The sequence below is a fragment of the Rhinoderma darwinii genome, chromosome 2 (assembly GCF_050947455.1).
Source record: "Rhinoderma darwinii isolate aRhiDar2 chromosome 2, aRhiDar2.hap1, whole genome shotgun sequence".
NCBI classification, from domain to species: domain Eukaryota; kingdom Metazoa; phylum Chordata; class Amphibia; order Anura; family Rhinodermatidae; genus Rhinoderma; species Rhinoderma darwinii.
This window is the reverse complement of record NC_134688.1, coordinates 454,311,734-454,383,029: the sequence shown is the minus strand read 5'-3', so window position 1 is coordinate 454,383,029 and position 71,296 is coordinate 454,311,734. Positions and strand designations below refer to the sequence as shown.

The 71,296-nt window shown below is 42.6% G+C and overlaps 2 protein-coding genes across 2 annotated transcripts; both read left to right on the top strand.

Annotated features, from left to right (window-relative positions):
* The first annotated feature begins 12,761 nt into the window (after positions 1-12,761).
* On the top strand, positions 12,762-33,238 carry LOC142743605 (uncharacterized). Its single transcript, XM_075854524.1, has 2 exons — positions 12,762-12,803; positions 30,038-33,238. The coding sequence occupies exon 2, from the start codon at positions 30,048-30,050 to the stop codon at positions 31,950-31,952; it is 1,905 nt and encodes a 634-aa protein (XP_075710639.1). The 5' UTR covers positions 12,762-12,803; positions 30,038-30,047; the 3' UTR covers positions 31,953-33,238.
* A 17,756-nt stretch (positions 33,239-50,994) lies between these two features.
* Positions 50,995-54,476, top strand: LOC142743606 (uncharacterized). The gene is made up of 2 exons (XM_075854525.1): positions 50,995-51,099; positions 52,076-54,476. Exon 2 carries the CDS (start codon positions 52,086-52,088, stop codon positions 53,988-53,990), a length of 1,905 nt encoding a protein of 634 aa, XP_075710640.1. The 5' UTR covers positions 50,995-51,099; positions 52,076-52,085; the 3' UTR covers positions 53,991-54,476.
* Positions 54,477-71,296: the final 16,820 nt, after the last annotated feature.

The window sequence follows — 71,296 nt, the reverse complement described above, 5'->3', positions numbered from 1 at the left end:
GATAATAGTCAGTGCCCACCCCCACAGGACCCAAATTTTGATAGGCTGTATAAAATAAGACCATTAATTGCCCACTACTCTCAAATTTTTTCCCAAGTTTATACCCCCCAATAAAATATTTCAGCGGAGGAATAACTAGAGAGCTTCAAGGGTAGACTGCACTTCAGGCAGTATCTACCCAATATAAGAGCCCGGTACGGCATAAAACTCTACAAACTATGTGAAAGTGCCACCGGTTACACCTACTCTTTTAGGGTTTATGAGGGGAAAGACTCCCATATAGATCCCCCAGAATGCCCCCCCCCCCTTCCTAGGAATTTGTGGAAAGATTGTATGGGATCTTATCCATTATTTACTTGGCAAAGGATATCATCTTTATCTGGACAACTTTTACAACAGTGTCCCATTGATAAAAGTTCTCTCATCCAGATCCACATTGGCGTGCGGAACAATCCGCAAAAATCAGAAGGGCCTCCCAAAACTTTGCTGGGTCAGATCCTAAAATTAGTACAGAGCGGAGCTGTCTGCAGCGACGATCTGCTCCTCCTGAAATATAAGGATAAAAGGGACGTCCTTATACTAACCAGCATTCACGACAGCAGAGGCAGCCTTGTCCCTGTACGCGGATCCACCACCCAAGTTCCCAAACCATATTGTGTACAGAAGTACCCCACAGGAATCCCCCCACTGAAAAAACTCAGAAGCCCCCAAAAAAATGCCGTGTGTGCTCCAATTGAGGCATTCGTAAGGACACCACATACCATTGTGAGACTTGTCTCACAAATCCCGGCCTGTGCATGAAACAATGTTTCAAAATATACCATACCTCCTTGGATTTTTAATTTATTTATTCTTCATTCACCTTTTCTGTCTCCCATATTGGCCATATTTTTTTTACTGACCAGCCCCATTTAAAATTTGATCATTTCAAATTTGTGAAAGACCACCTAAAACAAAACTAAAAATTCTCACTATACCCGAGGGAGTGTCTTTATCACCTAGGTTGCAAATCTGGGTGGGAGGAATAAATCCAGATGAGATTGGTTGTCTCAGCAAATCTTTGTTTGCTGAAGCCTTTGATTTATTTTTTGGGCTGGATTTTATGGAATGGTGGGTAGGTTGGTAGTGGGACCTGCCATTCCCTCTCCCGCCATTGCGGGTTTTCCAGGTTGTCCTCCTTATTTACTAAAATTAAAGTATTTCTTATTATACCCCTAGATGAATACCTAGAGGGTTGTCACTTCACAATTTAAAAATTCTCACTATACCCCTAGATGAATACCTAGAGGGTTGTCACTTCACAAATTAAAAATTCTCACTATACCCCTAGATGAATACCTTGAAAGGTGTTACATTACAATTTAAATCTTCTCACTACACCGCTAGATGAATTCTTTGAGGAGTTTAGTTTCCTAAATGGGGTCGCTTTTCAGGGTTTCTAATGTTTTGAAAACTCAGAGCCTCTGTTTTCATGACACAGGGCAGTAAATGCCATCGTAGTAGGCCTCAGATTTGGCATGGTGCTCTTTACATTCTGAGCCCCGCCACCTGCTCAAACAGCAGTTTATCTCCACATATGAGGTATTGCCGTATTCAGGAGAAATTGTGTAACAAACTGTGGGTGCTTTTTCTCCTTTAACCCCTTGTGAAAATTATGAATTTGGGGCAAAAGCAACATTTTCTTTGAAAAAAATTATTTTTTTATTTTTTTACTGCCCAGTGTATGAAACACCTGTTGGGTCCAAATGCTCACTATACCACTTGAAAAATTCCTTGAGGGGTGTAGTTTCCCAAATGGAGTCACTTTTGGGGGGAGTTTCCACTGTACTGGTACCTTTACAAATGCGACATGGTGCAGAGAAATCAATCCAGCACTCCAAAAGCTAAATGGTGTGCCTTCCTTTCCGAGTCCTGTCGCTTGCCCAAACAGCAGTTTATGACCACATGTTTGGTATTTCCATACTCTGAATAAGTTGTTTTACAAATGTTGGGGTGCTTTTCCTCATTTATTTGTTGAAAAAAGAAAAAATTTTGAAGTAAAGCTACATCTTATTGCAAAGTAATGTAATTTTTCATTTTCACTGCCCAATTCTAATGAAATCTATGAAACACCTGTGGGGTCAAAATGCTCACTACACTCCTAGATGAATTCATCAAGGGGTGTAGTTTCCTAAATGGAGTCACTTTTGGGGGGTTTCCACTGTACTGGTACCTTAGGAGCTTTACAAATGCGACATGGTGCAGATAAATGAATCCAGCAAAATCAGAGCTCCAAAAGCTCAATGGCGTGCCTTCCCTTCCGAGCAGTTTATGACCACATGTTTGGTATTTCCGTACTCTGGAGAAGTTGCTTTACAAATGTTGGGGTGCTTTTCCTCATTTAATTGTTGAAAAAAATGTACAATTTTGAGGTAAAGCTACATCTTATTGGAAAATAATGTAATTTTTAATTTTCACTGCCCAATTCTAATGAAATCTATGAAACACCTGTGGGGTCAAAATGCTCACTACACCCCTAGATGAATTCCTCAAGCAGTGTAGTTTCCAAAATGGGGTCTTTTTTGGGGTGTTTCCTTTATTTTTGCACCACAAGACCTCTTCTAACCTGACATGGTGCCTGAAATGTAATTTAAGAAAAGGAAGGCCCAAAAATCCTCTAGGTGCTCCTTTGCTTCTGGGGCTTTTGTTTCAGTCCAGTAGCGCACTAGGGCCACATGTGGGATATTTCTAAAATCTTCAGAATCAGGGCAATAAATATTCAGTTGTATTTCTCTGGTAAAAACCTTCAGTATTACAGGAAAAATGGATTAAAATGGAATTTCTGTAAAAAAAAAAAAAAATAGCAAATTTCCCTTCCACTTTGCTTTAATTCCTGTGAAACGCATTATGGGTTAAGAAACTTTCTAAATGCTGTTTTGAATACTTTACAGGACGCAGTTTTTAAAATGGGGTGATTTGTGGGGGTTCCTAATATATAAGGCCCTCAAAGCCACTTCAGAACTGAACAGGTCCCTAAAAAAATACAGTAGGTCTTTGAAATTTTCTTGAAAATTTGAGAAATTGCTGCTAAACTTATAAGCCTTGTAACGTCCTACAAAAATAAAAAGGATGTTCAAAAAACGATGCCAAGCTAAAGTAGACATTTGGGAAATGTTAACTAGTAACTATTTTGTGTGGTACAACTATCTGTCTTACATGCAGATACATTTGAATTTAGAAAATACAAATTTTTTGCACATTTTCTCAAAATTTTGGTGTTTTTCACACAAAAATATTGAATATATCAACCACATTTTTTTCACTAACTTAAAGTACAATAAGTCACGAGAAAACAGTGTCAGAATCGCTTGGATAGGTAAAAGCATTCCCAAGTTATTACCACATATAATAACACACGTCAGATTTAAAAAAGGAGGCTGTGTCATTTGGTCCAAAAGTGGCTGCGTCCTTAAGGGGTTGAAATATGCCGAGACCATATAGACTATCTGGACGGACAAGTCAAGATTGCGGCCATAAACCTGTTAAGAGATCTGACAGAGAGCTGCCGCCTTCCTCTATTTGGATATTTTGCAGATAAAGTCAGAAGCTTTATACCAACTTTGCTCCTGAAATTACATAGTGACAACCAGGAGATAGTAGCAGCCAGTACTTTATCTCTGCAGAGCTGCCTCTCCTACATAAAAGGAGCCAACATTCGTGGATTTTTCCGGACGGAAATCTCTCCAAACATCAATGACCTGAAATCCATCTACAGCTGTCTGGCTCATAACTACCCAAAATTGATGAAGACCCTGCTCCTCCAGACTCCAAGCTATCTGGTCAACTCAGAGGACAAGGAGGCCGTAGTCAGACATGTTGAATTTCTTAAAGATGCCATCAACCATGATGTCATGTAAGACCTGGACTTATATCGTCTCAGCCTAGCTCTGGCCACACTGCACTGCGAAGGCTTCTCATGTAACATCAGAAAAGCCACTGAAAGGGTCGTCTCCATCCTGGCCACCAAGAGGTTTTACATCGGCAATGCCAACAAATAAAATGCATTTATCAGGGATGAACCGCTGAGGACAGAGCCATCAAGGTTGTAGATCACTTCCCATGTACCATCCAATGGTTGTGAACATCAATATCAGCGGTCAAGACCTGAACATCAATATTAACATCTAGGGGGCAGAGCTAGCAGTCTGGCTTGCGAATGAGCCTCAGGCCTACATTGAGGAGTGTGAACAAGGCGCGGACTCACCGGCCGGTGGAGTCCAGCGATGCCAGTTATCCGTCAACAGTAGATGACGGAGACCAAGGACTTAGCGGGCGAGACAGACTATACAGTCAGTGTATGGGCAGCACGGGGGTGCAGTTTGGGGAATATCCCCGTCATCATATAATAGAGACAGTGTATAATGACAGCTTCACATATAATATACAGATGAAATGACATGTAAAAAAAATAACTTCTTTATATTGAAATGAATGGAGTGTGCAGCCTGCAAGTGACTGAAGCTAATAAAAACTATAGAGCACTCTTTGTTTTTTATTGTAGACTAGATACTTGAATTTTTTACACTGAGGTTCATATCTTAAGAGTTTTTTAAGCGGGTCACAAAACATACAAAAGGTACACCTTAATATAATTTATCTTTATATTGGGAAATGTCAGGCCTAATAAGTCCACTGAAGAATAATGATGCTGGGATCCTGTTACTGCCGGGTGATGCCTAATAGGCCAGAATTAAAGGGAATGTGTCGCAAATTAAACTTTTTTTTTTAAGTGTCGTTACTTATTTCTATTATATATTTTAAGTTTTTTTATTCCATATGGTGGAAAATATTAAAAATTTAATAATAATTTTGTAATGACAGGGATAGGGAAACAGACAAGTGAGCCCTAATCTACCTGCCACTCAGTCCCTGCCTACTTGCAACGACCCGCCCTAGGCGACGGGGTACAAATGGGCGACGGTCCCTACACTCAGTAAGTGCACGACAGACAACCATACAAGGAAACACAGAACAAAGGGAAGCGGGGCAGTTGCCCACGGCAACACTGTGAGCAACAAGAGTAGTAAACGAGCCAGGTAAAACCAGGAGAGTACGAGGTGCCAAACGCAGAGCAGGAGAGTAGTGAACAAGCCGAGTCAAACCAGGAGTGTACGAGGTACCAAACGCAGAGCAGAAAAATAGTCAGTAAGCCAGGGTCAATACGAAGCAGGGACAAGTAGTTCAAGAAGCTGCAGCAGGGCCAGGAAACCAACAGAGAAGAATCACAAGCAAAGGTGGAACAGGAAAGGCAGGTATAAATAGACAGAGGGCGGGAGCTAGCTCCGTCTGGCCAGGCTGTGATAGGCTCTCCCACTCCTAAGCCTGCCATCCCGAGTGGTGGAAGATGGAGTCAGTCTCACAGACATAGAAGCAGGTGCAGACTGATTACCTATGGGCGTGTATCCAAAAGCTGTGCCTGGCAGATCCTTAACAAATTTGACATGTTTTCCTATGTTGGCCACCAGGGGGAGCACTTCCCAGAATTACAGCAAGGTGAATAAGGCAAAGCAACCTGACTCACAGCTGCTGTAAATGTGGGAGGGAATCACACCCCCTCCTACAAGCCAGGAAAAGGTGTCTTCAAATTGCTAAGCAGTGTCCGGCAGCCATTTTGGGTGTGATTCTGCAGCTGGCAGAAGTTATAGGACACACCAAAAGGCTTAGGGTATGTTCACACACTTACTAAACAAAGGGAAAACAGCTCCTGATTTTCAGCCATTTTTTAATCAAACTCACGTTTTTTACGGCCGTTTTCGGAGCTGTTTTTCTATAAAGTCAGTGAAAAACGGCTCAAAAAATGTCCCAAGAAGTGATGTGCACTTAATTTTGGGGGGCGTCTTTTTACGTGCTGTTTTTGGAAAACGACCGCGTAAAAAACACCCCGTCGGAACAGAACGCCGTATTTTGGGCAGATGTTTGTAGGCGTCCTGCTTCCGATTTTTCAGCTGAAAACATTACATTTGAACATACCATTTGAATGATGAAAGTGAAGTGAAGGAGCGGAAGTGAGCGCTGGCATCTACTAGGAAGGAGATGGGGACCAGCGCTCACGGATCCATGGCTGCGGGTGTCGGGAGGTGAATAAACCCGACGGCCCACGACCATGGACGCTACAATCACTATGTGCTGTATAAATGAATGGAGAGAAGTGTATGACGCTGATTGGTCACTGATTGGTCAGCGTCATACACTTCTCTCCACAACGCCTACTTGGTCAAAAAGTAAAACACGCCCAGTTGGGCATTAAGAAAGTCATTAGCATAAATCTAAAATTGGTCGTAACTCCGTCAAAAATGATCGTTTTTCTAAATAAAAAACACTACTGTAATCTACATTACAGCACTGATCATATTATGTAGAAGATAGGGCATTTATAATGGGGTGACAGAGCCTCTTTAACCACTTCCCGACCGCCCGCAGTAAATTTACGTCGGCACTTGCCGAGCTCTGTGCAGCACCGACGTGAATTCATGGTGGGTGTTAAAATCGTGATCGGGTGTCTCAGAGTAGCGCTGTCACCCCAATCGTGCTGTTAACCCCTGTATTGTTTCAGGTCCCGATCATGTGATCGCAGGGAAAGTTTCTTGAAGCGACAAACTGGAAAGTTTATTGCTACAACAATTTTTCCCGGGGACCGATTGCGGGTGCTGCCGCCGATTGTCATGGCAAAACCGGAAGCCATACAACGGCCTCTGGGTCTGCCGTGCACGGAAGCCTATGAGGACCAGCCATCACACTGACAGTTTATAATATGTTACACTACCTAAGTAGGTCTTCAAGTAAGGGGGGATTCACACGAGCGTGATTTTCGTGCGTGCAGGCCGCATTTTTTTCGCGCGCCACGCACAGCCCTATAGAAGTCAATGGGGCAGTTCAAACAGTGCGTGATTTTTGTGCAGCGTTTGTTCGCTGTGTACAAAACGCGACAGGTTCAATAGCTCCGCGTATTTCGCGCATCACGCACCCATTGAAGTCAATGGGTGCGTGAAAACCACGCAGGTCGCACGGAAGCACTTCCGTACGAACCGACTGAAACAGCGCACCAGCTGTCAAAAGGATGAATGTAAACAGAAAAGCACCACGTGCCTTTGAGATGAGCGAACCCGGACAACCGAACCGAACTTCACCAGGTTCGGCCGAACTCGTTTTGGCCGAACCCGGCAAAAAAATTTCCGGTACGCGACGTCGGGAGATAGTCACTGTCCAGGGTGCTGAAAGAGTTAAACTGTTTCAGCACCCTGGGCAGTGACTTCCGATCACAATATACATGAACCTGTAAAAAAAAAACGAAGTTCTGACTTACCGATAACTCCCGGCTTCTTCCTCCAGTCTGACCTCCCGGGATGACAATTCAGTCCAAGTGACAGCTCCAGCCAATCACAGGCCAAGCACAGGCTGCAGCGGTCACATGGACTGCCGCGTCATCCAGGGAGGTGGGGCCCAATGTCAAGAGAGGCGCGTCACCAAGGACGCGTCACCAAGGCAACGGCCGGGAGGGAAGTTCTCGGTAAGTACGAACTTTTTCTTTTTTTTTAACAGGTTTCTCTATATTGTGTTCGGCATTCACTGTCGAGAGTGCTGAAAGAGTTACTGCCGGTCAGTTAGCTCTTTCAGCACCTTGGACAGTGACGGGCGTCGACTAGCCTCATCTCTATGATGGCGGCTGCGCGAAAATCACGCAGCCGCGCATCATACACAGATGACACACGCAGCTGTCAAGTGGTTTTTGCGTGCGCAAAAACGCAACGTTCGTCTGAATCTGCCCTAAAAAAAAAATGTTATATAAAAGTGTAAAAAGAAGTTACAAAAACAAAAAAATTTTTTTTTTGCTATATAGAATAAAAAGTCAGCAAAAAGTCAAATGTACCCCAAAATTATACCAATAAAAATTCCAACCCGTTCCGCAAAAAACAAGCCCTTACACAGCTTTTTTAACTGGCAAATAAAAAAGTTATGGCTCTCAGAATATGGCGACACAAAAAAAAATATTTTTATAGAAAAATGATTTTATTGCGCAAACGCCACAAAACATAAAAACCTATATACATATGGTATCGCTGTAATCGTATCGACCCTCAGAATAAAGAATTTTTTTTAATTTATAACGCATGGTGAACACTGTAAAAAAAAAAGGACAGAAAACTTTGTCAGAATTAATATTTTTTTGTCACCTTGCTTGCCAAAAAATAGAATAAAAAGTGATACATGTACCCTAAAATGGTACCAATGAAAACTACAGATTGTCCCGCAAAAAAAAATAAAAAAAAAAAAAGCTTTCACACAGTTCCGTTCGAGAAAAAATAAAAAAAAGTTCTGGCTCTCAGAATATAGCGACAGAAATTGTGTAGAGCGTTCCAAAAGCAGATAAGATTGTGCACCATTTATCAGTGCGACACCGGCCACATATCTATGAATTATTATTTATTTACCCCATTATTATACCCTCTTATTAAGCCCTGATGTTCTCCGCACAGCTTACATACAGTGAAAGAAATAAGTATTTGATCCCTTGCTGATTTTGTAAGTTTGCCCACTGTCAAAGACATGAACAGTCTAGAATTTTTAGGCTAGGTTAATTTTACCAGTGAGAGATAGATTATATTTTAAATAAAAACAGAAAATCACATTGGCAAAATTATATATATTTATTTGCATTGTGCACAGGGAAATAAGTATTTGATCCCTTTGGCAAACAAGACTTAATACTTGGTGGCAAAACCCTTGTTGACAAGCACAGCAGTCAGACATTTTAAGTAGTTGATGATGAGGTTTGCACACATGTTAAATGGAATTTTGGCCCACTCCTCTTTGCAGATCATCTGTAAATCATTAAGATTTCGAGGCTGTCGCTTGGCAACTCGGATCTTCAGCTCCCTCCATAAGTTTTCGATGGTATTAAGGTCTGGAGACTGGCTAGGCCACTCCATGACCTTAATGTGCTTCTTTTTGAGCCACTCCTTTGTTGCCTTGGCTGTATGTTTCGGGTCATTGTCGTGCTGGAAGACCCAGCCACGAGCCATTTTTAATGTCCTGGTGGAGGGAAGGAGGTTGTCACTCAGGATTTGACGGTACATGGCTCCATCCATTCTCCCATTGATGCGGTGAAGTAGTCCTGTGCCCTTAGCAGAGAAACACCCCCAAAACATAATGTTTCCACCTCCATGCTTGACAGTGGGGACGGTGTTCTTTGGGTCATAGGCAGCATTTCTCTTCCTCCAAAAACGGCGAGTTGAGTTAATGCCAAAGAGCTCCATTTTAGTCTCATCTGACCACAGCACCTTCTCCCAATCACTCTCAGAATCATCCAGATGTTCATTTGCAAACTTCAGACGGGCCTGTACATGTGCCTTCTTGAGCAGGGGGACCTTGCGGGCACTGCAGTATTTTAATCCATTACGGTGTAATGTGTTACCAATGGTTTTCTTGGTGACTGTGGTCCCAGCTGCCTTGAGATCATTAACAAGTTCCCCCCGTGTAGTTTTCGGCTGAGCTCTCACCTTCCTCAGGATCAAGGATACCCCACGAGGTGAGATTTTGCATGGAGCCCCAGATCGATGTCGATTGACAGTCATTTTGTATGTCTTCCATTTTCTTACTAGTGCACCAACAGTTGTCTCCTTCTCACCCAGCGTCTTATTTATGGTTTTGTAGCCCATTCCAGCCTTGTGCAGGTCTATGATCTTGTCCCTGACATCCTTAGAAAGCTCTTTGGTCTTGCCCATGTTGTAGAGGTTAGAGTCAGACTGATTAATTGAGTCTGTGGACAGGAGTATTTTATACAGGTGACCATTTAAGACAGCTGTCTTTAATGCAGGCACCAAGTTGATTTTACAGCGTGTAACTGGTCTGGAGGAGGCTGAACTCTTAATGGTTGGTAGGGGATCAAATACTTATTTCTCTGTGCACAATGCAAATAAATATATATAATTTTGACTATGTGATTTTCTTTTTTTTTTTTTATATAATCTATCTCTCACTGGTAAAATTAACCTAGCCTAAATATTCTAGACTGTTCATGACTTTGACAGTGGGCAAACTTACAAAATCAGCAAGCGATCAAATACTTATTTCCTCCACTGTATGCCCCCACATTATAAACTGAAATACCAGCAAAATGCCAAACCGAACCATTACCAAGAAAATCTGCGCTCCAAAAGCCAAATGGCGCTCCCTCCCTTCTGAGCCCTAGAGCATGCCAAAACACCAGCTTATGTCCACATATATGACATTTTATACCCGGAAGAACCCGCTCAACATTTGTCTTCAGTGGCACAAAATGGGTACAATATATTGTGCTTTAAAATGGCATATCAATGGAAAATTTTAATTTTCCCTTTGCACCATCTGCTGCGCATTAACCCCTTCGCGCACCACGACTTAATAGCATGTCGTGGTGTGGGGGGTTATATATGGAGCGGTCTCATGCGCTGAGCCCGCTGCAGGTGTCAGCTGTGTATTACAGCTGACACCCGGGACTAACGGACAGGAACAACTGTATGGGGGGGGCATTATACTTTATGGGGCAGATATGAAGAGCATTATACTGTATTGGGGGCATTATACTGTGGAGGCATTCATGGGGTCTATCGAGCTAGGTGGCTGGGCATAGGCATGCGCAGGGTTCTTGTGGTGTTGTGGAGGGGTAGTGGGGCCCAAGCTGAATTCCTGATGCCATCCATGTATATATATATATATATATATATATATATATATATATACACTACCGTTCAAAAGTTTAGGGTCACTTAGAAATGTCCTTATTTTTGCAAGAAAAGCACAGTTTTTTTCAATGAAGATAACATTAAATTAACCAGAAATACACTCTATACATTGTTAATGTGCTAAAGACTATTCTAGCTGCAAACGTCTGGTTTTTAATGCACTATCTACATAGGTGTATAGAGGCACATTTCCAGCAACCATCACTCCAGTGTTCTAATGGTACATTGTGTTTGCTAACTGTGTTAGAAGGCTAATGGATGATTAGAAAACACTTGAAAACCCTTGTGCAATTATGTTAGCACCGCTGTAAACAGTTTTGCTATTTAGAGGAGCTATAAAACTGACCTTCCTTTGAGCTAGTTGAGAATCTGGAGCATTACATTTGTGGGTTCGATTAAACTCTCCAAATGGCTAGAAAAAGAGAGCTTTCATGTGAAACTCGACAGTCTATTCTTGTTGTTAGAAATGAAGGCTATTCCATGCGAGAAATTGCCAAGAAACAAAAGATTTCCTACAACGGTGTGTACTACTCCCTTCAGAGGACAGCACACACAGGCTCTAACCAGAGTAGAAAGAGAAGTGGGAGGCCCCGCTGCACAACTGAGCAACAAGACAAGTACATTAGTCTCTAGTTTGAGAAATAGACGCCTCACAGGTCCTCAACTGGCAGCTTCATTAAATAGTACCCGCAAAACGCCAGTGTTAACGTCTACAGTGAAGAGGCAACTCCGGGATGCTGGCCTTCAGGGCAGAGTGGCAAAGAAAAAGCCATATCTGAGACTGGCTAATAAAAGGAAAGGATTAATATGGGCAAAAGCACACAGACATTGGACAGAGAAAGATTGGAAAAAAGTGTTATGGACAGACGAATCGAAGTTTGAGGTGTTTGGATCACACAGAAGAACATTTGTGAGACGCAGAACAACTGAAAAGATGCTGGAAGAGTGCCTGACGCCATCTGTCAAGCATGGTGGAGGTAATGTGATGGTCTGGGGTTGCTTTGGTGCTGGTAAAGTGGGAGATTTGTACAAGGTAAAAGGGATTTTGAATAAGGAAGGCTATCACTCCATTTTGCAATGCCATGCCATACCCTGTGGACAGCGCTTGATTGGAGCCAGTTTCATCCTACAACAGGACAATGACCCAAAGCAACCCTCCAAATGATGCAAGAACTATTTAGGGAAGAAGCAGGCAGCTGGTATTCTATCTGTAATGGAGTGGCCAGCGCAGTCACCAGATCTCAACCCCATAGAGCTGTTGTGGGAGCAGCTTGACCGTATGGTACGCAAGAAGTGACCATCAAGCCAATCCAACTTGTGGGAGGGGCTTCTGGAAGCATGGGGTTAAATGTCTCCTGATTACCTCAGCAAATTAACAGCTAGAATGCCAAAGGTCTGCACTGCTGTAATTGCTGCAAATGGAGCATTGCAAAACCAAAGCAAAGTCTGAAGTAGAAAATTATTATTTCAAATAAAAATCATTATTTCTAACCTTGTCAATGTCTTGACTATATTTTCTAGTCATTTTGCAACTCATTTGATAAATATAAGTGTGAGTTTTCATGGAAAACACAAAATTGTCTGGGTGACCCCAAACTTTTGAACGGTAGTGTATATATATATATATATATAGATATAGACTTTTTTAAAAAAAATATAAAGAGTAATATATATATATAGAGAGATATGTGGTATTGATATATTTAAAAACAATGATTCTTAATTTTTGTTATTATATATATTAAACAAAGACTGTATAAACATTTTATATACATTCAGAAATCTTACAATTATAAAAACAGAACTTTACTTTCCACCATATAGGGTGAGTGTTGTTTCACAATGAAGATATCCTGTGCTTTTTGCTTGTGCTCTCAGTAATAGAATGGGAGCACTAAAATGGAGACTGAGATTGCTCAGTTAGCAGAGCTGGGTGGAGTAGGCGGAGCAAGTTCACTGCTGCAGGCACTTTGCATGCTGGGACAAAAGCAGTGCATGCAGGGAGGAGAAACACAGGAAGAGAAGAGGAAAGAACATACAGAGGTAAACAAACCTCACAAGGTAAATAATAGGGAGAAATGTTACTAAAAACATTTATTATCAAGAAAAGGAGAGTCAGAGGGCACTAATATATTAACCCCTTCCCGCCGCAGACCTTTTTCAGATTTTCATTTTAGTTTTTTCCTCCCCACCTTCCAGAAGCCATAACGTCTTTATTTTTCCGTCGATGTAGTCCTATGAGGGCTTGATATTTGCGGGACGAGTTGTAGTTTTTCGTAGCCACATTTATTGTGCCATATAATGTACTAGGAGACGGGAAAAAAATAATTTGTGGGGTAGAAAATAAAAAAAACAGCGATTCCTCCATGGTTTTTTGCGCGCCATTTTTACGGAATTCACTGTGCAATTAAAACAATATGTTAACTTTATTCTGTGGGTCAATACGATTACGGCGATACCAAATATGTGTAGATTTTTCTATATTTTACTACTTTTATATGTAAAATCCTAAGTGTAAAAAAGAAAAATTCAGAGAGCCAGAACTTTTTTATTTTTCCGTCGATTAAGTGGTATGAGGGCTTATTTTTTGCGGGATAAGCTGTAGTTTTTAATAATACAATTTTGGTGTAAATGCGATGCTTTGATCACTTTTTATTTCATTTTTTGTGGGAGATTAGGTGACCAAAAGATAGACATTCTGGCGTTTACAATTTATTTTTTTTACGCCGTTCACCGTGCGGGTTAAATAATTATATATTGTAATAGTTCAGACTTTTACGGATGCGGCGATACCAATTATGTTTATTTTATTTTTTTACTATGCTCTAGGGGGGAAATGGGAAAAGGGGTTTTTTTTTGAACTTTTAATTTCAAAATAAATTTTTTTTTTACACCAAAAAAAACTTTATTTAACTCATTTTTACTTTTTTTATTAGTCCCCCTAGGGGACTTCAACCAGCGATCGTTAGATCGCTTGTACGGTATACTGCAATACTAATGTATTGCTGTATATCGTGATTCTGACAGACACCTACTAAGCTCTGCCGTCGGCAACGCCCGATAGGTGTACAAAGATGGCGGACCTGGGGGCATTGATTAAGCCCCCAGGCAGCCATAGCAACCATCGCCCCCCCTCGATTGTGTTGCGGGGGGCGCGATGAGCTGTTAGAGGGGGTCGCCCCCGTCTTTCTGACTATTTAAATGCTGCGCTCAGTATTGACCGCAGCATTTAACGAGTTAAACTAGCGGGATCGCGCGTGATGCCGCTAGTTACTCTGAAGTGTCGGCTGTAACATACAGCCGACACCGGCATCGTATGGAGGGAGCTCACTACGTGAGCCCGCTCCATACGTCCCCTACCCGACTTTGGCGTATGGATACGGTCAAATGTCGGGAAGGGGTTAATGGAGGAACGTTGCATTGTTTTTTATAAAAATAAAAAGAATTGGAAAACCCCTTTAACCCCTTCTCGACATTTGTCGTAAGTATACGTCATGGAAAGCCAGTGCTTCCCGCAAAATGTCGTATACTTACAACAAATGCATGGCGCCGGCTCAGAAGCTGAGTTGGTGCCATCATCCCCGGATGTCAGCTGTATCTTATAGCTGACACCCTGCTGTAACAGCGGGGACCGAAGTTAGCTTAGATCTCCACGATTAACCCCTTAACCCGTTAGGGACCGCCACATAGTGTTTTTACGTCGGTCACTAACGGGCTTTATTCCGATGCAATAGACTTTTATGTCACTACATCTGAATAAATAAACAGAACATGGAGCTGTCAAATCTCCCTGCTCTCAGCTGCCAGATGTAGCTGAGGCCTGGGGGCGTCCCTACTCGAACGTGTGAGATCGATATTCGTGCATAGGTAGTGCAATGTATTCGAAAATAAATATCTGACAGTTGGACCTTCAAGTCCCCTAGTGGGACTAAAGTAAAGTGTGGAAAAAAATAAAAAAGTTGTAAAAAATATAATAAAAGTTTCAAGTAATAAAATAAAACACAATCACCCTTTTTCCCATTATAAAGGTCCTTTATTATTGAAAAAAATAAATAAACCATGCATATTTGGTATCGCCGCGACCGTGACGGCCTAAACTATAAAAATATGTTATTAATTCCACGTGGTGAACGGCGTAAAAAAAACCCGTAAAAAGCAATGCCAGAATTTCAGTTTTTTGGTCACTTTGCCCTACAAAATTTGAAATAAAAAGTGATCAAAAGTCTCATGTATCCAAAAATGTAACCTATAAAAACTATTACTCTTCTCGCAAAAAACAAGCCCTCATACAGCTCCGTCGACGATTTTTTTTTAAAGTTATGGTTCTCACAACATGGCAACAGAAAAAATACATTATTTTTACAAAAGTAATTTTATTGTGCTAAAAGTTGTAAAACATAAAAAAGTTCTATAAATTAGGTATCGCCGAAATCGTACTGGCCCGCAGAATAACGTTAACATGTAATTTATAATGCATGGTGAGCGCTGTATAAAAAAACCCTCAAAAAAATATTCCAGAATTGCTGTTTTTTTGTCCACCTTGCCTCAAAAAATAGGATAAAAAGTGATCAAAAAGGCGCATGTACCCCAAATTGGTACCAATAATAACCACAGCTCACCCCGCAAAAAAACAGCCCTCATATCACTACGTCTATGAAAAAATCAAATTAGTTAAGGCTCCAATAAGTCATGAAAAAAATATATGCGGTTGTGCAGATCAAAGGGAAACATTTTGTCTGTTTCAAGAGGCGATTTATCAGGGCCCTTAGGGAACCAGGAAGGGGGGGGGGGGCGCCCAAACATATCTGCTAGAAGCGAGGGTGCCCGTATTATACTAGGACAACACTTCCCAGCAAAATGACCCAAACTGCAAAGGTGCGGAGTGTGGACCAAAAGGGGGATAAGAAAGGACACCATTTATCAGTGCGACACCGGCGTGTGCAGAAAGGATTGCTTCACAGCGTAACACACATCTATGGATTATTTTATTGTTTACCGCATTATTATACCACCTGACTATGCCCCTGCTGTACTCTGCCCAGCTTACATGTACCCCCACATTATAAACTGAAATACCAGTAATACTCAAACAAAACTACTACCAAGCAAAATCTACGCTTCAAAAGCCAAATGGCGCTTCCACACATCTGAGGCCTACAGTGTGCCCAAACAGCAGTTTACTTCCACATATATTGCACCGCCATACCCGGGAGAAACCTTTTAACAATTTTTGGGGTGTGTCTCCAGTGGCATAAGCTGGGCACGACACATTTGACACTGAATTGGCATATCTGGGGAAAAATTAGCATTTTTTTCTTTGCACCATCGGCAGTGCAATCATTTATGGAAAAGACCTGTGGAGTGAAAATGCTCACTACACCCCTTAATAAATGCCTTGAGGGGTGTAGTTTCTAAAATGGGCTCACTTCTCAGGTGTTTCTTTTATTATTTCACATCAGAGCTCTGCAATTGTGAACCAATACTTTATATGTCGCCAAATTAGGCCTCAATTTCGCATGGTACTCTTTCACTCCTGAGCCCTGTCGAATTTCCAAGCAAACGATTAGGGTCACATGTAGGGTGATTCTAAAACCGTGAAACACTGCATAATAATTAGAGAGCTGTCTTGTTATGGTGGCACAAGCTCGGCACCACATATTGGCATATCTACTGAATAATCCCATTTTCACTTTGAAATATTGAGTGCACACTAATTTATGCAAAATACCTGCGGGGTTAACATGCTCACTACACCCCTAGGTGAATACCTTGAGGGGTGTAGTTTCCAAAATGGGGTCACTTTTGGGGGGTTTCCACTGTTTTGGTAGCACAGGGGTTTTGCAAATGCTACATAGCGACCAGAAACCAATCCAGCAAAATCTGTACTCCGAAAGCCAAATGGCGCTCCTTCCCTTCTGAGCCCTGCCGTGTGCCCAAAAATTAGTTTATGACCACATATGGGGTATTGCCATACTCGGGAGAAATTGCTTTACAAATGTTGGGGTTCTTTTTCTCCTTTATTTTTTGAGAAAATGAAAACTAGTAGTTTCTACTGTACTGGTACCTTAGGGGCTTTGCAAAAGCGACATGGTGTCAAAAAACCGATCCTTGCTGTGTGCCCAAACAGCAGTTTATGACCACATATGGGCTATTTCCGTACTCCAGAGAAGTTGCTTTACAAATGTTGGGGTTCTTTTTTTCTTTGTTGAGAAAATGAAAATTTTTGAGCTAAAGCTACGTCTTATTGAAGAAAAAGGATTGTTTTTATTTTCACTACACAATTCTAATAAATTCTATGAAACACCTGTGGGGTCAAAATGATCACTACACCCCTAGATGAATTCCTCAAGGGGTGTAGTTTCTTAAATGGAGTCACTTTTTGGGCGTTTTCACTGTTTTGGTCCCTCAGGTGCTTTGCAAATGCGACATGGCCTCCGCAAACCATTCCTGCTAAATTTGAGCTTCAAAAGCCAAATGGCGCTCTTTCCCTTCTAAGCCCTGCCGTGTGTCCAAACAGCCGTTTATTACCACATATGGGGACTGTTTTACTCGAGAGAAATTGCTTTACAAATTTTGTGGCGCTTTTTCTCCTTTAGTCCTTGTGGAAATTAGAACAAATTAGCTAAACCTACATTTTCTTTGAAAGAATGTAGATTTTCATTTTCATGGCCTACTTCCAAGAATTTCTGCAATAAACCTGTAGTGTCAAAATGCTCACTATACCCCTAGATAATTTCCTTAAGGTGTGTAGTTTCCCAAATGGGGTCACTTTTGGGGGATTTCCACTTTTTTGGCACCGCCCTTCAAACCCGACATGGTGCCTAAAATATATTCTAATAAAAAGGAGGCCCAAAATCCACTAGGTACTCCTTGGATTAAGAGGCCGGTGCTTGAGAGATGGAAGTGTGATCCCGGAGCTCTTCCTCACACTCATCAAATCTATAGCATAACACCGACTACTTACCATTAGACATGGGAAAAACGGGTAAGGACAAGACCAAGGATGCGGGGGGAACCCCTCGGCACCCCAAACCTGTGCCTGAGATGGAGAAATTCTTTAAGAAGAGAGGGGCTTCTGCGGCGGGAAGATCCAAGATGGCGCTGGAACTATCACACGAGGATCAGAGGGCGGAGGACTCAGACAGCTCGTACGCTACCTCGGAGTGTGCAGGGGAGATAGATGCTGAACCTATTTCCAGGGCTTATCTGAAGGAGACCCTGATGCAGGCTCTCACCCCCGTGATGAACGACCTCAGGGAAATTAAGGCTGACATGCACCATATTGGACACAGGGTCCTCGCCCTGGAAGAGACGCAAGCGTGCATTTTGGATCAACAAGACACTCAACATAAAACAGCGAAAGAACATGCTGATCATTTGAATACCCTGTATATACACCTGGAGGACCAGGAGAACAGGAGCAGGCGAAAGAATATTAGGCTACGGGGCCTCCCGGAATCGGTGACTGTGGACTCGCTGGCAGTTACTGTGCTGCAGTTTTTTACCTCCCTGACAGGTGAAGATCGGGTCGCTTCCTTAGTGATCGAGCGGGTACACAGGGCGTTGAGGCCTAAACCCACTAACACGGAGCCCCCAAGAGATGTCATATGTGGCATCTTAAGTTTTGTGCACACGGCGGCCATTTTAAAAGCGGCACGAGAGGCCACGGAGCTTGAATTTGAAGGAGCTAAACTGGCGGTATACCAAGATCTAGCAGCCAGCACGTTAGCGAAACGTCGCATCTTAAAACCGGTCACGGATGCTTTGCGAGCCCACAAGCTACCGGTAAGATGGCTCTTTCCATTTGGGCTGGCGACCATGAGAGCGGGGAGGCAGATTACCATACGTACGCCAGAAGATCTGGAGAAAGCGTGGCAAGTGCTAGATATGGATCCTATAACTGTACCCTCTTGGATGCCAGTGGCTATGGATTTAACAAGGCCCAAAACTCGCCGACCATGGAAACCAGTGGCGAACGCCAAATCGCCCAAAAGGCAGAATCGTCTTTCCTCAGGAGGGGCTACCTGATTACCTGTTGGGTCTAGGAGCTGACTGCGGTTAATGGCGATTATGGAGCTGGAGCTGATACTTTACAGAAGATTGGAGCTGGTTTTTCCTTTGATGGAATGATAGTTGGTTTTTATCTATGAGAATGCCTAGCTGCCTTTCTGGGATATACCCCACCCCCCCTCTTTTCCACCCCCCTCCTTTCCCTCCTCTTTTCCCCCCTCCCCCCCCCCTTTTTCTTTCACGTTTTCCTGGATTGCTGGCCGCTTGAGTAACTTTGAGATGATTTTCTTTGTAGGAACCACTGTTGCTCTGCTAAGGTTTTGCCTTAATCAATGCGGTACAGTAATTAGACTGATACATACATATTTGCTCAAATTATAAAAGGTATCAGTTTCATGAAGGTGTTTGAATGTATTTGACTTGCTTTACGCTTCTGTAGTTTTGATGAAGTGTTTAGGAACTCATGGTGAGTTCTTTTTCTCCCCCCCCCCCCCTGGACAGGGGCTGGTCCTTGGACCTCTGTCCCGGGCTATACTTTCTCCTTATACCGGGATAATAGGGAGAGGGTCATTTGCTGTTTGTAGGTTTTTTATGTTTTATTTTTCATTTCTTTATCTTATGTGTCTTTAATTCTCTGGTGTCTCTTATTTTTGGGGGTTGGAGCGAGGTATCTCTCGGATGTAGGTATACTAACTTAGCGACGGCTGCGATGTTTATAGATCGGTTATATAGATGGGTAGGCTGAAGCTGTGCTCATTTAATGTGAAGGGCTTGGGTTCCCCTCAGAAGAGATCCAGGGTATTGGGTGCGCTACGGGTACAGGCTCCTGATATTTTGTTTCTCCATGAGACACACTTTAGACCGACACACATACCCACATTACCTGTACACACTTACTCACAATGGTTTCATAGTACTTACTCCTCTAAGTCACGGGGGGTGTCTATAGCTATTCATAAGAACATACAGTTTAAGGTAGAATCGTCTCTGGTGGACGAAGGGGGACGCTATATTTTTTTAAAAGGCCAGGTTTCTGGTATGAAAATTACGCTAGCTAACATATATGCCCCTAACATAAGGCAATATAGATGGATGAGGTCTACCCTACTGTCCCTACGATCCTTTGCTGAGGGTCAGTTGGTCCTGGGGGGAGACTTTAATGTGTCTCTTGATTTGCCGATGGACTCCACCTCTTTGGTCCAGACGTTTCCACCTTTGTTGCTCCGCAAGCTGAAAATGCTCTTATCAAGAATGGGCTTGGTGGATGCTTGGAGGGTTGGAAATCCGTCGGTAAAGGACTACACATTTTATTCTGCCCCCCATGGCACCTACCATAGAATAGATTATTTTTTTCCTTTCTGCAGCTCTATTGCCGAACTTGCATCATGCTGAAATTGGGAATCTTACGGTTTCGGATCATGCCCCGGTATACATCACCCTGGAATTAGGGTGTATTCCTCAGAGGGAGTGGCTCTGGAGACTTAATGACAAGATTATTGCACAAGATGAAAATAGTGCGGGGTTGGCTTCTAAGTTGGAGGAATTTTTTCAAATTAATGATTCCCCACAGGTGTCCAGACCCATTCTCTGGGAAACACATAAGGCATACATGAGGGGGGAGCTTATCGCGTTGGCCTCTTACCTTAAGAGGCAACGTTCTAAGCATATTTTACGTTTGTTGGAACAAATATCTGACACTGAGAGATTACATAAACAGGTGGGATCCCATTTAGATTATAAATTGCTGTGCTCATTACGCCAAGAGCTTAAGGACCTTCTTAATTATAAAGCCACTAAGGCATACAGGGGGGCTGTTTCCCAGACGTATATGCATGGAGATAGAGGCTCTAAGCTAATGACCAGGTTAATTAAACAGAGGCAAGCAAAAGTTTTTATTGAAGCTGTTAAAAATGATAAAGGAGAGAGAGTGACCTCTACGCCGCATATTGCTGAAGCCTTTCAGACTTTTTATTCCCAGCTCTATAATTTACCTACTGACGCCGGGGGGGCCCTCCCCTCCCTCATACACTTGACAGGCAGGAACGTATAACCGCTTTCCTGTCAGATATATTAACACCTCAACTCACCAAGACACAAGGTGAGACGCTTTTAGCGCCCATCACGGAGGAAGAAGTGGGTAGGATCTTGGACTCTATCCCTTCAGGGAAGAGCCCGGGGCCAGATGGGTTGCCTATCTCTTTTTATAAAAAATTTCGGAAACAACTGATCCCAATATTTACGGCAGTTTGTAACTCTCTGCTAGGTGGATCCTCTCTCCCCGCACAATCTCTGGAAGCATTTGTCACCATTCTTCCTAAGGAGGGGAAGTACCCTGAGCAGTGCGGAAGCTATAGACCCATCTCACTATTAAATTGTGATGTTAAGTGGTGGGCAAAAATCTTGGCGACACGCATGCAATCACTCTTGCCCTTGATTATTGGAGAAGAGCAAGTGGGATTTGTGAAGGGGAGAGAGGGTAAACACAATGTAAGCAGAGTGTTGCATGCAATTTTCCAGGTGCGTAAAACTAGGGGATCTATGGTGCTTCTAGGCACTGATGCCGAAAAAGCCTTTGACAGGGTCTGTTGGGAGTACATGAGGAGAGCACTACTGAAATTAAATTTTCCACCCATATTCATAAATGCTATCTTCTCATTGTATAGAGAACCGTCTGCTAGGATTCAGGTTAATGGATCCTTGTCTGCTCCCTTTTCCATATCAAATGGGACCAGGCAGGGGTGTCCTCTGTCCCCGTCACTTTTTGTTATTATGCTGGAAACGCTGCTTTTAAAATTTCGACAGACCGAGGGCATCCAGGGTCTTCGGGTGGGAGGACGCGTACATAAGACGGCGGCCTTTGCAGATGATCTATTGCTGATGGTTACGAATCCACTCACTGCCCTCCCGTTGATCCTGGATGTTTTTGCTCGGTTCGGGGATATATCCAATTTTAAAATTAATTATGGGAAATCGGAGGCCCTAGGTATCTCCTTGCCAAAAGATCAACTCACATATTTTAAATCCATTTCCTCGTTTAGATGGCAATCTGTAGCTATCCAATATTTAGGCATTAAGATTCCAGCGGACCACAAAGATATATTCTCCCTGAATTTTGCCCCTTTAGTATTAAAGATACAAAAATTCTTGTCTACAATTAATATTCCATTCCTTTCTTGGATTGGCAGGAAAAATCTATTGGCCACTTATGTGCTCCCACAGATCCTGTATCCATTGCAGAATGTTCCCATAGATCTCCCGGTCAGTTATTTCAATAGATTCAAGCGGCTATTTATTAACTTCCTGTGGAAGGGAAGACAACCGAGACTGGCTCACAGATTACTCATTTTGAAAAAGAAACAGGGGGGCTTATCCTTACCAGATATAGGATTATATTATACGGCCATTCAACTACTTCGTTGGTCACAGCTTGCTAATGTATCTCTTACCCATAGTTATTTAGATTTGGAGAGACTGGTTCTGTCGGAGGAAGATCTCCACTTACTTTGGGTTAAACTGCCGCTACCGCCGAAAACGCTTTTAGTTAGTGACATGACGAGAGGTATGCTTAAAGTCTGTCAGAGGTCTGAAGTACTGAATATGGCCAGGGGTTACCTGTCCCCGATAGCTCCACTGGGGGCCCTTCCCTACTTTACGGATAGAGATGCTTCTTTAGGTTCGACATTATGGCCTCTCCTGAACTATCTTCGGGTTAGGGAGGTTACAACGGGAAGGGCTGTTCCGGATTTGAGTGCGATGTTGGGAAGCTCTAGTGATAAAGGGGGGATGACTTGGGCCGGGAATGTTACATTTCTCCACCAAAAGGGTTTTGAATCAGCATGCTGCAAGTTCTTGGCTACGGCTCCTACTCCATATCCAGATCCTACCTGGATGGAGAACTATGCTCTTATGTCACAATCCCCCGCTAAAGCTTAATCAAAAATGTATACTAATATTCTGATGGATCTCACCCCTACCAAACCCTCTTTTCTACTGGCCTGGGAGAGGGAGCTAAATATTGTGTTCTCACAAAGAGAAGTCTCCATTATTTTATCTAGATCTCATGGGTTTTCATGCTGTGTGAGACATGAGGAGAATTCCTACAAATTGCTAACACGCTGGTACAGAACTCCGGCATATCTATACCAGATTCGTCTTATTACCTCAAATATATGTTGGAGGTGTGGGTTGGCTCCTGGATCCTTGTCACATATATGGTGGTACTGCTCCAAAATTAGACCTTTTGGGGATCAGGTGGAAAAGGCTATCAATGATGTTATTGGTGGCTCTCTGGTATTATCACCTGGCCTGATCCTTCTATGGCTTCCATCCGGAGATTTTATCCCTGTACGGAGAAACTTGGCTACTTTGATGGTGTCAGTGGCTAAATTGTTGATACCGCTGAAGTGGCAGAGTGAAGAGCCCCCTTCCATGGATTTGTGGTGGTCCAGGGTCCATCAGTTACATTCACTGGAGGAGCTCGTGTGTTGCCATACCTTCTCGCGGGAGCTGTTTCTGAAGGTTTAGAAGCCATGGAGGGATTATCACAAGAGACTGGAGCAGGGTCGGGACTGGAATTCGGGAGAGGGGAGGCTAGATATGCATTGATATACACTGATATATGCTGATATATATCAACAGGCACATTAATACATTGGAATAACACTTGGGGGAGTACTATAGAACACCTAAAAATACCCAGTAAGGGGGAGGAGATAAAGATCCAGGTTGAGATCCAGACTAGATTCAGGTTGGGTTCCAGGAAATCCTTCACAGAATATCTACATAGAATCTGTATGGCTAAAACTTATGATACTCATGATATGTTGTATCCATTCGCTGACTACATCCGAGGGATACTAAGAGATAATGAAATGGGGGACGGGGGTGCGGAAGGTTTTTTGAGAAGACAAATATGCTTATCAATATGATAATGCATTCCCCGGACCTTTACTGCTAGAGACATGGCTTGTTGTTTGTCTTGTATGTCCATTTTTTCTTGTCGATTTATAATTTCTTGTTAGTCTTGTCCGATAAAAGGATTGTGTTTTGCTCAGTGAATAACTTTTATGAATATTTTCTATCACGAACATATGTTATGCGGGAATTGCCTAATTGCAATTTGGATATATGAAAGTGATTGCCTTGGATGCACTGCTTTTATAATGTTATATATATGTTATGTTGTTTCTTATTGCAAAAATGTGTCTTTAAAATAAAGAATTTATAAAAAAAAAAAAAGAGGCCGGTGCTTCAGTCCATAAACACACGAGGGCCACATGTGGGATATTTGCTAAAACTGCAGAATCTGGGCAATAAATATTGAGTTGCGTTTCTCTGGTAAAACTTTGTGTTACAATTTTTTTTTATTAAAAATGAATTTCTGCAACAGCAAAAAATGAAATTTGTAAATTTCACCTCTATGTTGGTTTCATTCCTGTGAAATGTCTGAAGGGTTAAGAAACTTTCTAAATGCTGTTTTGAATACTTTGAGGGGTGACATTTTTAAAATGGAGTGACTTTTTGTAGGTTTCTAATATATAAGGCACTAAAAGCCACTTCACAACTGAACTGGCCCCTGTAAAAAAAAATCTTGAAAATGTGGGAAATTCTTGCTAAAGTTCTAAGCCTTGTAACGTCCTAGAAAAATAAAAGGATGTTCAAAAAACTATGTCAATCTAATGTAGACATATGGGGGATGTTAATTAGAGACTTTTTTTTGTGGTATAACTGCCTGTCTTACAAGCAGATATATTTAAATTTAGAAAAATGCTAATTTTTGCAATTTTTCGCTAAATTTTTGTGTTTTTCAAATTTAAATACTGAATGTATCAAGCATATTTTGCCAGTAACATAAAGTCCAATGTGTCACGAAAAAACAATCCCAGAATCGCTTGGATAGGTTAAAGCATTCCAAAGTTATTTCCACATAACGTGAAACATGTCGGATTTGAATAATGAGGCTCTGTCAGGAAGGTCAAAAGTGGCTAAAGAGGGAAGGGGTTAAGGCTCGGAGCCCATTTTTCAAATCTGACAATTTTCACTTTATGTGGTAATAACTTTGGAATGCTTGAACCTATCCAAGCGATTCTGAGACTGTTTCCTCGTGAAACATTGGGCTTTATGTTAGTGGTAAAATTTGGTCGATAAATTCAGTGTTTATTTGTGAGAAATAGAAAAATGTAGAAAATATTTGGGAAAAAATATAATTTTTCTGAATTTAAATGCATCTCCTTGTAACACAGAGAGTTATAAAACCCAAAACAAGTTACTAGTTCACATTTCCCATATGTCTACTATATGCTGGCATAATTTTTTGAACATTCTTTTTTTTTTTCTCTAGGACGTTATAAGACTTAGGGTATGTGCACACACACTAATTACGTCCGTAATTGACGGACGTATTTCGGCCGCAAGTCCCGGACCGAACACACTGCAGGGAGCCGGGCTCCTAGCATCATAGTTATGTACGATGCTAGGAGTCCCTGCCTCGCTGCAGAACAACTGTCCCGTACTGTAATCATGTTTTCAGTACGGGACAGTAGTTCCACGGAGAGGCAGGGACTCCTAGCATCGTACATAAGTATGATGCTAGGAGCCCGGCTCCCTGCACTGTGTTCGGTCCACTACTTGCGGCCGAAATACGTCCGTCAATTACGGACGTAATTAGTGTGTGTGCACATACCCTTAAGCATAAGCAGCAATTTCTCCCATTTTTTATAAAATTTCAAAAGCCTCTTCTTTTTTTTTTTTTTTTTTTTTTTTTAGGTGCCAGTTCAGCTTTGAAGTGGCTTTGAGGGGCCTATATATTAGAAACCCCCATAAAACACCCCATTTTTGTCAGAAAATCATATTTATTCCATTATTTCTGTAAAACAGAAGGTTTTACCAGAGAAACGCAACTAAAATACTTATTGCCCAGATACTGCAGTTTTTAGAAATATCCCACATGTGGCCCTAGTGTGCTTATGGACAGAAACACCGGCCTCCGAAGCAAAGGAGCACCTAGTGGATTTTGAGGCCTCCTTTTTGTTAGATTTTATTTTAGGCACCATGTCAGGTTTGAAGAGGTCTTGTGGTGCCAAAAGTGACCCCATTTGACAAACTACCCCCCCTCAATGATTTTATGGGGTATAGTAAGCATTTAGACCATACCTTTTTTTGCTGCATTTTGTGGAATTAGGCAGTGAAATTGAATATCACACATTTTTCCGATAAAAGTTACAAAAATTTGACTTTTTACAAGGAATACAGGAGAAAAAACACCCCAACATTTGAAAAGCAATTGCTCCCAATTACGGCAATACCCCATATGTGGTTATAAACTGCTGATTGGACAAACGGCAGGTCTCAGAAAGGCAGGAGCGCTATTTGACATGTAGATTTTACATGATTGGTTTCTGGGTGCATGTCGCATTTGCAGAGCTTCTGAAGTACCAGTACAGGGTATACCCCTTAAAAGTGACCCCATTTTGGAAACTAGACCCCTTGAAGAATTAATTGTAGTTATCATGGGGTGCATGCGACTATTTGATGAGCTTTTATTCTATTTTTTAAGTGGCGTGGTGACTAAAAAACAGCAATTCTACTATGTTTTTTTATTCCTTTTTTTTGACAGAGTTCACCGTGCGCTATAAATGCCATATTCACTTTATTCTGGGGGGCGATACGATTACGGCGATACCAGATGTTTATAATTTTTTTATGTCATACGGCGTTTGCACGATTAAATACTTTTTATAAAAAAACATTTACTTTTGGTGTTGCCATATTCTAAGAGCCAGAACTTTTTAATTTTTCGATCAAGAAAGCCGTGTGAGGGTTCGTTTTTTTGCGTAACGAACTGTAGTTTCGATCAGTATCATTTTTAGGTACAAGCGACTTTTTGATCTCTTTTTTTATTTCATTTTTTGGAAGGTGAAGTGACCAAAAAATTGTGATTCTGATATGGTTCATAATTTTTTTATTTTTTTTTTACGGCGTTCACCGTGTGGGATAAATAACTAAATATTTTTCTAGTTCAGGTTGTTATGGACGCAGCGATACCAATTATGTATAGTTTATTTATATTTTTAATAATCAAAGACTGCTAAGGGAAAAAGGGTGATTTCTACGTTTATTACTATAAAACTTTTATTTTTAAACAACTTTTTTTTTTCTTTGTCCCACTAGGGGACTTGAGGGCAGGAGGCCCAGATCACAATTCTGATACACTGCACTACATGCGTAGTTCAGTGTATTAGAGCTGTCAGCTACTCGCTGACAGTAAGCATAGTGGGTCCTGACTTCATCAGGACCCACTAGGCTTCCGTAGACGGCATAGCTGGAGGAAATTGGTAGGCCTCCAGATGCCGTAGCAACCATCGCCACCTATGTCACAGGGGACGTCAATGGTGCTTTAATCCCTAAGAAGCCGCGATTGCTATTCAATGCGGCTTCTAAGGGGTTAATCAGCGGGGATAACGCGATCGGTTCCTGGGGAAGGAGCTGTGACAACTGCTGTATAAGATAGCAGTTGTCACAGCTCATAAAAGTGCCAGGAGGGTGGGTGGAAGGGAGGTTATTCCCATGACCTACTATTAGGTCACGGAGAATGAACGCTCTACTTAGTGTGACCTAATAGTAGGTCCTGGAGCGGGATGGGGTTAATGCTCTCTTTTAAGCAAAAGTAATAATTGCAAGAAATTGGATGGCTCGTAAATCCCCAATTGTTATGGATTGGTTGAAGTTGGTTAAGACAATTAAAGAATATGAGGAAATAAGAGCAGACAAGAAGAATTGTATAAAGAAGTGGAGGAAATATTGGGGATATGGAATTTATTAGTGTTTTATAGGAAAGTATAATTATTTTTTTTCATAAAAAGGTTATTCTTTGATCTTTGGGGTGGGAGGGGGACGGGGATAGGGAGATATATGTTATCTGATGTAAATTGTGCAGATAAATTGTTGAGCATTATGATATTTATAATCACTGGATATTATAATGTTGTAATGTTTTTATTACTGAAATTCAATAAAGATATGTCAAAATAAAAACATTTGATGTGTGTTAGGGGAGATTCACACGAACGTTGCGTTTTTGCGCGCGCAAACAACGCAGCGTTTTGCGAGCGCAAAAACCATTTGACAGCTGCGTGTGTCATGCGTGTCTGATGCGCGGCTGCGTGATTTTCGCGCAGCCGGCATCATAGAGATGAGGCTTGTCAACGCCCGTCACTGTCCAAGGTGCTGAAAGAGCTAAATCTTTCAGCACCCTCGACAGTGAATGCCGAACACAACAGCGAAAAACCTGTAAAAAAAAAAGATAAAGTTCCTACTTACCGAGAACTTCCCGGCCGTTGCCTTGGTGACGCGTCCTTGGTGACGCGCCTCTCTTGACATCGGGCCCCACCTCCCTGGATGACGCAGCAGTCCAAGTGACCGCTGCAGCCTGTGATTGGCTGCAGCCTGTGCTTGGCCTGTGATTGGCTGGAGCTGTCACTTGAACTGAAGTGTCATCCCGGGAGGTCGGACTGCAGGAAGGAGACAGGAGTAATCGGTAAGTTAGAACTTCGTTTTTTTTTTACAGGTTAATGTATTTTGGGATCGCAAGTCACTGTCCATGGTGCTGAAACAGTTTAACTCTTTCAGCACCATGGACAGTGACTATCTCCTGACGTCGCGTACCGATAATTTTTTTGCCGGGATCGGCCAAAACGAGTTTGGCCGAACCCGGTGAAGTTCGGTACGCTTGTCCGGCTTCGCTCATCGCAAAGACACTCCGTTTGGATGTTCGGAAACAGAAAAGCACGTGGTGCTTTTCGGTTTTCATTCATCCTTTTCACTGCTGTTGCGCGAATCACGCTCGTCCCACGGAAGTGCTTCCGTGTGGTGCGCGTGATTTTCACGCACCCATTGACTTCAATGGGTGCGTGATGCGCGAAATACGCAGAGTTATTGAACCTGTCGCGCTTTTTGCGCAGCAGACAAACGCTGCGCAAAAAGCACGGACTGTCTGTACTGCCCCATAGACTTGTATTGGTCCATGCGTGCCGCGTGAAAACCACGCAGCCCGCACGGACCGAATACACGCTCGTGTGAATCCCCCCTTAGAATGTAAGCTAAGTGTGAGGTCATCAGTGATGTCATAATTCACCTTCTCTATAAAAGCTGCAGATCAGTCACATTCCGTTGAGCCGCTATAGACCAATAGTTTCTTGCTTTTTGGTACGTCGCTCTCACTTGACTTTTTCTTGAGTCCTGTGACTTCTAGAAATCTTGCTTTATCCAGAAGCTTCAGATCCACGATTCAGAGGTAAGAGGAGAACATGTAGAATGTTTCTTGTGAAGTATTGCAGCGAGTTCCATGTGCTGCCACTGTAAGAATGTTTCTCTTTCACCCTCTTACTGGGTTAGATTCTAAGGTCAGACGCAATAAATGACATACATGATTGAGTGTATGAAAATGTATATTGTATAAAGAGTGAAATGACTGTTAGTTATTCTGAGACTTCTATGGAGATTTGTACATAGCGACAGCCATAAACAATGAACTTTACAGAGACACTTTTTCCTTATCATCAATAATTACATGACACGTTATAGTTACCATCCATGGTCTCCCCACACTCCAGGAAGTCTCCTTTCCAGTATGTCCCTCCTCAAGTGGCTCCCCTCATGTCATGCTTGGGTCTTTCATACCCCTTTGTCTGCCCCTCTTAGAGACAAATAGCCTGACCTTCCTGATAAAAAGAATTTCCCCCCACATGTAACATGCGGATATAGAATACTGGTGCCACTTATCAACCACCTTTAGCATTTATGACTTCCTGAGTTTGTCCATGGGTAAGGCTGGGTTCACACTACTGGTTAGCACCTGTAAGAGATACCTGTGAACGCCTGGGTCATGTATTGTGAGAATCTGTGTAAACAATAGGAATCTTGAATACTGATGGGATGCATTTCATTAAGACATGCAACTATACCCATGATCCTCCATCTTTGATTCACCCAAATAAAATACCCTATATAATATTACATATAACCTTATATGTGGCTTTCATTTTCTGAAACCTTTCATTTCTTACACCACCAGACAGCGCAGTGCAGAGGAGTGCCGCTGTCTCCTCTGGCTGCACTGTCATGTCTCTGCCTTGGGAGGGCTCTCTTCATGCAGTTATCACATGTTTATTGGGGGCTGATAATTGAGGACAGAGAAGTCTAGAACCTATTTTCTTTTTGGAAGATTATCTAGAAACACGTAACCACATGATGATTTCTCGCCTCAGCAGATTTGTGGATATGAAGATCATGAATAGAAAACATCAGACATTCTGTGTGGACACAAATCAGGAGCTTAGAAATGCTTTGGATACCTGGAATTTGGTGGAAGAAGACGTCTTGAGAGCCTGTGTCCCTTATTTCATCCAGGAGAAGGCGGCTGAAGATCTCTTCACTTATACGGATGTGTTTCAGAAAGCCATTCTGAGTGACCTGTTACCATCTGAATACAACGCCGCCATGTGCCGCTTCTTCATCAGAGTCATCGAGTACAGAAGAGATGCGGCACACTACCTGAAGGAATATATGATCAATGTGCTATGTGAGCACTTGAAGATGGAGTACATGAAGGGACAATACTATTCCTACGCCATGACTAAGAAGGTTATTGTCTGGCTGAGCATCCTCCACCTCGAAGCGGTGGTTGCGGAATTGAGATACAACATAGTTTATGAGGATTTCAATGCTGCCATTGTCGACACTTTAACAGAAGTGACATCTCTGTGTGCTACAGTCATCATGCCACACATCTTGGACATGCTGCCAGTGCTGAGCCGAGTGGTCAAAGACGCTCCTGACCAACTATCAAGGGAGACGTTGTGCTATGCTATAAGACGTTTATGCGGCAGCATCCAAGAATATATTGTGAAGGGTGGCAGCTGCAAGGTGCAACTTATGAAGGCCATGAGCAACATGAAGACCAATATTTCCACCTGGTTGCCTGAAGTTCATGCTGAGCTTCAATACTCCACCAAAGTTGCCCTGGAATTCTTTACTGTACCTGAATCATCAGAGAGCCAGCCAACCGAGTCGGTCGATGACGAGTTACGGACCATTCCTCACGCCGAGCTCCTAGAAAAGTACAGGGAACAAGTTGCGGCGAAGAATAAGGAACTGGAAGATACAGCGAAGCAGCGTATTGAGATGAAAACGCTTGTGACATCTCTGGTATATGGCAGGAAAATAACAAAACATTTCCTCCATTTTCTGCTCGATGCCCTGAAGAATGCGGACCCAAAGGCCAAATTGACAGCAGCCTTATTCTTCAATGAGGCTTTGAAGCATCCAAGAGTTATGAAACAGAAATACCAAGAGAGCGCAATTCAACATCTGCTGAAGATCATAGAAGACGACGATAACATCTTGTGCAGCATCGCCATGGAGGCACTGGGGAATGCCACCACCGGAGCCACAAGACTGGTGGAGCGCTACAAGAATAAGATCATTGCCCACCTGGAGCTTAGACTATCAAAGAGCAGCAACACCAAGATCATCAGGTCGGCACTGAGGGCGCTGTCCTCCATTATCAGACGCCTGAAGCTTTCTGTTCTCAGTAGACAATTCTTTAAAATATGTCGGGTGTATATGGACTATCCGGACGGACAAGTCCAGATTGCGGCCATAAATCTGTTAAGAGATCTGACAGAGAGCTGCCGCCTTCCGCTATTTGGATATTTTACAGATAAAGTCAGGAGCTTTATACCAACTTTGCTCTTGAAATTACATAGTGACAACCAGGAGATAGTTGCAGCCAGTACTTCATCTCTGCAGAGCTGCCTCTCCTACATAAAAGGAGCCAACATTCGGGGATATTTTCGGACGGACATCTCTCCAAACATCAATGACCTGAGATCCATCTACAGTTGTCTGGCTCATAACCACCCAAAATTGATGAAGACCCTGCTCCTCCAGACCCCAAGCTATCTGGTCAACTCAGAGGACAAGGAGGCTGTCGTCAGACATGTGGAATTTCTTAAAGATGCCATCAACCATGATGTCATGAAAGACCTGGACTTATATCGTCTCAGTCTAACTCTGGCCACACTGCACTGCGAAGGCTTCTCATGTAACATCAGAAAAGCCACTGAAAAGGCCGTCTCCATCCTGGCCACCAAGTGGTTTTACATCGGCAGTGCCAAAAAGTAAAATGCATGCATCAGGGATGAACCGCTGAGGATAGAGACATCAAGGTTGTAGATCACTTCCCATGTACCATCCAATGGGTGTAAACATCATTATCAGCAGTCAAGACCTGAACATCAATATTAACATATAAGGGGCAGAGCTAGCAGTCTGACTTGCGGCTGAGCTTCAGGCCTACATCGAGGAGTGTGGACAAGGCGTGGACTCACTAGCTGGTGGAGTCTAGCGATTCCAATTATCCGTCAACATCAGAGGGAGGCCTGACCCGTAAGAGCAACTCACTGAGATGACAGAAACCAAGGACTTAGCTGGCGAGACAGACTATACAGTCAGTGTAGGGGCAGCACGGTGGTGCAGTTTGGGAATATCCCCGTCATCATATAATAGAGACAGTGTATAATGACAACTCCACATATAATATACAAATATAATGACAGGTCAAAAAATAAGTCTACTCTGCTATGTATTGAAAGGAATGGAGTGTACAGCCTGCAAGTGACTGAAGCTAATAAAAAATATAGAGCACTCATTGTTTATTCTAGACTAGATACTTGAATTTTTCTACACTGAGGTTCATATCCTAAGAGGCTTTTAAGCGGGTCACGAAAGGTACACTTTAATATAATTTATCTTTATATTGGGGAATGTCAGGCCTAATAATTCCACTGGCCAACTAAGTATGAACAACAATGAAGAATAATGAGGCTGGGATCCTGTTACTGCCGGGTGATGCGGGATCCAGCTCTGGGACTCGCACCTATATAAAGAACGGGGGGTCACCGGACCATCTCTGGGACTCGCACCTGTATCAAGAACTGGGATCTCCGGACCCACATTTTACCTGGTGGGGCTGCACTGGCTGCAGATTCCAGGCTGGGACTAGTGAACAGGGGGTTGTGGCCCCCTGTCTGCTAGTACCCATCTGGAATCTGTGGCCAGTGGATGCCTCACCAGTTGAAAATAACTCTTTAATAATACTGGTTTTCGTTTGTCCTTAGCTTGTCCTGGGGGTTCCTCTAGGAAACTAGGGCCCTAGGACCAGTTTTCCCACATCCATAAACTGCTCTGCCCATTGGCTCTGGGCTACATTGTCCCACAAACAAAACACCAAAGCAACGCCTGGTATTAGAAGAATCCACTTGACACAAATCCTTTTGGCAAGTGAGTTTATACAGTTTCATCAAAATGTGTATTAAGAACCTCATGATCAAGGTAACAATTGGCGTGTGGACTTTTTTTTATTTCTCTTTTTTTTTAAATTACATTGTGCAGATTATTACTGAATATGTTGGCACTAATTTAAAATAAAATTATAATAATATTAATATAATAAAAACTATTACAAAAATAATCCTAACAGCATTGTGAAAGTTTGGATTTAGTTACATTTGAATAAAACAATTTTTTACCTACATGAATAAACAACGAAAGATCCACAAAGTAGGAAACCTGACAAATATTGGAACTTGACAGAACGAATATGAAAGACTCAGAAAAGATTTTCAACTCTAAGGCCTCACGTCCGCTTCAGTTATTTTCTTCAGGGTGCTATCCGTTTTTTTTAACAGATAATCCCCTGACACATTCATTTCTATGGGTCCATGCACACTTCCATTGTTTTTACAGTTCTGTTCGTACGTTCTGTCAAAAGTAGAACTTGTCCTACTTTTGTCCGTTGTTCAGTGTCCGTCTCGCTCATTGAAACCAATGGGTCCTTCAAATCAACGGACGGCGCAAGGAAGGCATCTATGTGCCGTCCGTTTTTGACGGATCCGTTGAGGAGCAACGGCAGGGCGTGCCAAAGTTCCCAGCATTCAACAGACAAGATGGATGTAGAGAAATTGATCAGCCTGGTGCATGACCACCCAGAACTATGGGACACGCGGTATGGACCGCTATAAAAAGGATGCAGCGTGGGAGGAACTTGGAAAGGAGCATTTGCAATGCAGATGGGAACAGGGAACAAGTGCACAGCGTGTAGTTTATGACCCAGGTTATCAGGCCCAGACTTCAGGATGCCGCTTTATTCTCCAGCTAGGTAATAAACTAACTGAGCTGCACCCAGTACTCTGGTCCAGGTCATATAACATTGTAATAATATTCAGATAATATAATAATAATTTCCTTGAAGAAAAGCTTAATTAGCATGAACAAGTTCTCAATAGTAATAACAGGTTGTACATGTGAAACAAATTCTATAGTGAAACAAATAAGATGTTAGATTTGAAACTCTTGTCCATACACATAGTCGTTAAAGAGGCTCTGTCACCAGATTATCAAATCCCTATCTCCTATTGCATGTGATCGGCGCTGCAATGTAGATAACAGTAACGTTTTTTTGTTTTTTTTTAAAACGATCATTTTTGGCCAAGTTATGAGCAATTTTATATTTATGCAAATGAGCCTTTCTAATGGACAACTGGGCGTGTTTTCTCTTATTTCCATCTTGGCGTGTATTGTGTTTGTAACATCTGGGCGTGTTTACTTGTTTTACTTGCTGGGCGTTGTGAATAGAAGTGGATGATGCTGACATACACTTCTATTGCGAGACCATGCGTTATACATCCTTATCAATTCCTGGCAACCAAACTTTCTCACGTACCCATTGTTTGGTGCGCACAATGCCTTGATGTTCCTCATGGGCTAATTGTAGAGTTTGTCTTTGTAAATTTTGAGGCATCGGGATACGGTTTCCTCGCAGAATTAATTGTCCTGCAATAGTAAGCTCATGTTTAACCCTTTGATAGGCATGATCACAATGCATCCATGTATTTTGCTTATACATTTTCTCAACTGTGAAATTTCAGGGTCTACTGCTGAAAATTCTTCGACCTCACATAGTGTCAATTCATTGGGCATTGCATGGCCGTAGCAGCAACAAAGTGAATATATTCCTCTTCTAGGTTATGAGTTGGTGCTGAAGCTTCGGACAAGCTTGAAAGTGCTCCTGCTGCATTTGTAGGCATTGGTCGGTATCTCACTTTAAAGCAATACGGTCTTTCAATTCTGGCTGATGGTTTTTATCGAGGAGAATATATCACCTCTAACGGCTTGTGATCTGTTACAATTTCAAATTCAAGGCCATAAAGATATGTGTGAAACCTGTCACATGCCCAAATGACAGCTAAGGCTTCTTTTTCAGTCTGACAATAAGGCTGGGTTCACACGACCTATTTTCAGACGTAAACGAGGCGTATTATGCCTCTTTTTACGTCTGAAAATAGGGCTGCAATACGTCGGCAAACATCTGCCCATTCATTTGAATGGGTTTGCCGACGTACTGTGCAGACAACCTGTAATTTACGCGTCGTCGTTTGACAGCTGTCAAACGACGACGCATAAATGGACTGCCTCGGCAAAGAAGTGCAGGGCACTTCTTTGCCACGTAATTTGAGCTGTTCTTCATTGCACTCAATGAAGCACAGCTCAAGATTTACGTGCGTCTCAGACGCCTCGTAAATTACGAGGAGGAGCATTTACGTGTGAAACGAGGCAGCTGTAAACAGTCTGTCTTTTCACACGTAAATGCCTCTCATCGTGTGAACATACCCTAACGTCTCTCGACATCAGTAAGGGATCTGCTTGAAAACTGAACAGGTCTGTAGTCACCTGCGCGTTGCTGCTGAACTAGGATGGCGCCTAAACCCGCAGGGCTTGCATCGACAATAATTTGAATTGGTGCAACAGGATCAAGACAGGCTAGAGTTCTTGCACAGGTAAGCCGTCTCTTTAATTCATTAAATGCACCTTGTTCAGGGGACCCCACTTCCATGAGGCTGCTTTGTGAGTTAACCGTCTCAGAGGTTCACTGACTGTTGCCATATCCGGAATAAACTGTGCACTTCTGCAGGGGTTTCAGGATTCCTGGCATCTGAGACGGCCTTGATCCTACTGTCCTCTGGACCAATACTTTTGTCTGACAGTACATGGCCCATGAGTCATTTGAAATTTGAACTTTGTGTCATTGAGCGTTAGACCTTTCTCCATTAAGTGTTCAAGCACTGCACGAAGACACTCATCATGCTCCTGTGTGTTTATTCCCCACACAATGATATCATCAGAAATATTGTGAGTTCCTTCACAACCATGTAGCACTTGTTGGATGACATGTTCATATTCCTCTGGTGCTGAGCATACTCCAAACATCAGGCGCTTATATCTGAAGAGACCTTTATGGCTTGCAAACGTTGTAAGTACCCTAGAAGCTGGGGTTAATTCAATTTGATGATAGCCCCATTTCGAATCCAATTTACTGAACACATTGGCCCCATTCATCTTCAATAGTGGGTATTGGGTGTCTTTCCCGGAGCACAGCTTGATTAGCACATCTCATATCAATGTGAAGCTCTAACTGAAAATCCTTTAACTTTCCAAACCCAGAAAAACAGTCTTTCAATTATTTTTTCAATTTATGGATAGAATGAGACAGCATGTTGATCTCTGCATTGTTTGCATCAGGGCCAATCCTTAGTACCCACTAGTTTCATAGCTGTTTTGCGGCCAAGCAGAGGGGAACCTTTTCCATCAACAACAAAGAACCATGGGCCACGGACACTTTTTCAGGTCTGGGCCCCCCCCCCCCCCCCAACCGAACTCTGAAGACAGAATTTTGAATACGCTGTACCGTATATATTTGCAGATTTCTGTTTAGGCTGCAACAAATCTGGAACGGTTTTGAATTAGCTGAGAAGAGAAATAGCTGAATATTTTAAGACACTAAAGTGGTCAGGAGCATTCTAATTTTATTTATTTTTACGTCAATGGAGTGGTGTGTGAAGGATTATTTTTTTGCGGGAGGAGTTGTAGTTTTTATTGCCACCATTTAAAGTACCATATAATGGATGAATTGGAAAAAACTGAGATTCCTCCATGGTTTTTTGGGTTTAGTTTTTACTGTATATATTTACCTTCTCTTAAGGTACAAGTAGATTTAACATCTACTTGTACCTTAAGAGAATGTAAATATATACAGACCCAGAACAAAGCTCAGTACTTATATGCAGCAACAGAAACTAGCTCAGTACATAAGTACAGAACCAGAACAAATTCAGTTCAGTACAGAGATCACTTGCAAATTCAGTTTAACCCCTGCTGTATAAATTTGTACGACCTAAAACAACAGCTCCCAGTATAGCCTGAACAATGGTTAGGATATGCTGGGAGTTGCTATTTAACAAAAAAGAATGCTACCATCCGTCAGCTCGCTGCAGATCATACAGTGACTACAGTACTGATCAGTCACAGGGTGAATAAACATTTACATTGAGTGACTCACATGTGATGTCTCAGATTATTTTTCGTTATTTTTCTCTTTTTTTCTCCATCCGGTCCAGACTTCTTCCTGGCACGGCCCATTTCTGCAGTTTGCAGCTCAGATTTCTTCAGCTCCTCACTTTTCCAACATTTCCGCACCTATAAATGAAGATTAAATTTCTCATGATGCCACACTCTATGCTTCTAAATATAATAGTATCATAAACTGTGCCCCTGAATATAATAGTACTATACACTGCGCCCCTGAAAATAATAGTACTATACACTATGCCCCTGAATATAATAGTACTATACACTGCGCCCCTGAAAATAATAGTACTATACACTGTGCTCCTGAATATAATAGTATTATACACTGTACTCTTGAATATAATAGTACTATACACTGTACTCCTGAATATAATAGTACTATATACTGTACTCCTTAATATAATAGTACTATACGCTGTGCTCCTGAACATAATAGTACTATACACTGTGCTCCTGAATATACATTGCTGGGTCTCCTAAGTGATCCAACAGTGCAGCACTAGCAGCCAGGGGCGTCACTAAGGACTTAAAACATCAGGGGGAATATGTTTGCCCCCCCCCCCCCCAAAAAAGAAATGTGTGCGTGTATAAATATGTGCATATATATATATATATATATATATACACACACACACATACAATGGAAAAGCAGCAGCACTCACAATGCTATTCTAAGATGGTCTCAGGTGCAAGCAGGTAATCCTGATTCAGGGGATATAGATCAATATTGAAAAAAATCCCACAGCACTCCGTGTTAGTGAAAAAAAATGGTGGTTTATTAAGCCAGCACAAGCTGCAACGTTTCCGTCCTGCTATAGGACCTTGATAAAGCTTGTGCTGGCTTAATAAACCACCATTTTTTTCACTAACACGGAGTGCTGTGGGATTTTCTTATATATATATATATATATATATATATATATATATATATATATATATATATATATATATATATAATGAGACAGCATATCTATAGCACTATGACCCTAAAGCTATGGATAAGATTAGACACAGTGGCTCAGCAGACCGTATCACACATGATAGGATTAGATACACAGCTCAACAGACAGTATCACACATGATTGGATTAGATACAGTGGCTCAGCAGACAGTATCACACATGATTGGATTAGATATAGGGCCCAGCAGACAGTATCACACATGATTGGATTAGATATAGGGCCCAGCTTGCTGACATTGCGGCTCCAGCGCTGGACCCAGGAAAGGTAAGAATAATAATTATTTTCCTTTTTGACGTGATACTAATTATTTTTGTGTGTTTGTTTTTTTACAAGTTCGGTTGTTGGACTACTTCAGATTCGAGGACTACTTCGATAACTGCATTTTATTTTATTCTCAATAAAATGGATAACGAGGGTTGTGTGGAATTTTTATTTCAATAAAATATTTTATCTATGTGTTTTGTATTTGTTTAAACTTTATAACTACCGCCCTAGTAATTGTTGCTGGCTGATTCACAACGCCCATTACTAAGGGGGGGGGACTTAATGTTAGACATGAAGAGGTTAACACTAATCCCCATTATTACCCTGGTACCCAGCGCCACCAGGAAGAGCCGGGTATGATCTAGTATCCGACCATCTGTAGTGACAGAGGGGCACTGGGGCGGCCGCAGGCTGGTATTATTAGGCTGGGAAAGGCCAAAAACTGTGACCCTTCCCACCCTGGTAATGCTAGGCTGCTGCTGCTATGTTGTATCTGGCTGGTTATAAAAATGGGGGAACCCCACATCGTGCTGTCCAATTATTTATTAAACAACATGACGTGGGGTCCCCCCCCATTTTTCATAGCCAGCCAGATACAACACAACAGCAGCAGGCTAGCATTACCAGGGTGGGAAGGGCCACTGTTTTTGGCCTTTCTCAATAATACCAGCCTGCTGTCACCCCAGTGCCTGACCAGCACTACAGATGGTCGGGTACTGGATCGTACCCGGCACTTCCTGGCACCCCTGGTGGCGGTGGGTACCGGGGTAATAATGGGGGTTAGTGTTAGCCTTTTCACCGGCTAGTAATGGACGCTGTCAATCTGTCAGCGGCCATTAGTAAGTTGGCAGCGATAAAGTAAAAAAAAAATACAAAGACATAGAAAAAATAGATTTATTGAACTAAAACACCCCCACACAACCCTCATTAACCATTTTATTGAGAATAAAAAAGCCGTCATCTAATTAGTCCTCGAATCCGACGTAGTCCAACAACCGAACATGTAAAAAAAAAACATTACTAAGGGCCTTTTCACATCACCGCTGCCCTTCCGTTGATGGGTTCCATCGGGTTAACCCCTCAACAGAAAGGCAAACTGAAAGCTCCGCTTCAGTTTCCCTCACCGTTGATCTCAATGGTGACGGAAACGTTGCTGTAAGATTTCCGTTTGTCACCGTTGTGGCAGGGTTCCGTTGTTTTGCATTGTCGACTGTGCTATTGATTCCGCCAAAACAATGGAACCCGTTCACAACGGTGATAAGCGGAAACCATTAGCAAAGTTTCCATCACCATTGAGATCAATGGTGATGCAAACGGAAGCTAAGGTTTCCGTTTGCCTTTGCGTTGAGGTGTTAACCAGATGGAACCCCTCAACGGAAGGGCAGCAGTGATGTGAACTGGGCCCATGTGCATGTGTGATACTGTTTGTTAGGCCCTAATGTAGGCTTAGATACAGGGTGCAGTAGACAGTATTCTTATGCAGTATAAACTGGGGCCCTGTATCTAAGCCTAACACACGGTAGGCTTTAAAGGTTGTCCAGTCCCTAAACATTGATGGCCTATCCTGAGTATAGGCCATCAATAGCTGATGTGTCAGGATTAGACTCCCGGGACCCCTGCCAATCAGCTGTCTTGTAGGGGGTGCAGAGCTCGTATGAGTGCTGCTTCCCCTTCATTTCCCTCACTTGCTCACACTGTGAATCGCTGACACGTCCTTGTCGGCGATTCACAGTGTGAGAAAGTGACCGGAATGAAGGGGAAGTAGTGCTCGTAGGAGCAGCTGCAACCCCTTCAAAACAGCTGATTAGCGGGGGTCCCAGGTGTCTGAACCCAACCACCCATCAGCATGATACTAAAACTAAACTTACCTCCTCTTCGGCCGCAGGTCCTCACTCCATCAAGTGTTGGGATGTAGAAATATGGGGACGTGGTCGTTCCACTGCTGTTGGAAGTGTTGAAGGAATCAATTATAGATGGGAAACTCTCCAACTCAATGTCTTAAGCCATTATCACTTTGCTTTCAAAAAACGGTAAAGACCCATGTGACATGGAGTCATGTATACCTATATACCTCCTAAATACTGATATAAAGTTATTTGCGAAAATTCTGGCTAATAGGCTTAAAGGGAACCTGTCACCAGCATTTCACCTATTGAACTTTACTTATCCCTCACTGGCAGCTGCTATCAAAAGTTCATTGCCATTATCCCCTCTTCTGAACTCCTCCTCCGACTGTAAATAATGGTCTGCAAAAATGTTGCGCCTTTTATCGTAATAATCTGGAGTCCTGATGTACGCACACACCAGAAGAGGACATCAATGCACAAGCGCTGGATTTTGTGTGCTGGGGCATGGCGAGGAGCTATCAATCAAAAGTAAGGAGGCGGGGTTAAGTCGAAAATGCTTGCGGAACGAAGATTTGACTCTTTTCAAACGAAGATTTGACTCTTTTCAAATGAAGATATGACTCTTTTATGCTAATTAGCATACGGTGTGGGAACACTAAAAAACTGACTACTAAAGCTACAGAGCCGACATAGAAGATAATTATAGGTTATATAGTAATGATTTTTCACCCACTACCACCTGGTATTGCTGGTTTAATAGGTGAAATGCTGGAGACAGGTTCCCTTTAAGAAAGTTCTTTAGACTTTAATACATACAGATCAAAATGCCTTTATTCCAGATAGGAATGGGAGTAATAACCTTCGCAGTTTGTTTTTTGGTATGCAGTTGGGCCGGAGGGAGACCCACTCCATCCTGTATCGGGACAAAACTAAAGTGTTTGACAGGGTGGAGCGGATCTTCCTCTCTAAAGTAATGGCAAATTTGGAATTGGTAGAAGGTTTTTATATACAGTGAAGGAAATAAGTATTTGATCCCTTGCTGATTTTGTAAGTTTGCCCACTGTCAAAGACATGAACAGTCTAGAATTTTTAGTCTAGGTTAATTTTACCAGTGAGAGATAGATTATATAAAAAAAAACAAAAAAAAAACACATAGTCAAAATTAAATATATTTATTTGCATTGTGCACAGAGAAATAAGTATTTGATCCCCTACCAACCATTAAGAGTTCAGCCTCCTCCAGACCAGTTACACGCTCCAAATTAACTTGGTGCCTGCATTAAAGACAGCTGTCTTAAATGGTCACCTGTATAAAAGACTCCTGTCCACAGACTCAATTAATCAGTCTGACTCTAACCTCTACAACATGGGCAAGACCAAAGAGCTTTCTAAGGATGTCAGGGACAAGATCATAGACCTGCACAAGGCTGGAATGGGCTACAAAACCATAAGTAAGACGCTGGGTGAGAAGGAGACAACTGTTGGTGCAATAGTAAGAAAATGGAAGACATACAAAATGACTGTCAATCGACATCGATCTGGGGCTCCATGAAAAATCTCACCTCGTGGGGTATCCTTGATCCTGAGGAAGGTGAGAGCTCAGCCGAAAACTACACGGGGGGAACTTGTTAATGATCTCAAGGCAGCTGGGACCACAGTCACCAAGAAAACCATTGGTAACACATTACGCCGTAATGGATTAAAATCCTGCAGTGCCCGCAAGGTCCCCCTGCTCAAGAAGGCACATGTACAGGCCCATCTGAAGTTTGCAAATGAACATCTGGATGATTCTGAGAGTGATTGGGAGAAGGTGCTGTGGTCAGATGAGACTAAAATTGAGCTCTTTGGCATTAACTCAACTCACTGTGTTTGGAGGAAGAGAAATGCTGCCTATGACCCAAAGAACACCGTCCCCACTGTCAAGCATGGAGGTGGAAACATTATGTTTTGGGGGTGTTTCTCTGCTAAGGCCACAGGACTACTTCACCGCATCAATGGGAGAATGGATGGAGCCATGTACCGTCAAATCCTGAGTGACAACCTCCTTCCCTCCACCAGCACATTAAAAATGGCTCATGGCTGGGTTTTCCAGCACGACAATGACCCGAAACATACAGCCAAGGCAACAAAGGAGTTTGTGCTTGCCAACAAGGGTTTTGCCACCAAGTATTAAGTCTTGTTTGCCAAAGGGATCAAATACTTATTTCTCTGTGCACAATGCAAATAAATATATATAATTTTGACAATGTGATTTTCTTTTTTTTTTTTTATATAATCTATCTCTCACTGGTAAAATTAACCTAGCCTAAAAATTCTAGACTGTTCATGTCTTTGACAGTGGGCAAACTTACAAAATCAGCAAGGGATCAAATACTTATTTCCTCCACTGTATATATATATATATATATATATATATATATATATATATACAGTACCACAACCAAGCTCAGTACATAAATACAGTACTAGAACCAAGCTCTGACATATATACACCACCAGAACCAAGTTCATACATGAATTCAATACCAGAACCAAGCTCAGTACATATATATATACAGCACTAGAACAAACCTCAGTACATATATAAAACACCAGAACCGAGCTCAGTACATATATAAAACACCAGAACAAACAACAGTACATATATAAAACACCAGAACAAACTTTAGTACATATACAAAACACCAGATCCAAGCTCAGTACATAAATGCAGCACTAGAACCAAGCTCATACATATATACAGCACCAGAACAAGCTCAGTACATATATGCAGCACCAGAACAAATACAGCTCAATTTAGTGCAACCTCCACCATATAGGTTTGTACGGCGTAAAACTACAGCTCCCAGCATGGACCGAACAATGGTAAGGATATGCTGGGAGATGCTGTTTCACAAAAAAAAATCATACCACCCATCATCTCGCTACAGATCATACAGTGACTACAGTGCTGATTAGAGGCAGAATAAACATTTACATTGTGACTCACCGGTGATGTCTCAGATTGTAGTTATTTTCTTCTCCCTCCGGTCCAGACCTCTATGGTGACTTCTCCCGGCCATGACCCATTTCTGCAGTTTTCTGCTCAGATGTCTTCAGCTTTTCACTTTTAAAACATTTCTGCACCTATAAACGAAGTTAAAATTCTCAAAACCTCTAAATATAATAGTGCCATACACTGTGTCCCTGATTATAATAGCGCCATACAATGTGTCCCTGATTATAGTAGTATACCATACACTGTCTGTAGATAGTACCTCACATATAGCTCCCCCTGTATATAGTGTCCCACATATAGCTTGCCCTGTATATAGTGCACCACATCACCACATATAGCTCCCCCTTTATATAGTACCCCACATCCCCATATATAGACCCCCCTGTAGATAGTGCCCCACTTCCCCACATATAGACCCCCCTGTATATAGTGCCCCACATCCAGACATATAGACCCCTCTGTAGATAGTGCCCCACATCCCCACATATAGACCCCCCTGTATAGAGTGGCCCACATCCAGACATATAGACCCCTCTGTATATAGTGCCCCACATCCCCACATATAGACCCCCCTGTATATAGTGGCCCACATCCACACATATATACCCCCCTGTGCATAGTGCACCACATCCCCATATAGACAGCTCCCCCTGTAGTTACAGCATCAGAAATTAAGTACAGTAAGTAAATACACACATTGCTCTTTGCTGTAATTGGTTATTGATGACCTGTTTTGCTATTATTCGATTAATGTTTGCTTGTTTGTGGTGAAACTTTACGTACACACAAAAATGTTTTGTTGAAATGAGCTGCTATGCATGTGCGACGCTGCGGCCATTTCAATGATTACCGTCTCATTGATGTGCTTTGCAAACACAATTGTAGGTGCAGTATACAGTATGCGCAGCTCCATGTGTGTCACAGGGTAAACAGGAGACCTCGCCATATACACCCCACATAATACTACTATATAGTGGTCAAATAACATGCAATATCCAAATAATAGCCCCTAAAGAGCCCACATAATACTGCCATATAGTTCCCAGATAATACTACAACTCAATATCCATATAATACCCCCTGAAACCCACATGCGTCTACTCATAATAGACCCCCATCAAAGTCCCTGAGCTTAATTTTTTAGGCCTAAAGCTAAATAAATCAACTGTCCGCTCCTACTGGGCATCAAGAGCTGTCCACGCTACCCCTATATTTGCAGCAGTTATGTCCCGACACCTATATGAATCCATAATGCGCTTCATGCATTATACAGATTACTCCCAAGTCCCCCAAAGAAATGACGCAGGCTACGATCGCCTTAATAAATTGAGACAATTAATTTCCCTCCAACAAGAACATTTCCTCAAATCTTACACCCCAGATCAAAATTTATTGGTGGATGAATCCCTGATGAGCTACAAAGGGCGTCTTTCATTCCGGCAGTTCATCCCCTCCAAACGTGCCAAATATGTCGTTAAATTATATAAAGTGTGCGAGAGCACAACGGGGTATGCCTGCGGTTTCTTAATTTATGAAGGCAAAGACCGGCAAGTTAATCCCCAGGCTGCCCAGACACAATTGGCACATCCAGAAAAATTGTGTGGGACCTAATGGTGCCATTACTGCACCAATGGTACCGCGTCTACACTGATAACTTTTATAGCAGTGTCCCCCTTTTTAAATCCCTCCATTCTGCAAATACACGGGCCTGCGGGACAGTCCGTAAAAACAGAGTGGGATTCCCAAAGCAATTGGTGTCCAGACGTGTGGAAAGGTGGGCGTCATTCGCACTGGCAAGCGAGGAGTTGTGGAATGACAAGAAGGACGTCTATATGTTGTCCACTCTGCATTCAGGCACAACGGTGGCATTTAGAGAGAGGGGGCCACCGTGGAAAAGCCTAAGCCTGTTTGTGTGACAGACTACCATAAGTTCATGGGGGGTGTAGAGCTGTCGAAAACAGGTACTTCAACCGTATTTGGTGAAGCGGAAGACCAGGGCCTGGTACAAAAAGGTAGCAATCTACCTAATTTAGATTGCTAACTATAATGGGTGTGTGCTGCATAAAAAAAAACAAGGAACGATCACCTTCCTTCAGTTCCAGGAGGGGGTTATTGAGTGTCTCCTATTTGACTCCAATGCCCCTGCACAACCCTACGAGTCTGAGGACGTGCGAAGACTTGCAGAGCGCCACTTTCTTCACGCCGCCCCTTCCACAGAGACACAAATATATCCCCAAAAAAGGTGCCGGGTTTGCAGAAAGCATGGAAGGATGAGGGATAGTCGATTCTACTGCCCGATGTGCTCATCTTAACCAGGACTCTGCAACTACCCCTGTTTTGAAATGTACCACACAGTTTACAATTATTAATTTTATTTAGGGAATGCCAAAATGGGGGAGGGGGTCTTTTTAGGAAATCAATTGTATTTTATTTTTTTAATTTTAGTTTGTGGACTTTCCAAGTGGGGAGGAATTCTTTTGGGAGAGGTAGTAGAGTTCATTATTTCACAAAATATTTTATCCTTTCATATTTTTGATCATTTTGTTTCTTTACACTGTTTTTATGACTATGTCCTGCCGAACAAAGCTGTTATTTTTATTAATATTGCTGTATGGTGATAGGGGCATGATCTTTTTTTTTTTATTTGGAGGATCACTAATAATCGAGCTGTTCCTAATCAATACACTATGGGCTGTACTACATTCTTCTGGAAATACTGACATCATTTTGGGGATTAGTCAGTATAGTATTAGTCAGGGTCCAGAGATAGAAGTAGAACTTGAGTCGTGACTGTCTGAAATAAGTTCTACCTTTACTGTTCCTATAGATGGTTTTGGACACTGCCCCTTTATATATATACTTTAACCGATTGGTTGTTTTGTGCACATAGCGGTTTCTACCTTGCCGGGCAGGTGCCTGTTATGGTGTACCGCGTCTCTTGGCACGTTCGTCCCTCATATAGGGATTGATGGAGCTAAAGAGACGTACAACCAGTCACTGAAAAGAAAAAAAAGCTTATCATGAGAGCCCTGCAGGTTCTATCTAGTGAACAGACTCGAGTTTGTAACATAGTTAGATACATTTTCATCAATTTTTTTTTAAATATTGCTCATCACTCCAGTACAGTTTATTTTTTCCTCTCTGACTGATTTTATATTAGGACAGAATTCTGTCCACAATGACATCATAATGTGACAATTGGTTCTTTAGCAAGACATAGTCATAAGTATAGGCAAATACGTATATAGCGACATGCATCCGTTATGAATACACGGCTTCACTTCTCTTTTGTATGCCGCTTTATTAATGTGGCATATTTCTAACAAAATAACCTTTTACCACATGTCTCCCCTATTTCATGTGGTAAAAGAATTTGAAGAAAACATATACCATAGTGTCTGAAATAATATCCATTATTTCCTCCTTTAAACATTTTTTGGTCAGCATGCTCAATACACCACTAGATGAATACCTTTAGGGGTCTGGTTTTTAAAATGGGGTCATTTATGGGTGTTTTTTGTTTGTTTTTTTCCAGTCAGCTCAATGCCTCTAAATGCATGATATGGGGTCTAGAATTTATTCAATTGTGCCCTGAAAGTCAAAGGGTGCTCCCGCTCTTTTTGGCCCAGCCACACGTCTAGTAACAAGATCAAGGCCACAATGGGGGTATTTTTTAACACAGGCGAAACACGGTGATGTATTTCGGGGTGTGTTTCTTCATTCTCATGTTCGCTTTACAAAGAAATCTGTCTTTACAATGACACATTTGTGAAAAAAGTGGAATTTTATTTGTTTCCACCTGCTTTGCATTCAATTTAGCAAAAAATTGTGGGTCGAAATACTCACTACACCCCTAGATAAATACCTTAAGGGGTCTAGTTTTCAAAATGGGGTTATCTATGGGGAGTTTCTATCGTTCTGGCAGCTCAAAGACTCTCAATGTGCAGTGGGGCCTAAAACATTTTCAGCAAAATATGTGTCCTGAAAGCCTCCAGGTGCTCCTTTCCTTTTGGTCCCTGCCGTGTGTCCAGGCAGCAAATTAGGGCCACAATGGGGGTATTTTGGAAAACAGGAGAAAGAGGGTGATAGATTTTTTGGTGTGTTTCTTCATTCTCATGTTCGCTTTACAATGAAGTCTTTACAATGACACATTTGTGACACATTTGTGAAAAAAGTTAATTTTTTCTTTTTGCCACCTGCTTTGCATGAATTCTTACAAAAAAAACTGTGGGGTCAAAATACTCACGACACCCCTAGATAAATACCTTAAGAGGTTTCGTTTTCAAAATGGGGTCATTTGTGAGGGTCTCCATCATTCTGACACCTATGAAGCCCTGAAAACTTGGCTTGGTGCAGGAAAACAAAATGTACTTAAAAATTTATAAAATATTATTACATTTGTAAGTTCTAAATTACTCAAAATTTATTTAATTTTTTCAAAAGTGCTGTCAAAATAGAGTAAAGAGATGGAAATATATATTTAATTTAAAAAAAAATTACAGTATGTATGTACATATGTGACATATTGCAGTTCCAAATAGGGAAAAATGTTAATTTTTACAAAATGCCATCAATTTTTGGATTTTTTTATTAATTTACGCAAATCGTATCAGTCTACTTTTACCACTCAAATAAAGTGCAACATGTGACGAAAAGACAATGTCAGAATTACTTAGATATGCCAAACTATTGCAGAGTTATTCTTTGATAAAGCCAGACATACCAGTTTTGACAAATCTGGCTTCGTCATGAAGGTCCAAACAAGCTTGGTCATTAAGGGGTTAAAGTGGTATTCCTAACTTAGACATTTATGGCGTATCCACAGGAAATGCCAAAAAATGTCTAAAAGATGCGGGTCTCAGCTCTGGGACTCGGACCTATATCAAGAATGGGCTTCACTGGACCTGCTCTGGCCCCCTGTCTGCTAGTCCCCATCTGGAATCTGTGGCCAGTGGACGCCTCACCAGTTGTGAATAATCTTTTAATAATACTGGTTGATTTTAGTTTGCACTTAGATTTTCTTGGGGGCCCCCTGTCTGCTAGTCCTCGTCTGAAATCTCTGGCCAGCGGACACCTCACCAGTTGGGAATAACCCTTTAACCCCTTCGAGATGGAGCCATTTTTTTTATTTTTCATTTTCGCTTTTCACTCCCCGCATTCCAAGAGCCATAACTTTTTTATTTTTCCATCAATAGAGTGGTGTGAGGGCTTAATCTTTGCAGGAGGAGTTGTAGCTTCGTTGGTACCATTTATAGTTCCATATAATGTACTGGGAAACTGAAAGAAAATTCATCGTGGGCGGAAGTTGGTAAAAACTGCCAATCCTTAATTGTTTTTTGGGTTTAGTTTTTACGGCTTTCACCGTGCGGTACAAACGACAACTTATCTTTATTCTGTGGCTCAATACTATTACGGTGATATCAAATATATATAGTTTTTTTTTTTATATTTTACTACATTTATTGATAATAAACGTTTAGTTAAAAAAAAATGTTTTGAGTCGCCACATTCTAAGAGCCATAACTTTTTCTTTTTTCACCGATTGAGCGGTGTGAGGGATTATTTTTTGCAGGATGAGCTGTAGTGTTTATTGGTACAAGTTTTTAGTACGTAGAAATTTTTTATCACTTATTATTACATTTTATTTAAAGCTAAGTTGACCAAGAAACAGCTAGGAACAGCGCAATTGCTTTTCTCGGCTCTTAGTCCCGACTCCCGGAGCATATGGAGCGTGCACAGAGTGTGAGCGCACTCCAAACATCACCCCCCACACCCGGACGTAATGGCATGTCTGGGTGCGCAAAGGTGTTAATGTTCTCTTTTAACCCATTAGTGACCGCCAATACACTTTTTCACGGCTGCCACTAATGGGCTTTATTCTGACGCATACACCTGTTCATGGCGCTGCATCAGAATAAATATACAGAGCAGGGAGCCGTTAAATCTCCCTGCTCTCAGCTACCAGAGGCAGCTGAGGGCTGGGGGCATTCCTGCTCTAACGGGTGAGATCGATATCAGTATCGATCTCACCCGTTTAACCACTCAGATGCGGTGCTCAATAGCGAGCGCCGCATCTCAGTGGTTTTGGAGAGAGGGAGGGAGCTCCCTCTCTCATCGCAACGGCACCCGGCAATATGATCGCCGGGTGTCGTGTCTTCTATGGCAGTCGGGAGCCTAATAAAGGCCCCCAGGTCTGCCTATAGTGAAAGCCTGCTAGGTCATGCTAGAGGCCTGGCCTAGCAGATGCCTGTCCGTTTAATTGTATTGCAAAAGTATTGCAGTGTATTATAAAAGCAATTGGATGATCGCATAGTAAAGTCCCCTAGTGGGACTAGTAAAAAAGTGAAAAAAAAGTTTAATAAAGTTAATTAAAAAAAAGTGAAAAAAATTAAATATTAGAAACCCACTTTTTCCCCTAACAAAATGCTTTATTATTAAAAATAACAAAATAAAGTAAAAAGTTGCACATATTTGTTATCGCTGCGTCCATAATGACCCCAACTATAAAGCTATTACATCATTTAACCCACACGATGAATGCCATAAAAAATAAAATAAAAAACAATGCCACAATTGCTGTTTTCTGTGATTCCTGCCTAAAAAAAAAATGTGATAAAAAGTGATAAAAAAGTCGCATCTACTCCAAAATGGTACCAATAAAAACTATAAGTTATCCCGCAAAAAAAATAAGCCCTCATACATCTGCATGGGCGGAAAAAAAAAAAGTTATGGATCTTCAGATAGTGACACAAAATCAAATAATTTTGAAAAAAATGTGTTTTTGCTGTATAAAAGTAGTAAAACATAAAATCAATACACATTTTTTATCGTTGCAATCGTAATAAACCCCTGAATAAAGTTATTGTGTTATTTATACCACACGGTAAATGGTGTAGATTTAGGACGCAAGAAAGTGTGGCAAAATTTCAGGTTTATTTCTATTCCCCTCAAAAAAAAGTGAATAAAAGTAAATCAATAAATTAGATGTACCCCAAAATGGTGATATGAAAAAAAAAACAACTTGTCCCGCAAAAAACAAGACCTTATAGAGCTATGTTGACACAAAAATAAAAAAGTTATAGCTCTTGGAATGCGACGATGGAAAAACTTAAAAAATAGCTTGGTCATTAAGGTTTAAAATAGGCTGGTCACTAAGGGGTTAAGCAAAAGTAATAATTGCAAGAAATTGGATGGCTGGTAAATCCCCAATTGTTATGGATTGGTTGAAGTTGGTTAAGACAATTAAAGAATATGAGGAAATAAGAGCAGACAAGAAGAATTGTAAAAAGAAGTGGGAGGAAATATTAATGATATGGAGTTGATTGGTGTTTTATAGGAAAGTATAATTATTATTTTTTCATAAAAAGGTTATAATTTTATTGTACTTAATGATCTTTGGGGTGGGAGGGGGATGGGATTGGGGAGATATATGTTGTCTGATGTAAATTGTGCAGATAAATTGTTGAGCATTATGATATTTATAATCGCTGGATATTGAAATGTTGTAATGTTTTTATTACTGAAATTCAATAAAGATATGTGAAAAAAAACAAAAACATTTGATGTGTGTTGGAATGTAAGGTAAGTGTGAGGTCATCAGTGATGTCATAATTCACCTTCTCTATAAAAGCTGCAGATCAGTCACATTCCGTTGAGCCGCTATAGACCAATAGTTTCTTGCTTTTTGGTTCGTCGCTCTCACTTGACTTTTTCTTGAGTCCTGTGACTTCTAGAAATCTTGCTTTATCCAGAAGCTTCAGATCCACGATTCAGAGGTAAGAGGAGAACGTGTAGAATGTTTCTTGTGAAGTATTGCAGCGAGTTCCATGTGCTGCCCCTGTAAGAATTTTTCTCTTTCACCCTCTTACTGGGTTAGATTCTAAGATCAGGCGCAATAAATGACATACAAGATTGAGTGTATAAAAATGTATATTGTATAAAGAGTGAAATGACTGTTAGTTATTCTGAGACTTCTATGGAGACATAAACAATGAACTTTACAGAGACACTTTTTCCTTATCATCAATAATTACATGACACGTTATGGTTACCATCCATGGTCTCCCCACACTCCAGGAAGTCTCCTTTCCAGTATGTCCCTCCTCAAGTGGCCTCCCAAGTGGCTCCCCTCATGTCATGCTTGGGTCTTTCATACCCCCTTGTCTGCCCCTCTTAGAGACAAATAGCCTGACCTTCCTGATAAAAAGAACTTCCCCCCTCATGTAACATGCGGATATAGAATACTGGTGCCACTTATCAACCACCTTTAGCATTTATGACATCCTGAGTTTGTCCATGTGTAAGGCTGGGTTCACACTACTGGTTAGCACCTGTAAGAGATACCTGTGAACGTCTGAGTCATTTATTGTGAGAATCAGTGTAAACAATAGAAATCTTGAATACGGATGAGACGCATTTCATTAAGACATGCAACTATACCCATGATCCTTCATCTTTGATTTACCCAAATAAAATACCCTATATAATATTACATATAACCTTATATGTGGCTTTCATTTTCTGAAACCTTTAATTTCTTACACCACCAGAGGGCGCAGTGTAGGGGAGTGCCGCTGTCTCCTCTGGCTGCACTGTCCTGTCTCTGCCTTGGGAGGGTGCTCTTCATGCAGTTATCAAATGTTTAATTGGGGAGGGGGCAGATAAATGAGGACAGAGAAGTCTGGAATCTATTTTCTTTTTGGAAGATGATTTAGAAACAAGTAACCACACAATGATTTCTCGCCTCAGCAGATTTGTGGCTATGAAGATCATGAATAGAAAACATCAGACATTCTGTGTGGACACAAATCAAGAGCTCAGAAATGCTTTGGACACCTGGAATTTGGTGGAAGAAGACGTCTTAGGAGCCTGTGTCCCTTATTTCATCCAGGAGAAGGCGGCTGAAGATCTCTTCACTTATACGGATGTGTTTCAGAAAGCCATTCTGAGTAACCTGTTACCATCTCAATACAACGCCGCCATGTGCCGCTTCTTCATCAGAGTCATCCAGTACAGAAGAGACGCGGCCCACTACCTGAAGGAATATATGATCAAGGTGCTATGTGAGCACTTGAAGGTGGAGTACATGAAGCGACAATACTATTCCTACGCCATGACTAAGAAGGTTATCGTCTGGCTGAGCATCCTCCATCTGGAAGCGGTGCTCGGGGAACTGAGATACAACATCGTTTATGAGGATTTCAATGCTGCCATTGTCGACACTTTGACAGAAGTGACATCTCTGTGTGCTACAGTCATCATGCCACACATCTTGGACATGCTGCCAGTGCTGAGCCGAGTGGTCAAAGACGCTCCGGACCAACTATCTAAGGAGACGTTGTGCTATGCTATAAGACGTTTATGCGGCAGCATCCAAGAATATATTGTGAAGGGTGGCAGCTGCAAGGTGCAACTTATGAAGGCCATAAGCAACATGAAGGTCAACATTTCCACCTGGTTGCCTGATGTCCATGCTGAGCTTCAAAACTCCACTAAAGTTGCCCTGGAATTCTTTACTGTACCCGAATCATCGGAGAAACAGCCGACCGAGCCGGTCGATGACGAGTTACAGACCCTTCCTCATGCCGAGCTCCTAGAAAAGTACAGGGAGCAAGTTGCGGCGGAGAATAAGGAACTGGAAGATACAGAGAAGCAGCGTATTGAGATGAACACGCTTGTCACATCTTTGGTATCTGGAAGGAAAATAACAAAAGATTTCCTCCAGTTTCTGCTCAATGCCCTGAAGAATGCGGACCCAAAGGCCAAAATGACAGCAGCTATGTTCTTCAATGAGGCTTTGAAGCATCCAAGACTTATGAAGCAGAAATACCAAGAGTGCGCAATACAACATCTGCTGAAGATCATAGAAGAGGACGATAATATCTTGTGCAGCATCTCCATGGAGGCACTGGGGAATGCCACCACCGGAGCTACAAGACTGGTGGAGAGCTACAAGAATAAGATCATTGCCCAGCTGGAGTTTAGACTATCAAAAACCAGCAACACCAAGATCATCATGGCGGCACTGAGGGCGCTGTCCTCCATTATCAGACGCCTGAAGCTTTCTGTACTCAGTAGACAATTCATTAAAATATCCCGGGAGCATATGGACTATCCGGATGGAGAAGTCCAGATTGCGGCCATAAACCTGTTAAGAGATCTGACAGAGAGCTGCCGCCTTCCGCTATTTGGATATTTTTCAGATAAAGTCAGGAGCTTTATACCAACTTTGCTCCTGAAATTACATAGTGACAACCAGGAGATCGTAGCAGCCAGTACTTTATCTCTGCAGAGCTGCCTCTCCTACATAAAAGGAGCCAACATTCGGGGATTTTTCCGGACGGAAATCTCTCCAAACATCAATGACCTGAAATCCATCTACAGCTGTCTGGCTCATAACTACCCAAAATTGATGAAGACCCTGCTCCTCCAGACCCCAAGCTATCTGGTTAACTCAGAGGACAAGGAGGCCGTAGTCAGACATGTTGAATTTCTTAAAGATGCCATCAACCATGATGTCATGAAAGACCTGGACTTATATCGTCTCAGCCTAGCTCTAGCCACACTGCACTGCAAAGGCTTCTCATGTAAAATCAGAAAAGCCACTGAAAGGGTCGTCTCCATCGTGGCCACCAAGTGGTTTTACATCGGCAATGCCAACGAATAAAATGCATTCATCAGGGATGAACCGCTGAGGACAGAGACATCAAGGTTGTAGATCACTTCCCCATGTACTATCCAATGGTTGTGAACATCAATATCAGCGGTCAAGACCTGAACATCAATATTAACATCTAGGGGGCAGAGCTAGCAGTCTGACTTGCGAATGAGCCTGAGGCCTCCATCGAGGAGTGTGAACAAGGCGCGGACTCACCGGCCGGTGGAGTCCAGCGATGCCACTTATTCGTCAACATTAGATGACGGAGACCAAGGACTTAGCTGGCGAGACAGACTATACAGTCAGTGTACGGGCAGCATGATGGTGCTGTTTGGGGAATATCCCCGTCATCATATAATAAAGACGGTGTATAATGACCACTCCACATATAATATACAGATGTAATGACACGTCACAAAAATAAAAGTCTACTCTGTTTTATATTGAAATGAATGGAGTGTGCAGCCTGCAAGTGACTGAAGCTAATAAAAAGTATAGAGCACTCATTGTTTTTTATTGTAGACTAGATACTGGCATTTTTTAAAATTGAGAATCATATCCTAAAAAGGTTTTTAAGCAGGTCACAAATGGTACAAAAGGTACACTTTAATATAATTTATCTTTATATTGGGGAATGTCAGGCCTAATAATTCCACTGGCCATCTAAGTATGAACAACAATGAAGAATAATGATGATTCTTATTATAATTTAGGTGACAGTAATGCTTTTTATTTAGAAAAACGATCTATTTTAAACCACTTTATTAGCGATTTTTAGCTTTATGCTAATGAGTTTCTTAATGCCTAAGTGGGCGTGTTTTTACTTTCGACCAAGTGGGCGTTGTACAGAGGAGTGTATGACGCTGACCAATCAGCGTCATGCACTCCTCTCCATTCATTTACACAGCAGCATCGCGTTCTTAATAGAACACGATGTGCAGCCACATACACAGGCATTAACGTTAATCAAGTGTCCCGATAATGAATATACATTACCTCCAGCCTGGACGTCATGTGTATTCAGAATCCTGACACTTCTGAATCTTTTCTGTGAGATTTCCAGCAAGGGAAACGTAATCTCGTTTTCATCGTAATCTCGCGAGATTACGCGTGGCTTGCTGTGTAAGAACGCGATGCTGCTGTGTAAATGAATGGAGAGGAGTGCATGACGCTGATTGGTCAGCGTCATAAACTTATCTGTACTACGCCCACTTGGTCGAAAGTAAAAACACGCCCACTTGGGCATTAAGAAACTCATTAGCATAAAGCAAAAAATCGCTAATAAAGTGGTTTCAAATAGATAGTTTTTACATTATAGCGCCGATCTTGTTATATAGGTGATAGGGCACTTATAATGTTGTGACAGAGCCTCTTTAACGCATCTTCTATGCCCCCTTTGTTTTACCTAAATGACATGATTTTTAACTGAATTCAGTGGCCCGGCGTGGACGGCATGATGCAGTGACGTCATGGTGGCGGGCAGTTGACGTCAACAGCGTGCTCCCGATCTCTTGTGGGCCTCAGGCCTAAACCAGGCTGTGGCCTACAAGAGCAAAAGGAGGAGCAGGGGTTTCTATTGTGGCAAATGTAATTTTTTTTTAAATTTTATACTGCTAACTTTTTTTTGGTAGGTTCTGCTGGACCGTTTGGACTATGTCGTAGATTCATTGGACTACTTCAATTATCTACTTTAAAAAAAAAAAAATTGTGAAAGAGGGTTGCATAGGGAAGTTTTGATTTCAATAAAAAAAAATTCTTATGACTGTTTTTTTTAATACTTTATTATGGCCTTAGTAATGGCTGCTCTCTGATTGACAGCATTTAATTACTAAGGCTGGGGCTTAGCATTAGCCAGTAACAAGGCTATCACTAAACCCTATTATTACCCCGATTCCCACTGCTGCCAGGGATACCGGGAAGAGTCAAGTACAATTCAGTACCTGGCCATCTGAAACGACGGTTAGGCCGCAGGCTGGTATTATGAGGCTGGGAAGGGACAAAAAACGTGGCCCTTCCCACCCTTCCCACCCTGTTGATGCTAGGCTGCAGATGCTTTATTGTATCTGGCAAGTTATGAAAAATAGGGGGAACCCCACGTTATTTTTTAAAAATAAATTGAAAAACAAATTATGTGAGATCCCCTCCATTTTTCATAACCAACCAGATACAATAAAGCAGCAGCAGCCTGGCATCACCAGGGTGGGAAGGGCCATGGTTTTGGGCCCTTCCTAGCCTGATAGTACCAGCCTGCGGCCACCCAAGTACCCTTCACTTCAGATGGTCGGGTACTGGATCGTACCCAGCTCTTCCCGGTACTCCTGGTGGTGGTGGGTAGCGGGGTAATAATAGGGGGTTAGTGCTAGCCTTTTTATTGGCTAACACTAAGGCCCTTCTTAGTAATGGACTCTCTCAATCAGACAGCAGCCATTACTAAGGCGGTAATGAAGTATACAAAAACAGAGACATAAAAAAAAAGTTTTATTGAAATAACTCTTCCACACAATCCACTTTAAACATTTTATTGAAAAAAGCTTAAAGTTTAGCTAAACGTTCGACAAGTCTGGATTGACTGGACCCCCACCAAACGAAGCAGCTGAAGCACTCGTGTGAATGCTAAGCCGCTTCATGTCTGTTCGGCTTTTTCCGGAAATACAGTATATGTATCTGTGTACGGGCTCATAGACTTTGTATTGATTCCGTACACCGATACATTTATTTCCGTAAATAGCGGAACAGACACGAAGCAGCTGAGCGCTCACACGAGCACTTCAGCTGCTTTGTTTTAGCGATCGGTGGGGGTCTCAGTGCTTGGTCCCCCACCAATTAAAACTTCTGACATTTTCAGTATGACATGATAAAATGATAAAAGTTTAGTTACAATTTAAAGGCTACTTACACCTTTAAAAACCTATTTTTTAAATATGAATATATCTATCAATGTGATTGGTGCAAGTTTTAATTACTTTTTATTGAAAATTATTTGTACTTGAGATACAGCTGCTTTTTATCCTGTATACAGAGCAGCTGTATCTAGTGCTGAGACCTGAATCCTTTAAGTCACCTGTTATCGATCACATCTAAGTTATGAAATTAGATGTGATCGGTAACAGCTCGATCCTGCCCCTACTGATTTAAAAGGGGTCGGCCGACGCTGGGGGGCCAGGAGTATACTGCAATGGGGGGGGGGGGAGTGTGGGCGTTTTACTCACAGCAGAGGGCTCTATAGGGGGGAATAATCCCCCCATAGAACCCTCACTAGTTACTATACTGAAAGGTTAGGGGGGTCTGAGCATCCGACTGACTGCTCTAAAGGGGGGGGGGCAGAATACTCCCCCCCTATAGAGCCCTCTGCAGTAAGTCAGACGCTAAGACCGCACCTCCCCTGCATCCCCCTATCCTTCCATTATAGTAACGTGAGGACTCTATAGGGTGGATTATTCCCCCCTCATAGAGCCCTTGGCTGTCAGTAAAATGCAGTAAAATACCCAGACCCCCCTTGCATTATACTCCCGGGTCCCGGTCCCCCAACTCCGGCCGACCAACACCTTTTAATATAGTGAAGGCAGGAGCGTGAGCGCTGTTTTTAATACAGGCCACCGCTCACCGCTCACCTCGTGCATCATGCATCTCGTCACTCCTCTTCTGGAGGAGTGAGCACTTGACTGCTCCTTCTGCAGACCTGCTCCTCTCTGGCGGCGTGTGCTGCATACAGTGTCAGAGAAGAGGAGGAGGAGTGTTCTTACAGATGGGCACCATCATGCGGCACGTCAGGTAAGTAAAATAAGGCATGCCCCCTCCCCCTGGTCCAGTCCTTCCCTGGTTCAAAATGCTGCCCAGGGACGTAACTAGGAAAGACTAGGCCCCATAGCAGGCAGACAAAACTCTTGACTGCCCCCCACCCCCCAGGTTCCACAAGCAGCCCCCTTATAGATAGTGTCACGTGTAAAATTTTTCATACAGCCCCCTGTAGACAGTACTATACAGTCCCACCTATAAACAGTGTCACACCCCACTTGTAGATAGTGACCCCCACCTCCCTCTTGTAGATAGTGCCATACAACCCCCCTGTAGATATCACCATAAAGCCCCCCTGGTATATAGCGATATACAGCTCCCACTGTATATTGTGCCACACAGCCCCACTCCCTTGTATATAGTGTTGCACAGCCCCCCCTTAATAGATAGTGCCACACACAGACCCCTGTAGTTTGCGCCACACACAGCCCCCTGTAGATAGAGCCACAGCCCTCCACCTTGTAAATAGTGCCACACAGCCCCATTTAGTGGTGCCACACGGCCCCTTGTATATAGTGCAACACAGCTCTCCCATGTGTACAGTGCCACACAGCACCCCTTTTATATAGTGCCACGCAGCCCCCCTTTGTATATAGTGCCACAAGGCAATGGCGCATCCGAGAAAGTTGTATAAGCCAGGGAATGTCAATCAAACATGGAAAGTTTGGTTTGGAGGCAGGACGATGTGACTCGTCAGGATAGCGGCACCGCCCCATCACCCTTTAATGAGTAATTAGCATATAGTGTGTGCCGTTTTAAAAGTGGATTTTTAAGATTTTGCTGCATCTGAGAAAAAAATATACAGGGGAATATTGTCCGGTCATGTATTACCACATGGTGGTGGTTGAAGGGGTTAAAACTACCAGACAGGTTCCCATTAAATATAAAAAGAATTGAGAACAATTCCATCTGCCCGCAATTTTGTTATTATAGATATATCCTATATAATTACAGCTCCAGAACCAATCTCTGACATATATACAGTACCACAACCAAGCTCATATATATATATATATATATATATATATATATATATACAGTACCACAACCAAGCTCATATATATATATATATATATATATATATATACATATATATATATATATATATATATATATTTATACAGTACCACAACCAGGCTCAGTACATAAATACAGTACTAGAACCAAGCTCTGACATGTATGCACCACCCGAACCGAGTTCATACATGTATATACAGCACTAGATCCAAGCTCAAACATGAATTCAATACCAGAACCAAGCTCAGTACATATATATACAGCACTAGAACAAACCTCAGTACATATATAAAACACCAGAACCGAGCTCAGTACATATATAAAACACCAGAACAAACTTTAGTACATATACAAAACACCAGAACCAAGCTCAGTACATAAATGCAGCACTAGAACCAAGCTCATACATATATACAGCACCAGAACAAGCTCAGTACATATATGCAGCACCAGAACAAATACAGCTCAATTTAGTGCAACCCCCACCATATAGGTTTGTACGGCGTAAAACTACAGCTCCCAGCATGGACCGAACAATGGTAAGGATATGCTGGGAGATGCTGTTTCACAAAAAAAAATCATACCACCCATCATCTCGCTACAGATCATACAGTGACTACAGTGCTGATTAGAGGCAGAATAAACATTTACATTAAGTGACTCACCGGTGACGTCTCAGATTGTAGTTCTTTTCTTCTCCCTCCGGTCCAGACCTCTATGATGACTTCTCCCGGCCATGACCCATTTCTGCAGTTTTCTGCTCAGATGTCTTCAGCTTTTCACATTTAAAACATTTCTGCACCTATAAACGAAGTAAAAATTCTCAAAACCGCTAAATATAATAGTGCCATACACTGTGTCCCTGATTATAATAGCGCCATACAATGTGTCCCTGATTATAGTAGTATACCATACACTGTCTGTAGATAGTACCTCACATATAGCTCCCCCTGTATATAGTGTCCCACATATAGCTCCCCCTGTATATAGTGCACCACATCACCATATATAGCTCCCCCTTTATATAGTACCCCACATCCCCATATATAGACCCCCCTGTAGATAGTGCCCCACTTCCCCACATATAGACCCCCCTGTATATAGTGCCCCACATCCAGACATATAGACCCCTCTGTATATAGTGCCCCACATCCCCACATATAGACCCCCCTGTATATAGTGGCCCACATCCACACATATATACCCCCCTGTGCATAGTGCACCACATCCCCATATAGACAGCTCCCCCTGTAGTTACAGCGTCAGAAATTAAGTACAGTAAGTAAATACACACATTACTCTTTGCTGTAATTGGTTATTGATGACCTGTTTTGCTATTATTCCATTAGGCTATGTTCACACAGAGTATTTTGGGGGAGGAATATCTGCCTCAAAATTCCGTTTGGAACTTTGAGGCAGATATTCCTCTCCCTGCACGCCGATTTTCGCGGCAATTATAGCGCCGTTTTTCGCCCGCGGCCATTGAGCGCCGCGGGCATAAAACAGCGAGATATACGCTTTCTCCTGCCTCCCATTGAAGTCAATGGGAGGTCGGAGGCGGAAGCGCCCGAAGATAGGGCATGTCGCTTCTTTTTCCCGCGAGGCAGTTTTACTGCTCGCGGGAAAAAGACGCCGACGCCTCCCATTGAAATCAATGGGAGGCGTTCTCGGGCCGTTTCTGCCGAGTTTTGCGACGCGGTTTCCGCGTCAAAATACTCGGCAAAATACCCCGTGTGAACATAGCCTTAATGTTTGCTTGTTTGTGGTGAAACTTTACGCACACACAAAAATATTTTGTTGAAATGAGCCGCTGTGCATGTGCGATGCTGCGGCCATTTCAATGATTACCGTCTCATTGATGTGCTTTGCAAACACAATTGTAGGTGCGGTATACAGTTTGTGCAGCTCCATGTGTGTCACAGGATAAACAGGAGACCTCACCATATACAGCCCACATAATACTACTATATAGTGGTCAAATAACATGCAATATCCAAATAATAGCCCCTAAAGAGCCCACATAATACTGCCATATAGTTCCCAGATAATACTACAACTCAATATCCATATAATACCCCCTGAAACCCACATGCGTCTACTCATCATAGACCCCCATTAAAGTCCCTGAGCTTAATTTTTTTAGGCCTAAAGCTAAATAAATCAACTGTCCGCTCCTACTGGGCATCAAGAGCTGTCCACGCTACCCCTATATTTGCAGCAGTTATGTCCCGACACCTATATGAATCCATAATGCACTTCATGCATTATACAGATAACTCACAAGTCCTTCAAAGAAATGGCCCAGGCTACGATCGCCTTAATAAATTGAGACAATTAATTTCCCTCCAACAAGAACATTTCCTCAAATCTTACACCCCAGATCCAAAATTTATTGGTGGATGAATCCCTGATGAGCTACAAAGGGCGTCTTTCATTCCGGCAGTTCATCCCCTCCAAACGTGCCAAATATGTCGTTAAATTATATAAAGTGTGCAAGAGCACAACAGGGTATGCCTGCGGTTTCTTAATTTATGAAGGCAAAGACCGCCAAGTTAATCCCCAGGCTGCCCAGACACAATTGGCACATCCAGAAAAATTGTGTGGGACCTAATGGAGCCATTACTGCACCAATGGTACCGCGTCTACACTGATGACTTTTATAGCAGTGTCCCCCTTTTTAAATCCCTCCATTCTGCAAATACACGGGCCTGCGGGACAGTCCGTAAAAACAGAGTGGGATTCCCAAAGCAATTGGTGTCCAGATGTGTGGAAAGGTGGGCGTCATTCGCACTGGCAAGCGAGGAGTTGTGGAATGACAAGAAGGATGTCTATATGTTGTCCACTCTGCATTCAGGCACCACGGTGGCATTTAGAGAGAGGGGGCCACCGTGGAAAAGCCTAAGCCTGTTTGTGTGACAGACTACCATAAGTTCATGGGGGGTGTAGAGCTGTCGAACCAGGTGCTTCAACCGTATTTGGTGAAGCGGAAGACCTGGGCCTGGTACAAAAAGGTAGCAATCTACCTAATTTAGATTGCTACCTATAATGGGTGTGCGTTGCATAAATAAAAACAAGGAACGCTCACCTTCCTTCAGTTCCAGGAGGGGGTTATTGAGCGTCTCCTATTTGACTCCAATGCCCCTGCGCAACCCTACGAGTCTGAGGACGTGCGAAGACTTGCAGAGCGCCACTTTCTTCACGCCGCCCCTTCCACAGAGACACAAATATATCCCTAAAAAAAGGTGCCGGGTTTGCAGAAAGTATGGAAGGAGGAGGGATAGTCGATTTTACTGCCCGATGTGCTCATCTTAACCAGGACTCTGCAACTACCCCTGTTTTGAAATGTACCACACAGTTTACAATTATTAATTTTATTTAGGGAATGCCAAAATGGGGGAGGGGGGTCTTTTTAGGAAATCAATTGTAATTTATATTTTCATTTTAGTTTGTGGACTTTCCAAGTGGGGAGGAATTCTTTTGGGAGAGGTAGTAGAGTTCATTATTTCACAAAATATTTTATCCTTTCATATTTTTGATCATTTTGTTTCTTTAGATTGTTTTTATGACTGTCCTTCCGAACAAAGCTATTATTTTTATTAATATTGCTGTATGGTGATACGGGCATGATCTTTTTTTTTAATTTGGAGGATCACTAATAATCGAGCTGTTCCTAATCAATACACTATGGGCTGTACTACATTCTTCTGGAAATACTGACATCATTTTGGGGATTAGTCAGTATAGTATTAGTCAGGGTCCAGAGATAGAAGTAGAACTTGAGTCGTCACTGTCTGAAAATAGTTCTACCTTTACTGTTCCTATAGATGGTTTTGGACACTGCCTCTTTATATATATACTTTAACCGATTGGTTGTTTTGTGCACATAGCGGTTCCTACCTTGCCGGGCAGGGGCCTGTTATGGTGTACCACGTCACTTGGCATGTTCGTCCCTCATATAGGGATTGATGGAGCTAAAGAGACGTTGTACAACCAGTAACTGCAAAAACACAAAGCTTATCATGAGAGCCCTGCAGGTTCTATCTAGTGAACAGACTCGAGTTTGTAAGATAGTTGGATACATTTTCCTCCGTTTTTTTTACAATATTGCTCATCACTCCAGTACAGTTTATTTTTTCCTCTCAGACTGAATTTATATTAGGACAGAATTCTGTCCACAATGACATCATAATGGGATAATTGCTTCTTTAGCAAGACATAGTGATAAGTACAGGCAGGGGCGTTGCTAAAGGCTCATGGGCACCGATGCAAAAATTCTTACTGCCCCCCCCCCCGCACAAACTTCTCATGGCCGACGGTCCGCAGCTTTCAGCTGCATCGCTGGGTCTCCTGAGTGACCCAACAATGCAGCACTAGCAGCCGGGGGCGTCACTAAGGCTGGGTTCACACACCCTATTTACGGACGTAATTCGGGCGTTTTAGCATTGAATTACGTCCGAAAATGCGGCTCAGAAGCATTGGCAAACATCTGCCCATTCATTTGAATGGGTCTTACGAGTTGTGTGCCGACGGTCATTTTTTTTTACGCGCTGCTGTCAAAAGGCGCCTAAAAAAGACGCCCGCGTCAAAGAAGTGCCTGTCACTTCTTCAGACGTAAATGGAGCCGTTTTCCATGGACTCCATAGAAAAACCGCTGCAATTACGTCCGTAATGGACGCAGCGAAAGACGCCTGCACATGTCATTACGGCTGAAATTACGGTGCTGTTTTCTCCTGAAAACAGCACCGTAATTTCAGCCGTAACGGACGCTGCCGTGTGAACATACCCTCAGGGCTTAAAATGTCAGGGGAAATAGCCCCAATACATATGTGTCCGCCCAAAAAATAATGTGTGTATAGGAGACAGCATAGCATATCTATAGCACTACGACCCTACAAACTATGGATAGGATTAGATACAGTGTCTCAGCAGACAGTATCACACATGATAGGATTAGATACAGTGGCCCAGCAGACAGTATCACACATGATAGGATTAGATACAGTGGCTCAGAAGACAGTACCACACATGATAGGATTAGATACAGTGGCTCAGAAGGCAGTATCACACATGATAGGATTAGATACAGTGGCTCAGCAGACAGTATCACACATGATCGGATTAGATATAGGGCCCAGCAGACAGTATCACACATGATCGGATTAGATACAATGGCTCAGCAGACAGTATCACACATGATTGGATTAGATATAGGGCCCAGCAGACAGTATCACACATGATAGGATTAGATACAGTAGCTCAGCAGACAGTATCACACATGATAGGATTAGATACAGGGCCCAGCAGACAGTATCACACAAGATACGATTAGATACAGGGCCCAGCAGACCGTATCACACATGGTTGGATTAGACACACAGCTCAGCAGACAGTATCATACATGATTGGATTAGATACAGGGCCCAGCTCGCTGACATTGCGGCTCCAGCGCTGGACCCAGGATAGGTAAGAATAATAATTTTGCTTCTTTATGTGTTACTGATTATTTTTGTGTGTTTGTGTTTTTTTTACAGATTCGATTGTTGGACTTCGGATTCGAGGACTTCAATGACGGCGTTTTTTTTATTCTCAATAAAATGGTTAATGAGGGTTGTGTTTTTTTATTTCAATAAAATATTTTTTCTATGTGCTTGTATCTTTTTAAACTTTATTATCACCGCCTTAGTAATGGCCGCTGGCTGATTGACAACCTCCATTACTAAGGCGGGGCTTAATGTTAGCCGGTGCAGAGGCTACACTAACCCCCATTATTACCCCGGTACCCACCGCCACCAGGAGTACTGGGAAGAGCCAGGTACGAACCAGTACACGACCATCTGTAGTGACGGGCAGGCACCGGGGTGGCCGCAGGCTGGTAGTATTAGGCTGGGGAAGGCCAAAAACAGTGGTCCTTCCCACCCTTGTAATGCTGCCTGCTGCTGCTGTGTTGCATCTGGCTGGTTATGAAAATTGGGGGGGACCCCACATCGTTCTTTCCAATATTTTTTATTTTTTATTTTTTTTAAATGACGTGGGGTCCCCCCCATTTTTCATAACCAGCCAGATACAATAAAGCAGCAGCAGCCTAGCATCACCAGGGTAGGAAGGGCCACTGTTTTTGGCCTTTCCCCTCCTGATAATACCAGCCTGCGGCCACCCCAGTGGCCGACCATCACTACAGATGGTCAGGTACTGGATCGTACCCGGCTCTTCCCAGCACCCCTGGTGGCGGTGGGTACCGGGGTAATAAAGGGGGTTAGTGTTTGCCTCTGCACCGGCTAACACTAAGCCCCGCCTTAGCAATGGACGTCGTCAATCAGCCGGCGGCCATTACTAAGGCGGTAGTAATATAGTTTAAAAAAAACACAAAGACATAGAAAAAATATTTTATTGAAATAAAAAAAAAAACACACAACCCTCATTAACCATTTTATTGATAATAAAAAAAAAAGCCGTCATCGAAGTAGTCCTGGAATCCGCCATAGTCCAACGACCGAACCTATAAGAAAACACACAAAAAATGATTAGTAACACATGTGTTAGGCTTAGATACAGGGCCCATGTGTGATACTGTCTGTGGGACCCTGTATCTAAGCCTACCACAACGTAGGCTTAGATACAGGGTCCAGCAGACAGTAATCTTATACAGTATAAGATTACTGTGTGCTGGGGCCCTGTATCTAAACCTACAGTGTGATTGGCTTAGATACAGGGCCCAGCAGACAGGATCACACATGGGCCATGCATCTAAGCCTACCATGTGATTGGCTTAGATACAGGGCCCAGCAGACAGGATCACACAATCTGTAATCCTGTCTCATGGGCCCCCTAAACCTGATACATCGTAGGCTTAGGGATTGTGCAGTCCCTAAACATTGATGGCCTATCCACAGGATAATAATAATAATAATAATAATAATAATCTTTATTTATATAGCGCCAACATATTACGCAGCACTTTACAATTTAGAGGGAACATGAAACAAACAATATCAGACATTACATAGTGACAAAGTTCATTTACAATTCAAACCTGGGGAGTGAGGACCCTGCTCGCAAGAGCTTACAATCTATGAGGACATAAGGGAGACACAAAGTGTAATAGTGTTTGTTCTGTACAATGGTCCGGCCATTTTTATACACATGCGGTGGTAACATAAAGCTGCATGAGCCGGTCACCAGCCAGTATCCGTGTATGATGGACATGAAGAGAAGGAGTGTGAGGGAATCTTATTCTGATGACTAATCTAAATGGAGGGCCATGGAAAGGAGTCAGATTAGGGAATGTTATAGGCCTGTCTAAATAGATGTGTTTTCAGGGCACGTTTAAAACTGTGGATATTGGGAATTAATCTGATTGTCTGGGGTAGCATATTCCAGAGGACGGGTGCAGCACGAGAGAAATCCTGGAGACGGTAGTGGGAGGTTCGGATTATGGAGGATTTTAATCTAAGGTCGTTGGCAGAACGTAGAGCCCGAGTAGGGTGGTAGACAGAGATGAGGGAGGAGATGTAAGGAGGTGCAGCACTGTGGAGAGCTTTGTGGGTGAGAGTAATAAGTTTGAATTTTATTCGGAAGGGGATGGGCAACCAGTGCAGTGACTGGCACAGATTAGAGGCGTTGGTGTAGCGGTTGGTCATAAAGATGAGCCTGGCTGCTGCATTGAGGATAGATTGGAGAGGGGAGAGTTTAGTGAGGGGAAGACCGACTAGTAATGAGTTACAGTAGTCAAGACGAGAGTGAATCAGAGCAACAATGAGAGTTTTGGCAGTTTCCTCCGTAAGAAAAGAGCGGATTCTGGAGATGTTTTTGAGGTGAAAATGACAGGAGCGTGAAAGTGATTGTATGTGAGGAGTAAAGGAAAGATCTGAGTCAAAAATAACACCGAGACAGCGGGCGTGCTGCTTAGGAGTTATGATAGTGCCACACACAGAGATGGAGACATCAGGTTTAGGGAGGTTAGTAGATGGTGGGAACACAAGGAGCTCAGTTTTAGAAAGATTCAGTTTCAGATAGAGAGAGGACATGATGTTAGAGACAGCGGACAGACAATCACTGGTGTTCTGTATTAGAGCAGGGGTGATGTCACGGAAAGAGGTATATAATTGGGTGTCATCAGCGTAGAGATGGTACTGGAAGCCAAATCTGCTGATGGTTTGTCCAATAGGAGCTGTGTAGAGAGAAAAGAGGAGCGGACCTAGGACTGATCCCTGAGGAACCCCGATATCAAGGGGAAGAGGAGAAGAAATGGAACCAGCAAATGACACACTGAATGAGCGGTCAGAGAGATAGGAGGAAAACCAAGAGAGAGCCGCGTCCTGGAGGCCAATAGAGTGGAGCATGTTAAGTAGGAGTTTGTGGTCTACAGTGTCAAAGGCTGCAGAGAGATCCAAAAGAATCAGGAGAGAGGATTTACCGTCCGATTTAGCCGCCAAGAGATCATTTGAGACTTTAGTAAGGGCAGTTTCTGTGGAGTGTAGAGTGCGGAAACCAGATTGTAAGGGGTCAAGAATGGAGTTAGCAGAGAGATAGCGGATAAGGCGAGAATAGACCAAGCGTTCCAGGAGTTTGGAGATGAAGGGCAGATTAGAGACTGGTCGGTAGTTGGCAGCGCTGGATGGGTCAAGTGTTGGTTTTTTCAATAATGGGTTTATAATGGCATGTTTAAAAGCGGAGGGAAAGATACCAGAGGAAAGAGAGAGGTTAAATATTTTAGTCAGGTGACTAGTGACAGCTGGGGAGAGGGACTGGAGGAGGTGTGAGGGGACAGGATCACTAGGGCAGGTAGTAGGACGAGAAGAAGAGAGGAGCCTCGAGACTTCTTCTTCAGTTATTGGGTCAAATGCTGAGAGTGAAGAAGAGCGAGTGCGGGGGGGAAGGGGATCGATGTTACTAGGGGACTGGGAGAGAATATCATGCCGGATGTTGTCAATTTTAACTTTAAAATAATTGGCCAGGTCTTCAGCACTGAGATCTGTGATTGGCGTCTGCACTTTAGGACTAAGGAGGGAGTGAAAAGTATCAAAGAGGCGTTTTGGATTATTAGATAGTGTGGAGATGAGAGAAGTGAAGTAGACTTGTTTGGCGCGGTGAAGGGCAGAGTTGTAAGTTTTGAGCATAAATTTGTAATGGAGGAAATCTGCATCCAAATGCGATTTTCTCCACAGTCGTTCGGCACATCTCAAGCACCGCTGAAGAAAGCGGGATTGAGGCGTGTGCCAGGGTTGTCGTCGTCGTCTTTGTCGGGTGGTTCGGAGTGTAGGTGGGGCTGCTTCATCCAATGCATTTTTGAGAGTGTTATTATAAAGTTTGGCAGCCAGATTGGGACAGGAGAGGGAAGAGATAGGGGACAATGAGGACTGTAGACTGTCTATGAGTTTCTGAGTGTTAATGGCATGTAGATTTCTGTATGTCTGATACGTAGGGATGACCTGAGGAGGCAGAGAATATTTGATAGTAAAGGAGAGAAGATTGTGGTCAGAAAGCGGGAGAGGAGAGTTAATAAAGTCAGAAACTGAGCAGAGCCGGAAGAAGACCAGGTCAAGTGAATGCCCGTCTTCATGTGTAGGAGAGTTAGTAAGTTGTGACAGACCGAGGGACGAGGTTAAAGATAGAAACTGGGAGGCAGATGAGGAGATTGGGTTATCAATGGGGATGTTGAAGTCACCCATGATGAGAGTGGGTGTTTCAGAGGATAGAAACTGTGGAAGCCAGGCAGCAAAATGATCCAGGAATTGGCGGGGTGAGCCCGGTGGGCGGTAGACAACTGCCACTCGGAGGGGAAAAGGGTGAAAGAGTCTGAGGGTGTGGACTTCAAAAGAGGGAAATGTGAGTGAGGGGACCGGGGGAATGACCTGGAAAGTGCAGTGTGGGGAAAGAAGTATACCTACTCCTCCACCCTGCCTGTTCTCAGTTCTGGGGGCATGAGAGAACTGGAGACCACCATAAGATAGAGCAGCAGGGGAAGCAGTGTCAGACAGGTGTAGCCATGTTTCTGTAAGAGCCAGAAGGTTGAGAGAGTTAGAAAGGAATAAGTCATGAATAAAGGTGAGTTTGTTGCACACGGACCGAGAGTTCCAGAGAGCACAGTTAAAAGAGACAGGAGAAGACATACAAGGAATGGCAAGAAGATTTGCAGGGTTTCTATGTGTGGCAGGTAAGTGGTTGAGCTTGGCAGAAGAAAAGGGAGGCCCAGGGTTGGGAGAGATGTCCCCTGCAGCTAATAGCAGGAGAATGGAGAGAGACAGCAGATGGTTCTGTGATTTATGAGAGCGTTTTTTATGTTGGGCAGTGGGATGAGATGGGTTAAGTTGACTGAGGAAAGTGAATAGTGAATGGGAGCTGTACATGGGTGAGGCCAGGAGAGAAGGACTGATGCGGACTGTTTTTGGGCAAGTCTTAAATGGGCGATAGGATTGAAAACCAAGAGCAGCTATAATGATGAGAGCGGTGGCAAACATGTTTGTTTACAGATAGTTAGAAATCTAATATTGAGAGCGTGAGCTAGTTTGTCTGGTTTGGTAATGCAGCTTACCTGTCACTGACCCTGTGCAACTGCCATGTATAACTGCCAGGACACTTAGACAGAGATGACTTCTGCCGTCGTGCCCCCCTGCACGAGTGCCTTCCCCATATGCTTCATCTAAATTTATAGGGGAGTAGATGCTCAGATCTAGGCCTAATTAAGCTCGTTCAGCTATTAATCAAATCAACTAGACACATGAGGTGAAAAGCTCTGCAGAGATAAACAAATAAACTAGCTGGTCTGGATGATCATAAAACTTAACGACGATCAAACACTTTGACAAAACTTTGAGATAACATTAGACTATATAGGAAGACAGGAAAGCAGAGTACCATAAAATAAAAAAGTTTCAGCTTTTTGAAATGCAGCTACAGCAGGGATGAGGTTCATGCAGGAATGAAATGGATTATATACCATAAAATAAAAGTTTCAGCTTTTTGAAATGCAGCTACAGCAGGGATGAGGTTCATGCAGGAATGACATGGATTATATACCATAAAATAAAAGTTTCAGCTTTTTGAAATGCAGCTACAGCAGGGATGAGGTTCATGCAGGAATGAAATGGATTATATACCATAAAATAAAAGTTTCAGCTTTTTGAAATGCAGCTACAGCAGGGATGAGGTTCATGCAGGAATGAAATGGATTATATACCATAAAATAAAAGTTTCAGCTTTTTGAAATGCAGCTACAGCAGGGATGAGGTTCATGCAGGAATGAAATGGATTATATACCATAAAATAAAAGTTTCAGCTTTTTGAAATGCAGCTACAGCAGGGATGAGGTTCATGCAGGAATGAAATGGATTATATACCTGTATGAAGAGAAGAGAGATGGATGTTAGATCTGTGCCATGTATAACTGCCAGGACACTTTGACAGTATGACACTTAGACAGAGATGACTTCTGCCGTCGTGCCCCCCTGCAGGATAGGCCATCAATAGCTGATGTGTCGCCCGGGACCCGCAAATCAGCTGTTTTGAAGGGGCCGCAGCACTCGTACGAGAGCTGCTTCCCCTTCATTTCACTACTCGCTCACACTGTGAATCGCCGACACGGATTCACAGTGTGACCGGAATGAAGGGGAGCAGCTCTCGTACGAGTGCTGCGGCCCCTTCAAAACAGCTGATTGGCGGGTCCCGGGAGTCGGACCCCGCCAGTCAGGGCTAACCTTACCTTCCTCTTCGGCCGCGGCGGGAGTTCTGTCGTCTTGATGCTGTGCGCGGCGCATAGCGCTGTGACGTCATGCGCTGCGCACAGCGCTTGACGTCAGGACCTCCGCTGCGATCCGGAACCAGGAAGGTAAGTAAAGTATGTTACTATAGTAACAGGGGCCCGCGGCCCGAGTTACTATAGTAACTTTTTATTGATGTGGTGCGGGGGGCCGTGGGCCCCCCTGGCTTCGGGGCCCGGTTGCAATTGCGACCACTGCGACCCCTATAGCTACGCCAGTGAGTACAGGCAAATACGTATATAGCGACATGCATGCGTTATGAATACACGGCTTCACTTCTCTTTTGTATGCCGCTTTATTAATGTGGCATATTTCTAACGAAATAACCTTTTACCACATGTCTCCCCTATTTCATGTGGTAAAAGAATTTGAAGAAAACATATACCATAGTGTCTGAAATAATAACCATTATTTCCTCCTTTAAACATTTTTTGGTCAGCATGCTCAATACATTACTAGATGAATACATTTAGGGGTCTGGTTTTTAAAATGGGGTCATTTATGTTTTGTTTTTTTCCAGTCAGCTCAATGCCTCTAAATGCATGAAATGGGGTCTAGAATTTATTCAATTGTGCCCTGAAAGTCAAAGGGTGCTCCCGCTCTTTTTGGCCCAGCCACATGTCTAGTAACAAGATCAAGGCCACAATGGGGGTATTTTTTAACACAGGCAAAACATGGTGATAGATTTTGGGGTGTGTTTCTTCATTCTCATGTTCGCTTTACAAAGAAATCTGTCTTTACAATGAC

Coding starts and splice junctions, on each gene's coding strand:
- LOC142743605 (XM_075854524.1), top strand. CDS start 30,048: ATGAAGATCATGAATAGAAAACATCAGACATTCTGTGTGGACACAAAT.
- LOC142743606 (XM_075854525.1), top strand. CDS start 52,086: ATGAAGATCATGAATAGAAAACATCAGACATTCTGTGTGGACACAAAT.